The sequence below is a fragment of the Vulpes lagopus genome, chromosome 1 (genome assembly GCF_018345385.1).
Source record: "Vulpes lagopus strain Blue_001 chromosome 1, ASM1834538v1, whole genome shotgun sequence".
Classification (NCBI taxonomy): domain Eukaryota; kingdom Metazoa; phylum Chordata; class Mammalia; order Carnivora; family Canidae; genus Vulpes; species Vulpes lagopus.
Window position 1 is genome coordinate 179,807,946 of NC_054824.1, and position 72,089 is coordinate 179,880,034.

A 72,089-nucleotide genomic window follows, 5' to 3' on the forward strand; every position below is an offset into this window, starting at 1 on the left:
AAAAAAAAAGTTCTTTAAACCACAACATGGATGAATCTAGAAGACCTTATGCTGAGTGCAATAAGCCAGACACAAAAGGACAAATGCTGTGTGATCGTACCTATGCGAGGTCCCCACAGTAGGCAGCTTTATAGAGATGGAAAGTAGAAGAGAGGTTACCAAGGGCTGGAGGGAGGGGAGGATAGGGAGGTCTTGTTTAATGAGCATAGGGTTTCAGTTTGAGATGGTGAAAAAGTTCTGGAAATGGGTAGTGGTGTTGGTTGCACAATATGGTGCATGTATTTCATGCCGCTGGATGTATACTTCAGTGTGATTAAAATGGTAAATTTTATGTTACGGTTATTTTACCACAATAAAAAAAATCCTTTAAAAAACACTTAATTTGTGGTTTCGTATTCTTAAGTTTTATTAAGTGGCTTCAGAACAGTCTTTAGAGTTAAGTTAGCCTTCGTGATGAGGCAACAGCCTCTTGGGTTTCTGCTTGATGCCCTATGTGTTGAGGTCTTTCTACCCTTGCCAGTGAGAACCCAGACTGTTCCTAGTTTGCTGAGCCTCAGGAATTTTCTGCCTTTGTCCTGTTGGTGCCTGTTTCTCTGGCTTCGGGTGATTTCTCATAGGTGTGTAGCTGGTCCCCAGCCAACTCGAGAGCATCCCTCTGTTGATTTCTGCGCAGCTTGTCTTCTCCCTGATGCTCAGCCTGGCAATTCTGGCCACGTTGCACCTGCCACACTCCAATCTCTGCCTGTCAACTCGGCGAGGCTGCTGGCTCCCTGCACGGGAGCTTGGTGACCATGGCCACACAGCGAGCTGCTGCCGCGGGAAAGCTCACCCTGTCTTTTCCCTTCTCACAAAGATCATGGTCCAGGGCTGCTTCCTGGACAGGGTCTCAATCCCTTCGGGGATGCCTGGATTTCTTTCCGTGCGTAGCTCTCTCCACTCTGGTACTCTGCCTGAAACTCCCATGGCTTCAGACTCCCTGAGCACGGATCCCCAGCTCTTAAAGACTTCGACCCCACTGTGTTTTGCCTGGGTTTTCCCTCCTCCTGTCGTGACACAAAACATGTGTCCACATGGGAGCCAGAGCCCCTTTTCTCTCGGGTGTTATCTAATGTCCGAAAATTGCTGTCTATATTGGATCCAATTTACCTGTTTGTGGTATCAGGGCAGGTCTGGTACTAGTGGAGTTGCCTGGTCTGGCCAGATCTGGAAGTGTGAAATACTGTGCTTTTAATTTTTAGAATTTCTTTTAAAAAACAAAACAAAACAAAACAAAACAAAACATATCTGATCCTTTTCATTACGTCTTGTTCTTACATTATGGTTTCCACTCTTGATTCCCTTTGAACATGTAAACATCTTTAATTTAAGGCACGCTCATATTTTTCTATTATCTGCATTTCTTTGGATGTGATTTATCTAATTCCCTGCACTCTCCCTCTTTCCTACTTCCTTGTCTCCTCTTGTGGGATACACATTTTTACTAGGAATGCTTCTTCAGTGGGAGCTAGTTCCACAGGGATCAAGTGTGCTGATGTGTGGAGATTTTCTCTGTGGGGCAAGGTCACATTTGACTGTGTCTGCCAAGGCCCCAGAGGTTTCAGTTTTTATAAGAATTTATCGTTTGGGGTTTTCCACATAGACAGGATAATGCAAATTCATACAACACATCGATCAAAGTTCAGGGGCAGGCTTCCTATTTCTTTTTTCTCTACCCTCTTGCTCCTTTGCTGCCTCACTGGCTTAGTGAGCAGGGTAGTCTAGTTTCCATTTTAGGGACTGGCTCTCAGATTTACCAAAGGGCCCATTTCTTGGTGGCAATGTTTGTCTGAAACTTTGGACTCAAGTCTAGAGCTTTGTATGTGTTAAAACCATGGTCCCCATAGGGATTTACTTCATTCTGGCACCTCCATAGGTCATTGGGTTTAGCTCTTGCTCACTGCACTGGTTTTGAATATTCTATTTGTTCTTCTACCTGGGGATTTCCCATTCTCAATTTCAAGCTCAACTGTCTGTTTTAAAAATGTGACTTAGGTTTATTGGATCCAGTTTTTCTAAGCCTTTTGCATGGGATGAGAAGCTTCAAAAGTCAGTCCTGTCCACCATATTGGCTTGAAGGATGTGTGGTATTGAGGACTCCATCATACGGCCTCTCGAGTCATACAGTTTCTGGAATCACGCTCTTTCACTTGTAATGAATGTGTTGTTTATCTTCTGCTTGATTCCAAAGAGAATTTTAGATGCTAGTGGTGAATTTCTCATCTCCTAGTTTGACTATAAGGTGCTTTTGTGGCATGGAGCATGTTATTGTAGCTTCTATGCTCCAGGACTCCTGAAGCAACACCAGCCTAACACAGGGCTGAATAGGTATCTGTTGAAAAGAACAGAAAGAAAATTTCTTAAACTTTATTAAGAACTTGTATGGGGATCCCTGGGTGGCGCAGCGGTTTGGCGCCTGCCTTTGGCCCAGGGCTCGATCCTGGAGACCCGGGATCGAATCCCACATCAGGCTCCCAGTGCATGGAGCCTGCTTCTCCCTCTGCCTGTGTCTCTGCCCCTCTCTCTCTCTCTCTCTGTGACTATCATAAATAAATTTAAAAAAAAAAAAATTAAAAAAAAAAAAAAAAGAACTTGTATGTATGTATGTGTGTATGTATTTATTTATTTTTAAAGATTTTATTTATTTGTTCATGAGAGACACAGAGAAAGAGAGAGAGACAGAGACACAGGCAGAGGGAGAAGCAGGCTCCATGCAGGGAGCCCCATACGGGACTTGATCATAGGACTCCGGGATCATGACCTGAGCCAAAGGGAGATGTTCAACTGCTGAGCCACCCAAGCATCCCAAGAACTTGTATTTATCAAGTTCAATTTCTTTAAGATGAAACCCTTTTTATTGGACTGAAGATAACTGTTGGGTAGGCAGACGATCCCTCAACCAGTAGCTGTTTTTTATTTTCTCTATTAATCTGCTAAGAAAATACAGCATTGGGTAGCCCCGGTGGCCCAGCAGTTTGGCGCCACCTTCGGCTTGGGGTGTGATCCTGGAGACCTGGGATCAGGTCCCGTGTCGGGCTCCCTGCATGGAGCCTGCTTCTCTCCCTCTCCCTCTCCGTCTGCCCTTGTCTCTGCCTCTCTCTCTCTCTGTCATGAATAAATAAATAAAATCTTTAAAAAGAAAAGAAAATACAGCATTAGAAAAAAGCTCAATAAAAAGATAATACCTCCTCAGAGAGGTAATGCTTCAATTGGCTAAAACAGGAAGTGACAAAATGGAACCACTCCTTTTAAATCCTATTGGTTATCATGAAGTAATTTAGACACACGAAGATGCAGAGAAAACTTCATAAATGTCTAGCAAACAGCGTAAAGAAACAAAACCTTCCAATGAGGGTGGGGGCCAGGAAGGAGTGGGTGGTGGTGCTCTCTTGGAGTCTATTACTGGACCACTCAGGGACATCCTCTGGATCTGGAGCCAGAGCAGAGCGAGATGTGGAGGCAGGGGCCCCATCTGTAAGAAGGGAGCTCTGAAACCCCCTCATACTTGCTGCTTGGAGCTCCCCAAGAGGTGGTGCCTCCCAGAGAGCTGATTGTCTGGGGACTAGAGAGGCCTCTGGTTGACCCTCCAGCCAGAGACTCTGGGAATAGTTGGATGCACCCCATTTCTCCTCATTTTAAGAAAATCCCTAAGAGACCCTTAGTTGGAAATTTACGCAACTGGATTGCCCCAGACTTCCCGAAGAAGGAGGAATATCTTGTTGCTTCTGCAAAGAAATGAATCTTTTGGAAAACTTAGGACTCTGGATATTCTTTCAAAAGGCTTTTCCAAGGACGGGGGTGCAGAGAGATGGAGGGGCATGACACTAATGGGAAACACTTGAGGAGCACAGCTGGGAAATAATTTATTTGGGTGCCTGCTTCCTGCATCCCGATTTTGGGGGAAAACCTCTCTCTAGAAGGATCCAGGATCCCTGGAGGGGCAGAAGCGAGGTGTGAGGACAGGTTTAAGAGCAAAGTGGTCTCAGCACTGAGCAAAACAGGCTTCATGGGCCCTATTGCCAAACTGAGGACAGTGCTCCATCCTGTGGGCAACTCCTCCTTCAGAGAGGGCTTCTAGAAGAGCCCATAATGGAAAAAAAACCCTCAGGCTATATATTGGAAAAAGCTAAAAACACCCAAATATCTGTGACTTCCATGACATTTAAAAACTTAGATTAAAGTTTATTAAGAAAGAGGAAAGCCAGCAATGATAATAGGGATTCTCCAGAGGCAGATAAAGACATCCATCAAGTTGAGTTTATCCTTTTGGCGCTTGTAAGACAAAACATTAACTCTGCGGACAGAATGTTCAACCCATAGGGAAGGAGGGATCCCTTCTCAGAAGAACATATACCAACTTGGTCCACTTACTTTTACTCATCTGTAGGGATTGCCCAGAGAGCTGACTCATTCCAGTACCAGGGACTTTTGAAGCAAAGGCTAGGAATTAATTTCCAGCTCTTGACTAGACTGCAGAGTCCGCTCACCCATGCTAGGAGAAACCTTTGCTAGTCTTCAGTTTAACTCACTTAATTTGCAGGAAAGAGCCTTGAAGTCCTAAAGACATGCAATCATACCACTCAGTGACAGCTGGGACTGCAATCTGATGTCCTGACACTCAGCCTCATGCTTTTTTCTGATACAACTCAAAAGCTTTTCTGGGCTGGAGGGCACACTCAGAGCTGGCTTACCTGTGAAAGACAATTAAGGAAGTACTGACTTTAGGTGGGGAAGTGACTTGTTCAGCGGTAATGGAACCTTTCCACTGGCAGGAAAATAGATATGGGCTACTTATTATCTGTGATAGGAAGGAAGAACGTCGAAGTTTCCATACTCAATTTCAGACTTTATTTTTATTTTATTTTATTTTTTTTTTTTTTTTTATTTTTATTTTATTTTAATTTTTATTCTAAAGTAACAATCTCCAATTTTTTTTGAGTATATCTGTTTGGATTATTAGAACCACAAGTAATCCCAGTCCCCTTCTGTGTTCAATACTTCCTGAGAAGGAAGACAAAGTTTGAGACGAAATCTTTGGGTTATCTTTCTCGTTACTGTTGGGAGGAGTGCGTGAGGTGGGAGGGCAGGTGGTAAAAGTTAAGAGAAATCGAGGCTATGATTCAGTTGTTCTTCCACATAGCAGATGTTCAGCATGTTCTTTTCTACACATGGTATGTATGGTGGTTTCTAGGGTCCTACAAAGCACGGTGGGCCTCCAGGTGGGCTTGGAGCCCCTTGTTCCCCTTGTAGGGGAACCTTGGTGGGAACACAGAAGGATCTGACTCAGCTTGATCTTGCCTCCCTTCCTGTTGTCTCATTGTTTTATCCAGGTCACAGTTCCTTTGATGGGAATAAATTGACAGGGAAAAGGGAAGCATAGGAGCAGTAGAAATAAGAACTTTTTAGGGAAGAACCGGAATTGGTTGTCTTCAGAGTTAGCCTCCAGCCCCCATGTGCATACTCCGTTCACACGGTGCTTATAAAGACAGCCAACCAATACACATGCTTAGCCTGTTTCTTTCTTTTTGCTAAACAAATGTTCCTTGGACTAAGTAGCATCTTCTTCTTGTCATTCTTTGAATCTATGGCAGAAATCTTAACTTAGCAATAATTGACCCAGTGGTATTTTAAGAAGGTGCTGTAGAAAACGTGCAGGAAGATAGAAAATATATATATTTGTATATGTATTTTTGTAAAGCCTCTTAAATTTCTGGACATTTTTTGATGGTCAGCTCAATTCAACTTGATGTATAGACTTTTATGGAGTATTTTTCTATTTTATCTCCTCATAACCTTCTCATATTCAGAAACCTCGTTGTTCTCTTTATTATGTAATTTTACAGTGAATTCATCATATGGTTTCACTCATAGGTGGAATATAAGAAATAGTGAAAGGGATTATAAGGGGAAGGAGGGGAACTGAGTGGGAAAAATTAGAGAGGGAGACAAACCACGAGAGACTCCTAACTCTGGGAAATAAACAAAGAGTTGCAGAAGGGGAGGGGATGGAGTGACTGGGTGTTAGGTACTGAGGAGGGTACTTGATGGGATGAGCACTGGGTGTTGCACTGTATGTTGGAAAATTGAATTTAAATTTTAAAAATGCAAAAAAAATTACAGTGACTTATATTCCTACTGGATTTAAGCATTTGTACAAATATTAGCTGACTTCATTATCATAATTGCAAGTAATGGAAGGTCTTATAAAAGGCACTAAATTTGGAATCAGGAAATCTATGGCACATTTCCATCTCTGACATTTACTTGTTTATTGAGATTGGATTAATTAAGATATCTTTACACCACATTTCCTTCATCAGAAGACAGAGGCATAAATACCTTTTCTATCCTCCTGGCAAAGTTGTGGAAAGTGTTGAGTGAGACCATGTGTACAAATGTGGGAAGTACTGAAGGTTTTTCAAATGTTGGTACTGTTACAGATTTAAAAAAATGGAAGGCTCAAAAAGATTCACTTAGTAAATGATGGAGAATCATTACAAAGTTATCTACATTTCATACCTGAAACCATTTTATTTTTAAGAAAGTCTGAGGGCAGGGATGCCTGGGTGGTTCAGTCGGTTAGTTGTCCAACTCGATTTCAGCTCAGGTGATGATCTCAGGGTCATGAGATCTGGCCTCGAGTCAGGCTCTGCTCAGCGGAGAGTCTGCCAGAGATTCTCTCTCTCCCCTCCCCCTGCTTGTGTATGCTTTCACTCTCATCAGTAAATAAATCTTTGTAAAAAAAAGTTTGAGGGCCATATGTAAGTGTGAATAATATCGGCTCTTAAAATTTAGCCAGAGGCCAACCTGAGAAAATGACCAGATAGCTAGCTGACTCCATCACATAAATAAGAACCACTAGCATCTTTATTTTTTTCACATTCAAATAAGCAAAAATGTTTCAATTAATTAACAGAGTATATTACTGCTTTCAGAGGTAGAGGTCAATGATTCATTAGTCTTATATAACACCCAGCGCTCATGACATTATGTGGCCTCCTGAATGCCCATCATCCACTTACCCCATCCCTCCACACCCCCCCTCCCAGCAACACTCAGTTTGCTTCCTAAAGTTAAGAGTCTCTTATAGTTTGTATCCTTCTTTGGTTTCATCTTGTTTTATTTTTCCCTTCCTTCCTTTATGATCCCGTTTTATTTCTTAAATTCCACATGAGATCATGTGATAATTGTCTTTCTCTGATTGACTTATTTCACTTAAGCATAATACCCTGTGTTCCATCCATGTCATTGCAAATGACAAGATTTCATTTTTTGATGGCTGAGTAATATTCCATTGTATACATGTACCATATCTTCTTTATCCATTCATCTCTGGAAGGATATCTGGGTCACCACATTTGTATCTTTGGGGTAAATCCCTAAAGTGCAATTGCTGGGTCATAGGGTAGCTCTATATCCAACTTATTAAGGAACTTCCACTGTTTTCCAGTGTGGCTACACCACTAACATCTTTAATATATATTTTTATATGAGAATTTTAGACTTTATACAAAAGGATCTTGTTAATATTTTAAAGACTTGACACCACTAATTTGAATAAAGTAAAATTTAAATAAAATTTTTAGTCAGCAAAAAATATTTCCTCCCTACATAACAAGATAAACTGTGGGGACCCTGATGACATTTACCCAATAGCAGCCACAGTAATTCCTATTTATTCAACGCTTCAGAAGTTTCCCAGTGCGACCATGGCCTTATTTATTAAACAAGTACTTGAAATATTTTTCTACCACTAGGTGGAGACATAACTATAAGAGATCAAAGCTCACTTGCCTGTTTAAAAGAAGGGGGGAAAAAATCACCTCACCCTGCACTAATTGCATAGAGAAAGGGACATATAAGTAATACAATGTGATCATTTTTTGACAGTTTTATATACTTGTTTATATTTTTAGTATTTCATTAATATAAAAGCCTGACATGTAAATGTTCCAGGTAATTTTCAGATGCCGTATTAATACCTCAAATCTCTGGGACTGAACAACAGAAGATGGTCAGTTATGAAAACAGAATATAGTAAAACTGCATGTGTAAGGTTATTAGGACCATGTCTAGAATCTAGTTTTCTTTTTTTTTTTTTAGAATATAGTTTTTTATTTAATAATAGTAAAATATCTAATAAAAGCTATTATCTAGCAGTACTTTCTGTCATGGAATTTAAAGATTCTCTTTCAGAATAAGCCTTTGATGGATGCATTTGCTTCATCAGTTCTGCCTAAAATTCTGTAACTTTTTACTCTATAGATTCAAGACTATCTTCAAACTAGAAACATCTTCCTTTATTATTTCTCTAGTTATCATCTACAATGAAAATGTTTTTATGTACATTATTATGTGGTTATATGTGTATGTATAAATTTTAATAAATTAATATATATTCACCTATTTATAGGATATAGATAATAAAAATGAGATTCCCAGGTTAAACATTATATATATATTTAAATGTGATCATGTACGGTCAGATTACTGTCCAATTGTTGAAACAGCCACTTTAATCCCTGATGTGTAAGTTTGCTTTACTAAAATCTTATTAACACTGAATGCTTAGAATTTTGCCTACCTGATGACTGAAAATTTATAATTTTTACCTGCATATCTTTGAATACCTGTGATATTGAACTTTTTATATTTTTATTAGGTATATGCAATTTTCCCCCTATAATTGTGTTTTTGCTGCTTTATCCAATTTCTTATTTGAATGTTTATCTTTGTAATTATAGAATTCATTTTATATCAGATATTAGTTTGTTGTCTATTATACTGGCTGCAAATATATTCTGGCTTACATTTATAGTGATTTATGCCATATATAATTTTGAAGGTGATCAAGTATTTTTCTTTAGAATTTTTGGTTTTCTGGTATTGTTTAAGTTTATTCAATTGTTATTCTCAATTCTTATCACATATATATACTTTCACATAAAGATAATAAAATAATATATACATATTTAAATTCTAGATACTTAATCTATCTGGATTTTACTTATGTAAATAATGGGACGCAGCAATCTTTCTGTCTTCCAGGACAATATGCATTTATGCTGGCCTCATTTTTATAAAATAGTCTATTATTTTTCTAGTGAATTAAAGTATCAAGTTCATCCTAAATTAAGTTTCTGTATAATGTTAGATCTCTTTCTCTGCTCATACATTTCACTATCTTGGTTTATCTATTCTTAAATATGTATTAGTACCTTTCATGATTAATTTAATTTTAATTTGATAAGCCTTATTTCAAATAATTTAATATATAAAACAATGGCTATTATGGAATTACAATAAGCCTCAAAATCAGCTAAACTCCTGGACTCCTGACAGTGAGGATAAGCAATTTCACTTGTTCCTCTTTCTGAGGCCTCAGCAATGATAAATCTCGGTGATTCCTTGTTTTCCTGAAACCTAAACACAACACAGGGCTTTTTAAAAAAATACATTTTCCATGATGAATAGTTCCATTGTCTTGATTTTATTTTTTTTTTCTTACAGTAAATAACTGTTTTCTCCGAGCAGTGTGGCATACTGTTCTATTATAAATTACCTAAACTTAGAAAGATCTTTTTCTCTGAGTGGGACTTTCAGTAGGGGAAAGCCTGGGCTGGCTGCTTAACTGCATGCTTGCCTGTTTGGAATGTATTTCTCCCAATCTCTTTTGCAGTTTCAGAATGATGTTTTATAAAAGTCATCCTCTAGTTTGTAACAGTACATGAAAAGTATGGGCTTCTGATTGGCTGCCTTAATAATATTAGCCTTGGTTAAATTTATTTAAATTCATATATCTGTTTTGTCAAAGATACAAATACTTTTGAGTAGGGGGCCCTGGGTGGTTCAGTCAGTTAAGCATCCGACTCTTGATTTCAGCTCAGGTCACGATCTCAGGGTTGTGGGATCAAGCTTGTGGGATGAAGCTGGACATGGAATCTGCCTAAGATCCCTGCCCCCAAATAAATAAATACTTATGAGCCTTATTTTTAGGGAAGAGCTTTAAAATTTTCTTTTTTCCCCATTATTCAAAAGAAAAAGTAAAATCTGCAGTCTTGCTGGATTACTTATTCAAACAGAGAATCAAGAATCCTTGCCTCTTTTCAATTAACAACTCGCTGGGGACTAAATGATTAAAGTGAGGTGGAGTGCATGCTAACAGAGGTAAGAGTCACCACCATCTGGGGCTCAGAGGGAAGACCCATCTGTCTGCTGCCATCTGTCCCAGCAGTTGGTTGTCGCTGAGGTTGGATCCATTAGGATTCAGATATTTGTTTTGTTTTAATGACACGAGGACATCTGCAAGCCTTTGAACTTAAAGAAAAATGATTAAACTGCTTAATTCCCCATTTTGGTTTGATACTTCACCTATTAAACTGGTTAGAACCGTAGTCTGGCTAAAGGCAGGAAATAGATTTCTTTCTTTTGTAGGGAGAGCTTGGGGTCCAGCAGAAGGAGGTTCTGTTTCTGTAATGTGAGGGGCCCAGCAGGGAGTGCTGCTGCTCCCTGCACCCCGGGAGATAGATACACTGTGCGCCCGCCTGGTTCCCCAGCTTCACTCAGGGGGGTGATTGGCATCTTCAGTTGAACAGCCTCTCCCTGCCCTGGTTCATTCATAGTTTGCTATTTCTTTTCTTTTCTTTGAACAAAAAGGATGGTCAAAACCCCTATTTTGCTGCCCAAGCATTTGATGAAATTCCACTACTGATGATGATCTGGTTTTTTTTCTTCACTGAATGAAAGTCCATGACTTTTACAAAACAGGGACTGGGGAATCCAGGTGAAATTTGTGAGTCCAAAACGGGGTCTCCAGTCTTCTAGAAACACTTTGTTTTCAGGGTATGCGTATCTCCTAAGAAGTGAAATGGGCATATTGAAGACAATCCTGATATATTCTGAATATAACCCAGTTCCCAAGGAGGGAACGTTGTTGACCTGGAACAGTTTATGTGCCTTAGTAGAAAGAGAATAATGTTTTCCAGATGCGATGGTATATTAGTACAAAAAGACCACTAAATGCATATATAAATCAGAGGAGAGTCTCTAAGGCTTCAAAAAGCATAAGAAATCATGATAATATTCCTAATGTTTTAAATGTGCCTTTTCTGAAATTAAAGCAAAAAAAGAATAAAGCAAGAAAAACCTCTGTATTTTGAAGAAAACAGAAGCACCTATCTTGCAGTCACTGTGTTTGTAAAGACAACCATTATTTACATATGATAAAGAAATAAATATTCAGGGGACAAAGCCTTAACATGTTTTTTTTTTCTATTTGAAAATGTGGCCTTCCAGGGGTGCCTGGGTGGCTCAGTTGGTTAACCATCTGCCTTTAGCTCAGGTCATGATCGTGGGGTCCTGGGATCGAACCCTGCATTGGGTTCCCTGCTCAGTGGGGAGTCTGCTTCTCCCTCTGCCTATAGCTCTCCCTGCTTGTGCTCTCTCACTCTATATTTGTCAAATACATAAATAAAATCTTGAAAGAAAATGTTGCCTTCCAAATAAAAATACTGGTTTATTTAAATGTTCTAACATCATTGGCTAAAGATAATAGTACACTTTGATGAGAGGGGAAATAGAATGCATACACATTAGCTGTAGAAAAATCTAAATTAAAAATGAAAGTGTTTTTCCTGAGCTGGTATAAATACTTTCTATCCTTTTTGGGGTTTTGGGTGAAGAAAAGGAAAACTTACAGCTTAAAGGCCTCAGTGTTTCTATTGAAAACAATAAATTAATCAGCAACACTCCAATAATTAATAGTCATGAAAAGGCCAAAGAAGAAAAACAACCATGGAAGGCAGTAGGCCTAAATTAGTTTTTATAGTAGAAAGACAACATTTAAAGCTATAATATACATATAAATATGATTAGAAATGCATTTTATTTTTACTTATATGTAATGTAATAAATACACAGCATATTGTGCCAGGCACTACTCTAAGAACCCTACAAATATTGACAGATTTCATTCTTACAAAAATCCTACAGGGTTTTACTGTCAGATTTATAGATGAGGAAACAAAAAGGTTAAAAAAAATTGCACAAAATCACATTGCTAAAGATCTCAAATATACTTTTCAGTTTAAAAATTAATATATAAAATGTCCCTTTAAAATATAATGGGAGTAAAATTACCAAGTGTTCTGTAAACAGACACAAAATAAATAGTGAATGCTACATTTAGCTATTGTTATTACCTGGAGCCACCATAACAAAATACCATAGACTGGGTGGTTTTCACAACAGAAATTAATTTTCTCACCATTCTGGAAGCTGGAATCCTAAAATCAGAATGCCAGCATGGTTGGTTTTGGTGAGGGCTCTCTTCCTGGCTTGCACTTGGCCACCGTCTCACTACGTATTCATATGGTGGTGGTCGGTGGGGGAGACTAGAGAGGGGGCCGGCTTTCTGGTGTCTCTTCTTATAAGGGCACCAATCCCATCCTGAGGGCCCTCTCCTGTGACCTCTTAACCCTAATTGCCTCCCAAAGCCCAGTCTCTAAACACTCATCACAGTGGGGAGTTAGGGCTTCAACATATGAAATTTGGAGTGGACACAAGTCAGTCCCTAGCAGCCACCTTGCAAGTGATAACTCAACATTCCCACAATGAAATGACCATTGAGACTCCACTACATCTGCAGCTCCTCCTGAATCAGCAAAGACCCAATTGTTTTTAGTGTAGTTTGTAGGTAACTAATATATTTTATGTGTTTGTTTCTATAATACTGCATCGAAGAAACTGTGCTTGTGTGTTATTTTTGGATTAGATCTACTAGAGATTATTTATATCCTTCTAGTTTAGGGCTCTAGACTAGCAATTGACACCTGCCCTGGGACTGATAAATATGTGCATAGGCCCCTGTGACAGCTTTCATCTATTTGTTCCAATTGTGGTGCCACCTTTGGCACCTTCGGAATATGGCACCTGAGGATGGTGAGAGTGGTAGCTCTTATCGTCTGTGCCCCCTTGGGGGCACCCAGAACAGTCGCCCACTCCCTCTGCTGGCCCATGTGAAGGCAAATCTCCAGTGATGACATTTCTATCTCTCTCTAGAATTTTCCATATTGTTGCTCCACAAAGCCAATGACCCTTCCTTTCAATGCCTTCCCTTGTCTCCAACTCATGAGGAGATGCCATGCTGTCCTTGGTCAGTATTAGGCTATGCTGGGGAGAAATGAGTAATCTTTGTATTAATGGGCTGCTTTTTCACTCCATCTACAGGCCCCTTGCCTGTTCTCCCAGCTGATGGAGCTGATGGAAGGCGGAGGTGCAGTCCACATTGAAAGAGGTCCCATTCCAAGAATGCAATGATTATGACCTAAAGAGTCATATCATAGGTTAAGACACACTGCATACCATAAACTCCAAGGGGGTAAATACAACACATAGAGAAAATGAAGTATTATTTATGTTTTCACTGCCTGGAAAATGGATAACACTTGCATTTATGTTATCATCAATGAAGCACAGTAACAAACTTTGAATGTCATTGGAAGCTCCAGGGTTCACAGGTGGTGCAATGAATGATCAACATAATGAATAATGATGTGATTAAAAGGAGTAAATGGTATTAGGGAACCACAGGAATAAGAAGACCTAGACCAATATAAATAGGTTCTAAAAAAAAAAAAAAAAAAAAAAAAAAAAAAAATAGGTTCTAAAGAACTATAGCATTGTGCGTAGTCACAATGTTGCCATCTTTTCCTGCCACTAGAAGATATAAAACTACCCTGAGTAGCACATTGGGCATGTTTAGCACTAAGAAAATGTGGGGGATCTAAGATCCAAACCAAAAGAGATGGCACCTGGACACTATGAATTGATCAGACAATAAACAGATACATAAGCACCTTCCCTCTACTTATTATTCTAAATTTTCATCAATAAATGACTGTACTTCATATGGGACCATGAATTTAAAAAATCATTTTAAGCCACCTTGCATTTATAGACAGGGGATTCTCAAAAAACAAATTGCTTGCGGCCCTGTACACACTCAGTGCAGCCCTGCTTGTATAGGAAGGCAAATGCAGCATCTGCCCATGGCTCCGATACTTGGTGGGGCAGAGAAGGGGGATGACCAGCATCATGATCCATAGAGGCTCCTTTCATTGGTCAGCCTGATTTCTGCTTCCTTTCCCAATCCCTATCTTTGTGCCTGCCAGCTCCAGTGTGGGAATCTTTCTAGTTTTCTCCAGGAATAATGCTCCGTGCTTGATGCTGCTGCTGTGCACAGTTGAGGCTCCAGCTCCCCCTACACTGCATCATTCCTATTTGGGCTCCCATAGGCATTCTATCTTCCAAACAACCTAAAAGCAGAAGCAGACAGCTGCTGACACCTCCGTCAGCTTATACAGCAGACTATACAACAGACAGCGTTCACAGCAGTCACTAAACCGTGGATGGAAATAACAGCATGTTCTAGAGAAGTTTGTTCCTCAAAGTCAGAGTTAGGCCTGTTCTGCTATTCTCCTGTGCTGCTGGGCTCAGTGCGGCTACCTAGAACAGTGCTTCCGTACGGAAACTGAGCTTAACCTAAGCTCACTAAAGAATGCTGTAGGGTATGACTCATAAGAAGAACTGGTTAGACTGTCAGAGGCAGACATAGGAGATTTTGATAAAGAATTATGAAGATCACGGGCGCCTGGGTGGCTCAGTGGTTGAGCATCTGCCTTTGGCTCAGGTCATGATCCTGGGGTCCTGGGATCCAGTCCTGCATCGGGCTCCCTGCAGGGAGCCTGCTTCTCCCTCTGCCTCTCTCTCTGTGTCTCTCATGAATAAATAAATTTAAAAGCCTTTTTAAAAACTATTATGAAGATCAGAACATCAGAACAAGCTTGATAAAGAATTAGGAAAGACTGGAGTCTCAGAGTACACTCCATGTAATAACTGATGCAAAATAAATTCCTGCAGACAGCTAAAAACTAGGATGGTGTAGAGCAACAGTAGCTTTACTTTCACGTAAACAGAGCAGAAAGTCCTCTCCAGCTCTGTGGCCATTTGTTAGGCACCTGCATGTATTCTGGCCTGTATTATATTTGCTTTACTCAATAATAAAATCAGCTAATTCTGTATTTATTAATTAGCACGTTTCCTTTGGGTCTTGATTTCTCCCTTTCCCAATACTTCCAACTGTTTTCATATCTGGGCACAAAAAAGAAAACTGTGATAAAAAAATTCATTACATTAAAACTATCACATAGTTATGATAAGAATAAAATACAAGAATTAGGAAAGGCCTTGTATATTGAATGCATATGAAATTTCCAAATAAAATATTTTCAATTTTTTTTAAATAATAAATTTATTTTTTATTGGTGTTCAATTTGCCAACCTTCAGCTTTCTCATCCATGTAGCTTTTCTGCAACTTTTTATATGGAATTTTGTTCTTGAAATGCTCTACATAATTCCTGATTATGAGCCTTTAATGATCCTTTCAAAATCTTGATGGTAGCTGTCAACGGGAAATTTTTCTTGTACAGTTTGAAATGGTTTTAACTATTCACAGTTTATAACATTTGAAATTACAGTTGACTGTGAACAATGCAGGCTAAGGGGTTGACTTCCTACATAGTAGAAAATCCGCATATAACTTTTGACTCCCCCAAAACATGACTACTAATAGCCTAGTGGTGACCAGAAGCCCTACCAATAACATAGTCAATTCATACATATTTTGCATGTTATATGCATTATTTACTGTATTTTTATAATAAAATATGCTAAAGAAAAGAAAATGTTAAGAAAAGCATAAGGAAGAGATAATACATTTTTAGTACTGTATTGTAAAAAAATGTCACATGTGAGTGGGCTTATACACTTCAAACCCATGTTGTTCAAGGTCAACTGTATATATTTTTCTTTGACTTAATATTTTACATTTACATTTACACATATTACATGTATTGTATCATTGTATCTTTCTTTTCTTTCAACAATTTCATTTTTCATAGGTATGTGATGAGAGCCTACATTGTGCTTAGGAATTCTATACTTCAACAGTGGCAGCCTAAGATTTGGACTTATTACTGTTTTATTATTGTTTTAAGAAGCAACCAAGGTAACGGGATTTAAAACATTAGAAATTATCTTAAACCCATTGATAAGCCAACAAAATAGCATGGGGATTGTCAGAGATAACTGATTGCAAAACTGAACCTAGGAAAGAAAGGGAGAATATTAGCAAGAAAATGAAATCTGCCTGAGGGTTGATATCAGGAAGCTCACGTTTATCCTTTTAATTTCAAGGGGCAAGAGGACAGAAGTCATGGTCCAGCGCCCATCCAAGGTGGAGAGTTTTATCAGCTGTGGGGTCCCAGCATTGCACTGGACTTATAAAGGACTCTAGCCTCAGGCTCAGAGTGAACCAAAAGTAAGGCTCCCTTTTCTGAACCCAGCCCTGGAAGATTGCAGGAAAGGTTGCCATTCCGTTGAATGGAACAGAGGAAAATAAAAATGAATACAAAGATAAAAATGTAACCCTGAGAATTTGTGGTGATTGCCCAGTCATGGTGAGGGACTGTCAGTCCAGGTTCACAAGACCTGAATGGGTCAGGGAAGCCCACACTTTAAACATGGGTTAAGGTAGTGCCCAAATGATACTGCCAAATAAATATGGTGGATGGCAAACTAAAGTATCCCTGGAGAGAGTAGCTTCACCCTATGCTTTAGGTAATCCCAGCAAGCAAGTCTGCAAAGAGCAACAGGTAGCACAGTCAAAGGCAACCAGGCACACACAAGGAAGTAAGCCTCCATGAGTGAGAACCTGCAGAAGAAACGAGGCAAAGAATGAGATGGTGAGTAGGAGGCAAAGAAACAGATCAGGCTTGAGAATTTAATTTAGTAAATTATTTGGCAGTGGCAACTGTCCCATAGTATGTACTGGAAACAAAGAGATCAGGAGCCCACTAAGTTTTTGAGGGAATTGTATAGTCAAGGAACTTAAGATCCTGGACTTAGAAGACCTTGGGCTGTTCAAGCTTTTGGGTGCCCCAAATTTCATGGGCAGTACGTAGGCAGCAACAGATGTACACTCCAAGGGAACGGAGCCCCTGACCTCCACTCATGGTCATTCTGAAGTGAACAAAAAAAAGGAACCTCCCTGGGGTGGAACCACAATACTAGTGACAAAGTGTGTTGGCTGTAATGAGACTTACTGGGAATATAGGAATCAGACGGAAAGCAGAGCACACAGGATTCCTAAACCCCGATATTCCATACGTAGACAGGTTTGGGCCTGCAGAGTGGTGGGTGCTGTGAAAGGTAACTTCATACAACGAATCTCATTCCGGCACCGCTTTACATACTTCTAGATTCCTCTCCATTTGTGCCTTAGCAAGGGCTAAAATGTACTGAGCATTTCCTATGTGGTTTGCACTATTCTAAGAACTTTATGTTTTTTAACTTCTCATAGAAATTCTATATATTCCCACTTTGCAGATGGAGAGGCACTTTATAGATTGATAACTAAGGTACATAGACAAGGCGTTTTCCTAAAGTCACACAGTTGTATAAGGGCAGGAGTCCTATTCGAACTTAGGCAGTCTGTCTCCAAAATCCACGCTCTTACCACTTAGCTATACCTCTCACCTCATCCAGGGCTTTAGAAATTCTTTCTTCTTTCTCCTGCATCATATCCCATCAGCATAAAACCTGATACAGTTTCCCCCATATTTTAAAATACAATCTCTCTTGAGCAAACATGTCTCTGCCTGAACTTTTCTGTAAAACTTCTCAAAAGAGTTGTCCGCATTCATCTGTATTAGTTATCTTCAATCTCTCTCCTCCCAGTCTCTGTTTTAGCCCTCAGTCTAGGCTTTTCATTACAACCACTCTATTGAAAGAGCTTAGCTCAAGGTTACCAGTGACCTCCACATCGTAAACCCTAATGTTGAGTGTAAGTCTCCAGCTTGCTTTCTTCATTTGGGTTCATTGACATGTGTTCTCTTATTGAGGACTTCCAAATATGTATCTCTAGTCTAGACCCTCTTCAGAGCTCCAGATTTGTATTTTTAACTATTTATACAACACCCCCACTTTGATGTCTAAAGGGCATATCAAACTTACTGTGTAGAAAAACAAACTCCTGATCTTTCTGTTACAGAAGTCTTCCCCAAGGGAAATAAGGTTAGGAAAGAGGGACAATCTCCCTCTTCCTGTTGATCAGGCTAAACTGCCTGATGTTATCCTTAATTCCTCTTTCCTTTTTAACTGGACATCTAATCCTTTAACCAATCCTGCTAGTCTTAGCTGCAAAATATAACTATACCTCCCATCACTCACCTCTGAGTCCTTACCTCCTCACCCTAGAAACTATCAGGATACCTTGGATCAGAGGCTTTGAGCAACATCTGTCTTCTTTGTTGTTCACAGGAGTCTTCTCTCTTCCTGATTCTGCTTCTACCTCCCTCCCTATAGCTTAGTTGGTCCACGATGAGAGCAAAGGACATCAGAGAAGAATAGCAAGAAAGAAAGTTGACATTAAGTGGTTCTGCTTCCATAGGTCATCATGCTCCTTTGTATCAAGGAAGACCAAAATTTGGCTACCTGCTTGGCATTGAGACAGACAGAAAACTATAGGGAAAAAACATTTTAGTAAATTGCCCTACTAGAGTGAAAGAATAGTTACCCTTATGCGGTACCTGGGTGGCTCAGTGGTTGAGTATGCCTTTGGCTCAGGTTGTGATCCCGGGGTCCAGAGATTGAGTGCACATTAAGCTCCCTGCAGGGAGCCTGCTTCTCCCCCTGCCTATGTCTGTACCTCTCTCTCTGTGTCTCTCATGAATGAATAAATAAAATCTTTAAAAAATTAAAAAATAATAGTTACTCTTTTTAAGGAACATATGGGAAACTTAAGATGGATGGAAGTAGAAGCAATGGGTAGTAAGGAAAAGAATACTTCTCAACATTGAGGCACATGGAGTATGAAAGTGAACCAGCCCACCACTGGGGTAGTTTGCAAAGGAAGCACTGACTTTACAGAAGAGGCTATTTTTAATTTAGGGGGTGAAGGGAACATTCAAGTTGGTTTTTTTTTTTTAATTTTTTTTTTAAATTTATTTATGATAGTCACAGAGAGAGAGAGAGAGGCAGAGACACAGGCAGAGGGAGAAGCAGGCTCCATGCGCTGGGAGCCCGATGTGGGATTCGATCCCGGGTCTCCAGGATCGCGCCCTGGGCCAAAGGCAGGCGCCAAACCGCTGCGCCACCCAGGGATCCCCATTCAAGTTGTTTGAATAGAAAATAAGTCATTTCCACTTTGGCATTAGCCAACCTAAAAAGCTAGGGTGTGGTAAGACAAAAACTATTTATGCTTAGGTGTTCTAAGAAATTTGATGGTGATAGTAGGTTAAATATAATAAAATGCAAATTTCTGTGGTAAGCAAGAACAATATCCAGCAACAAACCAGCATCAGTCTCAAGAGCAACACAATCTTCACAAAGTATAATCTCAATGGAGGGCTTACCTTGGGGAAAAATAAAATTATTCAAGCTCAAGACAACAGGACACAAAACAATAAGAAATCCTATACGAAAATGCCATTACCCACAATTTGCCTACTGTTCATATTATTATCTTCAAGATAACTGTTAAATATTTTTTCAGCTTTGCCTTTATCTAAACCATAAGATGTAAAGGCTAACTCTGGATTGTGTTGCTAAAGTTCAATATTTCCCAATGGTTACAATTCTTGCTATTATCAACCTGTGCTCATTGACTCCAGCTTTAAATTTAATCAAGGCAGAATAAATATTTGGAACTTGTGGTATTTACTTCTACACTAAATACGAGTCGTCTCTCTGAGCCTTTCCTACTTTATCATGCTGCATTGTTTGCAGGTTCCATTTCCCCTCTATTTGTTCTTCCGCATTTCACATCCTGTCTGGAACACCTCCCTGCCCACCATTCACCCACATAGCAAAGATAGCTTAGGCACTCCCTGTATTCCGCACGGGCGATTACTAGAACACTTGTAATTCTATCCTCTTTGTCTCAGTAAGTGTTAATTTTGGTTTTCCTGTGATAGAATAAAAGCAAATTGAAGGCAGCCACTGTATCATAGTTATCCTGACAAGCTCACACCTGGCACACAGTAACCTGAACATTGTTGGCTCGCAGGTAGTATTCTGAATAACTGAATCGGTGTTATCCTTGCTACTCCCCGAGGAAGCACCAGACTGTCACAGGGTACGCAGAATAGGCCCTCCCATTTAACAAACAGATGAATTAGTAGTTGGCTATGTGTCTATCCATATCCAACACAAGAACTTTTAGGAGAGTTAAAAGAACTTCCTAATATTAGAAACTATTAGGAAATTATTGTTAATCTTGTTAGTTGGGACCATCATGGTTAGATAGAAAACATGTCCTTATTACTAGTCCTTATTACTAGAAATACATATTTTAGTATTTATAATGAAATATCATGATGTATATGGAATTTACTTTAAAATACTTCAACAACAAAATAGATGAAGCAGTATGACAAAATAACTATTGTTAAATTTAGTTATGTGTATATTCTAGTCTATTCCAACTCTTACATATAATTGGTAAGGTGGTAAGAATGAATAATAATCTAGAAACTAATGTGATTGCCCTTAGGGAAATCAGTAACAAGTGACACAACTCTAATGTGAGAATATGACATGCTTGAGAAAGTACAATAAGGTATAATTTAAAAGTAACTGAAAGTGATTCACACCAGGAGAAGCAGAGGACAGCATTCTAAACTACTTCCGGGAAGCAGGAGAAGGATTTCTTATTTAGAAATAAATTTTTTATATCTGAGAAAATAAGTTTCAAATACTACATGAGACCAAAAAATGTGATCAATTATTTATTTCTATTTAGGGAAAATAGATTTTTCTTTACATATATTCTTGAACTTTTCTTCCTATACATGTAAAACCAATTCATTCACCAACATAAATAAATATAAATAAATTAATCTCAATATTACAAAAGAAGATTTACAATTTGGCTATGAACATCTCACTTCAGAAAGATACACCTTTTTCTCATGTTAATATCATAACATCTCTGGATATTTTTAAAGACATTAAGTCAATAAAGACACCTTTCATGCTTTCATAGGGGTCTTTCTCCAAGTGAAAAAAAAAATTGTCCTAAAACAAAATTATAGCCAATCCATCTTACTTACAAGTGAGAGGCTAAGTCTTGTTGTGGTACCTGTACTTGTGTGACAAAGAAGGAATTATTTCTTCATTCTATGTTCTTCCTTTGTCCCCAACTAACCCAAGAAAATCAACTCTTGGGTCATAAGCATGTTTTTCCTTTAGGATATTTTGCCACCCCATTCAGACTCATTTTAATGGAATAAGAAAAGATAAAAATGCCCTCCAGTCAAGGGTTATTTTATAATAGGATTCATCTCTTTTTGGCAAGTTTGCTCAGAAGAGACTGATTTTAGATTTTTTGTTTGTTTGTTTCTTTCTTTCCAATATCCAGTTACTGTTTTTAATTTTCTTTGTGAACAAAATAATGTACATATCTAGTGAGGAAAAATGATATTTTCTTTTCTTCATGCTCACATTCTAAGTATGAACAAACCTCTACACTTTCCTACACTTTTAGGAAAGTAATCACTCTAAATCTTGCAAGTTGTTCTATTGGTTTGGGAGTGTCCAAGGACAGATTCACTTCTCCTTGCTTTGTTGATTTTCCTATGCCCCTTAAAGACAAGGATAGTATGCAGAATGAAGAGCACTATTCCATTTATTTCGTCCACTCCTTCAGAAAGGTCTAAGAAACTAGAAATATTCTGCATACTTGTGTGCACTTTCTTCTTAACTCTTCTTCGGATAAATCAGCTAGCCCATGGTAACTAGCGTCACAAACAAGACTGTCAATGTTACACATGCATGTCCTGAAAGTTAAAAAAGAAAAGTAAAATCAAAATAAATTTATTGACTGATGATACACATTAATCTTTTGGTTACCACGTATGATAAACAGTGAAAATTAATCGGTTAACATGGCGTGCAAAACAAATGCAAAATTAGTAAGTTATCCAATCTCGGCCAGTGTACACTCTAGGGTTTAGTAGCTAGAGTAACAGCGATTAAAACAGGACACTTGAGTTTTTCAGTTTCTTGAAATTAAGTGGCCAAGTTAGAATCAATTCGGATACTTCCAGATTAAAAGTCAATGAAGACCCCCGACATGGGCAATAGAGAAAAGTGTCATCAAAAGACACCTTGAGGAAGATACCTAGAATGTTTCCTAGATATGTTTCTATTAAGTTATTTTTGTGTCATAATTTTGTGTAACATGAAAGGGATGTAAAATCTATAAACATGACTTATAAAAGACACCATAAAACAAATCTCAATATTTCCTATATACTGGAAACTCTCAAAGCCACCAAGCAAAAAGGAGAAACAAATACAACAAAAGCAAATCATCTCATGATGCAAAGTCATAATGAAGGCATTCCTATTTGCAAGCCCTAATTTCTTCCCCAAATATTTGTGGCATTACTAACATCCAATCATTTCAATAAACTGAGTGCAAAATGCAAGATGAGATGATGAATGAAGAATGGATGACATGTCATGCTAATGAATGATCCAATCTGTTAGTCATTCACTCAACAAAGAAAAACCAGTATGACAAGATAACAGAGGTCTGGGCCCCTATTATTTTTGAACAGTCGTGGATAAATCCTGTACCAGCTGTAGTGATGGACATTTTGCAAGACACAGAAGTGTGACTTTATAAAACTACATACTTTTTATAATTTAGCAGAAGGTCTTATTTCTGAGGCATCACCAGTCACAGTTAAATTTTGAAACACAGCACTGAATGCTTTGCTGTTTTCATGAGGGTAATAAGAGCTGAATAGTAGAGAAGGAAAACACTGATTGAATTACATAATTTTAACTTCAATCAAAAAGCAGTATCAGCATTTCCTTACAATCACATCCCTTTCATGAACTAAAACATATGCAAACCCAACATTTCTAAAAAAAAGTAAATCCTTTGATAGGCAAACAAAGGATCACCCGATGAAGGTACAAGATCACCTTTACATCAACTCTCTTCCCTGTCCCTATTCAGATCCAACTTTTAGTTATATTGGTATGAAATCAGGAGCATAACCAGGAATGTACAAAGTTAGCTCTTAACTTCAACAGCTTTTATTTCCAAAACAAGGCAAGTGGAGTGTTTTTTAAGTGCACACGAAAAAGGCAAATACTTTCTTAGGGGTTAGCATGAATTTCCTCTGACTCAGAAATAGAGGAATTCAGTTTACTGCGAAACCCCAATAAAATTCAAAACAAATATTCCATTCTTCTACATTTCAACATTTTCCATCCCAATGGAACCATCATGGCCAATTATTTTACTGAAAAGTGTGTAAAGAAACTGAAACCACCTGGAGAGGGCCCCATGAGCTCCACATTCCAACCAACCCGCCTCACCTACCAAGCCACAAAGCACTAGCTCGGGAAGGTAAACCCATAAAGCTCTAATTCAAAAGGAGAGCCAGAACAAGGGCAAGGAAGTACATAAGATGAGTGCTTTATTTTTTTTTCTAACGGTAGCTTTGCTCAAGCGTCTGTGCCAACTTAACTCACTTTATAGGACTCTGAATTCTGTTCGTTTTTGGTGGACTCTAAGCCACATTCTTAAAGTGTTTCTGAAAAATCCGAAATTAACATATTAACTTAGATAAGTTAATACTGTATAAATTAATGTACTTTACTATATATAGCATCTAAAACATTTTATTGACAGTAAACACGTATCTATTTAAAAGCCCACAAAGCCTAGGACACAATGGCCAGATAGTTTTACTGTAAGCCCGAACCATTTAGTGACTTAAAGAATATTTACATACTTTAGCTTACAACAGGCTTAAATAATATTGTTAAGAAGAAAGGTAAGAGTACAGAGGGTAAAAAGTAGATAGCTCACATCACTTCCTAAATTAAAACAGGCCATTTAGTAACAGCATTAGAGTCATTTTTAATTAATGAGAAAAAATAGACAGGCATTAGGGCAGTTCAGAAATAATTCAAGTTTCTATGAACTCTACACTAAGTTTTCTGAATAGTAAAATACACGAAACAGAGGAGGATCCATTTAAATAAATCATCTGTCTACAGGATATGTCAGAGCCAATTATGACATTATTCTTAACACACGCACATTGAATGCAGGTCAGATATTTCAAATAATACTGATTTTTTTTCTAGGTGTTGCTGTTTTACCATCTGATGGCTTTCCAGGTACCAAGCAACAGTCTACCTTCTTCACAGGTGGCAGCTCATTTGATCCTTACTACAATCCCCTGAGGTAGGTGTTCTATTTGCCCCACTTTACAAATAAGGAAGGAGGCATCAGAGAAGTGACATTGCCCGTTTTCACCCGGCACAGGTGATTCCTGTGAATCCCAGGAGGATTCAACGCAAATGGTCAAGCTCCTGGGCCTGCCCTCTTAACCACTGTTTAGCTGTTCTGGCGTGTTTTAATGAATACAACCAGAAAAAGGCCGAATCACAGGCAATCTGACAAGTCTGTTAGAAGCTGATTTTTTCCCCAGGTTTTTGGCTTCTGTGTAACACACAGATACTACCAGAAATTGTACTGAGTGGGGGAAACAAGGTGAGTTGATTAATTGATGGCTTTCAAATTGTTTTCCTTTGAAACGTTAAAGTCCTTGATTCTACTGAAGAAGTAAAAAAAGAAAAAAAAAAAAGACAAAGTCTGTTCACCTAGGGAATTACAGAGAAAAGGAATCAAGAGATAGGATGTCAAAAAATACAATTAAGCTAAGAAAATTATGGTCGGATACAGTGTTAAGTTTTACTGGAAAGAAGCTGAGAATACATTTTTTTTTAATTATCAGAATTTCTGCTCACCCTGATTTTCCATAGTGCCAGAAAATTTTGATTATAATTAGGATAACAATTACAGTACCAGCAACAAGTCCTTGAGGGGGGAAAAGATTTGGCAACACAGTTAATAGAAACATGAGCAAATAAATATACAATGCAGTTTCACAATGACAAACACACCAGTAACAAGCCAAGTTAAAGAAAAACAGGAGACAGGAATTATATTCTGTGTGTGGCTTTCTCAGGTCACAAGTTTGACAGTAAAACATCATCATGCTCAAATAAAATGTGTCTAACTGGTTGGGGAGAGGCTTCTGAAGTATTTCAGCCCCACCATGCTCAATTTTAAATGCTTTTTGATCATTGATCATTCCAATATGATGACTGCATTATGTAATTTTAGGACTAGAAGGTTTCTTGGAGTTCACTGTCATTGTGTAGATGAGTAAACTGAGTCTCAGAGAGGCGAGGGCTACATATGTGGTTAATGGGGAAGCCATTTACTCTGTTCCTAGGAAAGATAAGAGCTGTAGGCATTTCGCCGTCACAGGAAAGGTAGTATCACCTGTGCACGGAAGCTAGCCCATGTTTTGCTTACAGAATATGCTGTTCAGTGTTTAGTCTGTTGTAGATAAAATTTCATTTAGGAAAGCTAACATTTCCTTTTAAGATCAAATGCACTATTTTGAGTTGAATGACAGAAAAATAATTGGTCAAATAAGTTGGTCAACAATAATTTTTATAGCTTGATTTTTGACACACGATCTTTCTTCTCCAAACACACCCTTTCCCCATACCATTCTTTGTCTCCCTTTTCCTCCCTACTCCACCCCACAAAGTCCTTGAGCTCTATTCTTTTGATCTGTATTGCAAAGGAAATTACACATGACACCAGGAAAACAACGGAAGCTGATGTGACCAAATCCCAAATTGGTTCCAAAATCAGCAAAAACACACATGCCACACAATTGCATTGTCATAGGGATACATGATGGAAGAAAACAGCTATTTCTACAGCAGGTTAAGTTTTTACAATATTTTACCCAATCAATTTCTTTCACTGATCCCCTAGCTCCAGATTGTTAGCTCGGAAAGACTGAATTCATAAAATAAATCATGGCTCCTCAAAAATTTGGGTTTTTTTTTTTTTCCCTTCACCACTCCCATGAATGCCATCATTTTCAGTGATTGTAAGACCATCCCATTTTCAATTTGAATGATAAATGAAGATCGAAAAGTTTAAAGTGACCCAAAGTATCTGGATGACAGAACTAAAATCTTATTCTTAGGACACTGACCAGCAGATATATGTAATTCTAGAAGAATATGTGCAGAGACTGATGTTTTCACCGGAAACTAGATCAAATACAGAAATATGAGAAACAAGATTCTACATAAATGATTCCTCAGTAAATTAATAAGAATATTACTTCCCAAATTGTAAACAAAGATATCTTTGAGTATAAAGGCAATAGCTATGATCTCAAAATTTACTTGGTATCTATGGAAAACCAACCCAAGCGATTCAGTCTCATTTTAAGACTTATGGCTTAGAATACGTGAGGCAATGGAATTATGATTATGATACCAACATTCTGAATCATTAATTGAAGAACTTTTAGGTAGGAAAATTATATAATTTTAGAAAACAGTTTTCTCCAAGTAAAAGGAGTATTCTAACAATGTTCCTCAATAGGATGATATTTACAGTGTTTAAAACACTATAAAGCCGTTTGTCACCTCGTATCTCATTACTCCAGTAACTAGCACAGTACTTGGCAAACAGTAGGAAGTGTTTAGAAAATATTTATTATTAAATAGCATTGAATAATCTTTTTGCAGATGAGAAAACTGAGATCAAAAAAGGCTATGTTGAATAGTTTGTCACCAAAGAAAAAGTGATTTCTAATCCCAGATTCTGGTCACAATTTTAATTGTTCATAGTATGCTCAATAAAAACACCTGAAGGTTATTTGAATACCATTTATATTAAATGGGTACTAAATTAACATGTACAGTATCCATCCCCATTCCTGAAGAAACCAAGTCAGAATTCCACTAAAAGATCTGATATTAATTTAAGGATTCTATTTCTGAAGAAATGTGGGTTTGTCCAGTCACTTCAAAAGGTCTCACTTATATATAATAAAGTGGAAATGCAGTTCATATGCAAAACTAAAGAAGTTGTTAATAGGTTTTTCTTCCTTATAATCCTATTTAACCTAATAGAATAAAGGAACTGAGGTCTGTAGACAGTGGAAGTCACACCAGAAAGAGTCTTTTATAGAAGGGAAAAAAATGTGCTGGAGTAAACCTTAAGTTTTCAGATTTATAAATGACAATTCAAGACTACTTCCTTAGCAACACCCATAGGACCCTTAAAGGGTTTTGTTTTTATCAGTGGATTTTCTGTGCCTCTATATTTTTTAAGTGAGGGAAATTCAAATGCCTCTCTGGCCAGCCTAAGCAGATCAATGAAAAATTATATGATTATGTTATCTTATTTCTTAACTTTGAATTAAGCTTCAATGACTTTAAAGAGGGATCATAAATGAGAACATGGAGACTCAGAAAGATTAAGTTCAATCATCTGGGTTGAATAATTACTAAATTAAAAAAAAAAAACCAACAACCAACAGGATTCAAGGCCAGACTCCAAAACATAAGCCTGTCTTCTATACAATGTCAGCATAAAACAAACAAACAAACAAACAAACAGAAATAAAAGCAAAAACAAAATACAACTATGTGGAGCATGTATTCTCAATGGGGGTAGGAGTATCCCAAAGGGGTGAAAAAAAAATCCTACTTTTTTAGGGTAAAGTATAGATATACATACAGAATATAAATAGATTTACAGTATATCAATGGTAGTAAAATTTCATGGTGGGGGTTATTAGGGAAAAAAATGTCTAAGAAGTTCTGTGAGGGGGAGAAGGCAATAAAGAAAAAACTATTTTTGAGAAACACTGGTACAGAGTCAGCTGAATGGATAGCTTTAAACCTCACAATAAAGTCTTCACTTACGTGGCAAACAAGGAAGTTCTGAGATTAGTCAGTCTCTTTCTTAGCAGAATTAAATAGGAAAAATTCAAATACTTCCAAAGTTCTAGTGTCATCCACATTAGTCACTAACATTGCAAGGTAATCAAGAAAAGCAATTTCCTTGCAAGTTGAGTTTGCTTATCTTCCAAATGAAAAAAAAAAAAAAGTGGCAGGAATAAAAGGCGCAGCATAAGGAATTTTGTTAACGACATTGTAATAGCAGACGGCAGCTACAAGGGTAGTGAGCACAGCATAGTGTATATACACTTGTTGAACACTATGTTGTACACCCGAAACTAATGTAACACTGTGTGGGTGGCAACTACACTCAAATTTATAAAAAAAAAAAAATTGATAAAAATAAATAAAAATAAAATGAGAAAAGTTACCCAATTCACAGAGTAAATTGAAGAAATAAAGATAATTTTTAGGTTCATATTTTACAAGTATGGGATCCCAAAGAAAAATATTGCCACATGTCTGATGTAAGAAAAGGGAGAGAGCTCCTCTTTATTTTTGAGCACAAACTGGAATTACAACTAACTCTAAGGGAAAGTTTCTGGGAAATCACATAATACACACTTCAAGAATTTCAGAGAAAATAAACACCTGAAACCTTCCTTGGATGCCACTGCGCAGGCGAGAAAAAGCCCATCCACTAAACTTATCATTGTTAATATTAAATGATGAAATCATGAAGTTTTAATTTAGAATACATTTATTTCTATTTAAAATATCAAACAAACAAAGTGAATTCCAACTGTTCAAACCTTCCAAGATAAATATTTTAGCTAAGGAAAAGTTCATTCAAAATATAAAAGAACTATAAATAATAATACTAAAATACTACTCTCAGCTTGGGCCCCTTGTGTCATTCATGCATACATCAATAGGCAACTTCAGCTTATAAGAACATAATTTAAAATATTCACTTTTTTATGAGTATATTTTCTATTGGACATTATTTATTAACATGCCAACTTAGCTGTATTGCTTCTTAACAAACGCTTCTTTCACCATCTTCTTCGGGGGTTATTCATCTTCTTGTTAAAATTTGTACCATCAAATAATATATTTATGAACACTCAAAAAAGGACTGGAATAAGGGCTAGAAGAAATCGCAACACAAATATGTCCTCCTATCTATAACAACAGAATAATTTTAAAGCTATCTTTGCTTTAAATCACAGACAGGGAAAGGAAGAAGAAGAGGATGCAATTAAAGGTAGCATTCCGGTTTATTTGGAAGAGAAGTGAAGGAGTAGTTTGCGATTACTTATAAAATATTTGAGGCTTAAAAACTGTATTGATAACTGCCTCCTTCTCCTTGTGCTTTGGCCCCTAGAATGATTATGCATTGACACCACAGGCATTCAATAATACTTGACTGGCTGGCTAAATGACTTTAAGTCACCCTAAAATTACCTTGGAACAAGAACATGGTTGGAAATACTTAGGAATATACCGAGTACCTAATGGTGTCCAGCAAACATGTCGATAAAATGCATTTACCTTTCTTCTCTTTGACACCTTTAAACATCGCATTTTAATAGTATTCTTAAGACACTTAAAAGACAACATTCTCTCCCAGGGATATGGACTGTACAGCCCACAGTAACGACAATTCCTTTTAACTGCCGAAGAACCAAACTTACCAGTTGTAATGGTGCTAGCACCTGAAGAAGAAAATAAAAGAAAAAAAAGAATTAAAAAAAAAAACCCAATAAATTTAAAGTCAACGATTTGCTAGCAATTTAACATATATATCCACAGAATGTACTTGTTCAAAAGTAACTCAGATTTTCATAGCTGAAAGAAATAATTGTAAATAAATTTATGAAAAATTATATGTTAACTTAATCCAACAACATATATACCAGTATCTACATCTATTCAACAGAATCAACACTATAAATATGAAGCATGATAGAAAGTTAGTGAATACTGAAACAAACACCATATAATTCAGTTATATGACTTGATGGCAAGAAACAAGTTAGAAAGCTTAACAGAGTAAATAACTACAATCCAATCCCATGACTAAGAAGCTATCAGAAACTGAGGTCTCTCTCAGCAGACTCTATCAAAAGCTCAAATTACCATAGCATGTTAATTTTTACACCTTTTGAGGACTATGGAGGCGCCACTGCAAAATAACTTTCAAATAAATATATTGGTAATAATACGCTGCTCTCTTAAGTAGTGAACAGATTTACTCAAAGTACCACTGAGAACAAGGAGATATTATGCAGCAGAAAAACCAAAGGATTTGGAGCCAGCAAATAGATGTTTAACTCCTAACTTTGTCCCTATAAGCTGAGCACTATATGAATCACACAAATTAATCTCTGAGCCTGTAATTCATCATCTATAAAATGAAGCCAGAAAGGCTTATTTTGCAAAGTTGGCACAAGGACTCATGTCTAGAAATGGGAAATGCATGGTACACACCACTATGGCACATACCCAGCAAGTAGCAGCGACTTTCTTCTTCAATTTGAGCATAAAATAGTATATGATTTTTAAAGAATAAGCTAACTGCACAAAAGAGAGAAATCTGACTCCAAATATTGGTTGTATTTTCATCATAGTTATTGACTCAGGTTTCATTCATTTTTTTTTCAGGTTTCATTTAAATTTGTTTCATTGTCATATATATATATATATATTTTTTTTTTTTTTTTGCAAAAAGAAATAGTTCAACAAAGTACTGTAACAAATTTATATAAAGTAGAACTTATTTCTCTTTGCCTTGCTCCATGAAAAATCAGGTGTACTCATCGTAAAACCTTTAGGCCCAGGGAGGTCATAAAAATTGGAGAAGTTGGTAACCTCCTACAAGTGTTAAAAGTAATGTACTAGATCTAAAAGCGTCAACACAAGCTATAAAACCGATGTTGAGGGCCAAAAGTTAAGTCAGATAATGAAACATACAACATGCTGCTCATGTAAATCATAAAAAAATACAAAACAATATCATGTACTACTAATGGATACACGCATACAGCATAAGAATTAAAACATAGCTAGGATGCTTACGCACCAAGCTCAGGAGAGTCAGTGCCTTAGAGGGAGAGAAACGGAAGTGGCACAAGACATAGTATCTGTAATGTTCGAATTCTTAAAAAAAGAATGGCAAAAAAGGCTTCAAGAGAACAACTGTGAAATGAATGAAATCCCTATGAAGATATGGTCATAATGTGTAAAACTATTTTTAAAAACTTTCAAAAGAGGGCAACCTGGGTGGCTCAGCGGTTTAGCACCACCTTCAGCCCAGGGTGTGATCCTGGAGACCAGGGATCAAGTCCCACGTCGGGCTCCCTGCATGGAGCCTGCTTCTCCCTCTGCCTATGTCTCTGCCTCTCTCTGTCTCTGTGTCTCTCATGAATAAATAACTAAAATCTTAAAAAAAGAAAAAAACTTTAAAAAGAGCTATAAAAAACCCACAGTGATTTGATGCCATCGAAGAATGAGCAAAAGCAGGCAGGAATGGCTTAAAATTTCATGTACATGCCTGTACTTGGCTTTTTTACCTAAGGGATCAAGAAATAAAGGAAAGTTCAACAAGGATACGGGTGATGTTTCAAGCTCTTAAAAATTATCTGGGTGATGATGGTAAAACAGGCTTCATCATAGCAGTTCTGAAATTTGGACAAAAAATGGAAAAGCAATAATCACAATGATTTGAAGGCACTGGTGGGGAAACTAAGAAGACAAGCAGAAGCCGGCCGAAGCCAAAAGAGGGAGAACCATATGCCATGAGGGAAGGTCCTCGGGCCATGTGGTGTAGGGGGCAGAAGCCAGGGTCCTACTGGTTAGGGAAGTCAGAGGATGGAGTTCAGGATCATCGACAGAGCACCTGTAAAGTAAGGGGGCAAGTCTGAAGGGCTGCCAACGTCTTATTTCTTGATGTTTGTAGTGGTTACACAAATATTTGCTTGAGAAAAGTTACTGAGCCATACATGGGTGCTTTATGCAGATTTTGTGGGTATGTGTGTGTTGACTTCAACTAAAAAGTAAAAACAATTTTAAAGAAGTCTCTTCTGGCTCAAAGTCCTATGGAGATTTCCCAAAGAATTGAAAAAAAAAACAACAACAACAAGGTGGGGGGGGTCTCTCTAACAGGGAATAAGAAAGTCTATAAAAATTTTGGCTCTACATTAGGCAAGTTAATAGACAAGGCAAGAACATCCCGGTAGCCCGAAGCAGCAGTCATCAGTAAGAAGGGTTTCATTCGTTCACTCAAAGCGTATTTCTGAAGTCTACAGCGTCTTTTACTCCACTTTTCTAAAAATTGTCATTTAAAGACCCTGTGTAAATATAGACTATTTCAAAGAATTCTGCATTTTCTGTTATTTAGAAGACACAGTTGACATGCTCTACCAAATTAGCGACTCTACGGAACCTAGAGAGATCCTGGAGCGTGCTGAAGCAATGGGTCTCTATCAATAAACTGGACCCCGAAAATGACCATAAGGATGGTACATATTTGGTTCTCTGAAGGATCTTGAGGAACTCAAGGACCCCCTAAAGCTCAGATAAAGAACAGAGTTTCTTTGCCAAACTTAATGTAGCATTGTTTTCATGGAGCCCCACTCTTTTTATATATTATTACAGAATGTTTCACCCTCACATACTCCCAATCTGCCTCTGAAGAAAGTCAAGAGTGTTCATAGGAAAAACTCGTTCCACCATAGCACATTAGATCCCCACTCAGGAAAACCTGAGTAGTGTCAACTAACCTGAACCGGGGGTCCCTCTTCCTTTAGGTGTGCTGGTTGCTCTGGGAACAGCTGAACTCTGTTTTGCTGTAATATGAGCAAAGGTCAATCTTTTTGTTGTGTGGAGACCCTTAGTCGTTGGGGCATGTACAGCAGTGGACTTTTGTGTTGCTGGAAGGAGCTGTGTAAATGAAGCTTTCGTTGTGGTGGATTTATGGGTTGCTGGGATGGCCTGTGTAGCAGATGCATTTGCCATGATGGGATTCTGGGCTGCTGATGGGGTCTTTGTAAATAGAGCATTTGATGTGGGGGATTTTTTGGCAGTGGCTGAATCATTTCCTGTGGTGCGTTTCTGAGGAGGTGATGGGACTTTTGTAGATGAAACATTTACTGTGTTGGGTTTCTGAGGAGTTGGTAGGACTTCTGTAGCTGAAGAACTTATTGTGTTGGGTTTCTGAGTTGATGGGACCTTTGTAGATGAAACATTTACTGTGTTGGGTTTCTGAGGAGTTGATAGGACTTCTGTAGCTGAAGAACTTACTGTGTTGGGTTTCTGAGTTGATGGGGCCTTTGTAGCTGAAATATTTACTGTATTGGGTTTCTGAGGAGTTGGTAGGGCTTCTGTAGCTGAAGAACTTACTGTGTTGGGTTTCTGAGTTGATGGGGCCTTTGTAGCTGAAATATTTACTGTGTTGGGTTTCTGAGGAGTTGGTAGGACTTCTGTAGCTGAAGAACTTACTGTGTTGGGTTTCTGAGTTGATGGGGCCTTTGTAGCTGAAATATTTACTGTGTTGGGTTTCTGAGGAGTTGGTAGGGCTTCTGTAGCTGAAGAACTTATTGTGTTGGGTTTCTGAGTTGATGGGGCCTTTGTAGCTGAAACATTTACTGTGTTGGGTTTCTGAGGAGTTGACAGGACTTCTGTAGCTGAAGAACTTATTGTGTTGGGTTTCTGAGGAGCTGATGGGACTTCTGTAGCTGGAACGTGTGCTGTAGTGGTTTTCTGAGGAGTTGATGGGGACTTTGTAGCTGGAGCATTTATGGTGGTGGGTTTCTGAGGAGCTGATGGGACTCTGGTACCTGGAACATGTGCTGTAGTGGTTTTCTGAGGAGTTGATGTAGCTTCAACACCTGGAACATTCGCTGTAGTGGATTTCTGAGGAGCTGATGTAGTTTTGGTACCTGGAACATTCGCCGTGGTGGGTTTCTGAAATCCTGGTGTGACTGTAGAAGTCTGAGAACCTTATGTGGAAGAAAAATGTTTAAAAAAATTTAGCTAAATAATGCTGTCAAGTTAAGACTTAGGAACTATTTGCTTACTCTAGGACTTCTCTCTTTCTCTCCCACAAACACCCAAATACAAATATGACATTTAGGAAACCAAGTCTAATTGTGATTTTCTCAGGGAACTGAAACGATGCATTGTTTTTACTTTAATATAAATTATACTTGTGGCCAACTAAAGTAGGTTTACACCAAAGTAGTAGTACTGAGGTTCTTAAGCTGTTTTCCGTGTTAAAGAAAAGAAGCCAAAGTCAGAGTTGGTGGTGATCTCATTCTGCGACACACCCCAAATTAAGATATTTTCTCTCACTAAATGTTTTCCTTTGCTTATGCCAGGACCAAAGAACCAGATATAACCACTGGACAGGCAGAGATAATCACAGCATGGTTCCTTTTTCTAATGTTTTCAGGACATGTAAGTGACCTTGGGAACTTGTTCTGTTTTGCTTCTTTTTTTTTAAAGTAATACAGTTGACCTGAATAAAATTACTCTTTTTCCCCTTGTGCCGGATGCCAACTTTACACATTTGAGTTTAGTCCCTCAAGGGACCATAAGACTACAGATCAGTGAACAAACCTCTGAAGTGAACTCGGATTAGGATCCTATTCTGAAAATCACAAATCTAACCATTTAGTACAATGTTAGGTCTTCAGTGCCTGTTGGTTATTGGGGTTGCTTACAAACTCCCTTCTAGGGCAGCTAGTAGGGCTGCGTTTCACCACACACTAGAGACGGTTGAGAATTTCTCTAATCCCTCTGAGCTTTATCATTCCTCATGGGTGCAATGAGGACAAAAACAAAGCAAATTTGAGAGCATTATGGTAAGGACTGAGAGAAATAACGGAGGTAAGTCATCTCACACAATGCCTGCCCCTGGAGCAACCCATTTTACCATTCAGGTGTGCCACCACCAGCACTGCGGGCACACATTCTGCTCCACGTACCCAGGTGCTGTGTCACTTACTTCTGCTTCCCGAATCTACCTCTGAGGACAGTGGAGAAGTGATAACTCAGGTAAAACACCTGGCCAGAAGCACAGCCCTTAGCACGCAGACAGTGATGGATGGTAATGCTAGGGTAGGATTTTATATGGACTCTTCCTCTAAGATGCTCATATATAACGTTGATTTTGTGTTGCACTAGGCTGGTTCTCATTTTTGGTCCAGCAGACTTACATGCTACCATAGTTTGTTTCCTGGAAATGGCTCTTCCAGTTGCCTTTTTTGGTTTTTGGTGTCTAGTTTAATTCCATCACCATCGGCGCACTCCAAACTATTTCAATCTTCCAAACCACATCATGATTTAGAGCCCAGCATATGGTCAGTGGTCCATGTACACTTGAAAAATTTTTTTCCATCTGTCCTTGTGGGGCTTCCTTATGTCCTTATGACTCTTAGCATGTCAATTTTTTAAAAGTTTGACTGTTGCTTCTATAGTCTTATTGATTTTTGGTTGCTTATTCTAACAGCTATTGAAAGAGGTATGTAGAATTCTCAAACTATAATCATGGAATTTGTCTATTTTTCTTTCTGTCCGTTTTTTTTTTTTTTGCTTTTGTTTTTGTTTTACATGTGGATGGAAGCTTTTTCTCGAGTGTTCATAGATCGCAGATCGTGATAGATTCCTGTTGGATGGACCCCCTTTATCACTATGAACTGTCATATCTAAAGTATTCTTTGATATTAATAGAACTGGCACCAGCTTCTTTCTTCTTTTTGGTAACTGTTTGCAAAGTATATTTTTCCATCCTTTACTTTTGACCATTCAGTGTTTTAATCATTAAATTGTGTCTCTTGTAAACAACTAATAGGTCTAATTTTTGTAATCCAGTCTGACTCAAATTACACTTGGTGTAATTACTGATGTAGTTGGGTTTATATTAAACACCTTACTATTGGCTTCCTCTCCCACTCATCTATTTTATGTTTCTCTTCCTCTCTTGTTTCCTTTTGGATGAAGTGTTTATTATCATTCCTTTGTTAGCTTATGATTTATACTTTCTGTCACTATTATTTTCCTGGCAGCCCTAGTGATTACAGTAGGTATTAGAGGATAAGTCAATTATGCAAAGTAACAATTTTACAACCTTTTAGTATTGCCAGAGCCTTTTAACTTTTAAATTCAATTGACCTCTTTCTGCCTTTTGCTCTGTTGCTATTATATACTCGTACTCGACATAAAAGTCAAACCCCAGAAGACACTGCATTTATCATTTTGTACAGTCCATATTCGTGTACTTTGCTAGTGTGCTTCATTTCCTCTTGCATTTTCATGTTTTTCTTGGGATTATTTTAATTCTACTTGAAGGAATGCCTTTACTTTGTCATTCTGTGCAGGTCTGATCTGCTGGTGACAAGTGCCCTTAGTTTTCGTATGAGAATATCTTCATTTTGCATTCAGTTTTAAAGGACATATTCATTGGGTAAAGGATCCTAGGTGAGCAGTCATTTTCTTTTCTTTAACTTGAAGGATTTCTTCTTACTGTCTTTGGCTTCCATAATTTTTGCTGAGAAGTCTATGATCAGCTTTAGCGTTGCTCCTTTGAAGATAATGTGTCTTTTTGTTGCCTGCTGCTTTTATCACTATTTTGAGTTTCCAAAATTTTTGCCATGAGATATGCCAGAAAGTGTTTTATTTTTATCCCTGAGAACCTCTGGAATGGGTTCATGTATTTGGAGCATTCTATTATCTCTTGGAATACTTCTATTTTTTTTCATTCTGTTTATCTCTCCTCTTAGCTAACCTATGTTAGAACAGTTTCACATGTCTCAAATAGCTCCTGATATGTTATCTATACTTTACATTTTTCTTCCCTCTTTGTGCTTCTGGGCATTATTCACGAACCTTCCTTTCAGTTCCTAATGCTGTGCCCTAATCACTGTTAAACCTATGGTGCTCTTCGTTTCAGATTTTAGATTTTTCAGTTGTAGCATATCTACTCCATTTTCATAGATTCCAGTTCTTTGTTGAAATTCTCTATTTCTTTTTTTCCTTTAATACCTTAACCATATTAATCACTTATCTTTTTTTTTTTGCTTATTCTTTTATTGGGAGACAGATGCAGGGCATATCACAGGGTGGGAAGCAGTGCGATGCCTCTTGGCAAGGACCAGGACAATGGTAGCTAGAGTCAGGGATACCACCGTGGCCAGGCCTAAGCCCAACATCACAGAGGTGTGAGGAGAGGTTGACCCCTCTATACCATGATCACTAGCCTTTCCCAGGAAGATCAGAGGCCCCACGGTGATCTCTGCTTCTTCAGTCACGTGACCATACATACAAACCATACATACAAAATAAAAATAAACCATACATACAAAAAGCTTCCCTCACAACTATTAATAAAATAAACCATTCATACAAAACACCTTTTGTATGAATATTAATTTACTGAATGTGATCTGGTAAGAAATGGCAAATTTAAGTGAACTTACTAAAAATGTGAGACATATTATGTGTGTGTGTATCATATGCTATATGTGTGTATTTATATATTCATACATTTTACATTACCCCATGTTTTACATATCAGTGGTTCCTCCTTCCTTGGAAATCACAGACCCCTCTGAGAATCTGATGAAAAATTGTACCCCCCCCAGAAAAATGCAAATATGCATATGTACCACATTTTCCATTCATTTCTCAAGGAGTTCATAGAATCTGTGTAGTCTAAGTATAGACCAAAAGGTAAAAATAAAACAAAAATACAACTATGCAAACTCATTACCTCTGCATTCAGGTGGCGGGCCGCTCCATTCTCCTTGATCATCTTTAACAGTACAATAAATAGAGTTCTCTCCAATCAGGGTGAAGCCGATCTTACACTTATATTTTACAGACTGTTGATACACGTAAGTCCTCTGTGGATCATAAATGAATCCATTGCTAATTTCTGGTGGATCTGGACAAAAAATCTCTTTAAAAAAATCCAACATAGTTTACATTAATAAAACTGCCAATTACTTTAATAAGTTAGGACTACAATATGTTAGATAATTTGTTTAAAAAATTAAAAAATCTACCATTTCTAAATTCAGCATTATCAACCAGAGAGCTTAGAAATACCTATTAAGTAATGAGTAGTGTGTTTGGAGTTTTGGATACAAATGGTATAAAACATGAATGCTAATTTTGAGATCAAAGTATAGAAATGAGATTTAGGAGGAGCCTAGTGGCTCAATTGGTTAAAAGTCTGCCTTTGGTTCATAATCCTGGGGTCCTGGAATTGAGCCCCTTATTGGGCTTCCTGTTCAGCAGGGAGCCTGCTTCTTCCTCTCCCTCTGCCTGCCACTCTCCCTGCTTGTGCTCCCTCAATCTCTCTCTCTCAGTCAAATAAATAAATAAAATCCTTTTTAAAAAAAAAAAAGATTTGGAACATACATGTAAAGCAAAAATTATAATAAAGTCCTCACACATTACATACCAAACTGTGCAAGAAAAAGCAAATACTGCCGGAGTTCAGACAGAGGTTAAAGCAGGGCAGAGATTTTTAAGGAGGAAATGGAACTTGAGTTTAATACTGAGCTAGCTATACCCGGGACGCCTGGGTGACTCAATGGTTGAATGTGTCCGCCTTTGGCTCAGGACATGATCCCAGTCCTGGGATCGAGTCCCGCATCAGGCTCCCTGCAAGGAGCTTGCTTCTCCCTCTGCCTATGTCTCTGCCTCTAAATAAATAAATTAAAAATCTTTAAAAAAACAACAACTGAGCTATACCCTTCTGCTAAGAGGGCAGAGAAAAGGGCATTGCTCTGCATTCCGGAGGGAAATGATGCCAAAATGAAAGGAGCCTAGAAGTCACATGGCATACTTAGGAAACAGGAATAGATCATTTGAACAGAGCAAAATATCTAAAGTATCAGGATTACATTTTGACTTTTATGATAAAATTTTTTAAAGCAAATATTGACTCACAGTCTTTTACTTAAAGTAAACTTATTGAGCAAGAGGTATAAGTAGAGTGGCTCTAGGCATACCTGGCAATAGCCCTGATAAAAAATGCAATGGCTCACACTGTCTAGAGGCAGGAAAGCAGTGTGATCACTTGTGGACATCAAATTTTGTTACATCGAGTGGCCTTAAGTATCCAGAGAATACCAATTAACGTTTAAGTTACTTTTAGGCCACTGATCAAAGCAAGGAGCAAGAGCAAATTAATCTGATTTACACTGGGCTAGGGTGCCTGATGACTACACATCACCATCAGTACAGTTCAGAGATTTCCTGAGTACCTAACACCTACCAGGCATTGTTCTGTAAACAGAATTGCAAAACTAAATAAGATATTAAGTCCTAGGTCTTAAAGTGACAAAAAGATTCAAAGATTTTCATTTTAATACAAAATAGTGAGGCTTATCATAGAAGTGTGCACCATGGCGTAGAAAGAGATAAGAACAGTTAACTAGAGGGGAGGTCAAGGAAAGCTTCTAGAAGGAGTACCAGAGCAAACCCTTAATGAGGGTGGGAAAAAAAAAAGGAGAAACAAGGAAGAAAAGAAAAGCTAAGCAAAGAAGGGGCTGAAGGACATTCCAGGCAGAGGTAGTAGCAGGAGGAAAGATGTAGGGCAGTCTGCGTGGGTAGAGCATAAAGTGTGAGGGCAAGACATAAGCGTGAAGTGGGTAGACCATGGCTACCCTTGTATGCTTTACTAAGGAGTTTAGGCATTGTAAGTGACGAGGAGAAGCTTGAAGAAGGAAGAGAAAAGTCACATCTGTGTTTCAGATGGATCCCTTTGGGTAGAGTGTGGATGAAAAATTAATGGAGCCCAAGAACGGAGGATGGGAGCCATTGCAATCAGTGTCACCCTTGAACTCAGGCAAGTGAGACTCCTGCCCCAGCTCCCACACTTTAGAGGTCATGCTGTGCCCCTCCTCTCACTGTGCTTCTCCCTACCAGGTAGGGTATCTGCAGGGCTGAAGGTATGCTCACTGAGAGCTCCTCCTCCACCTCATTGTAAACCATGCTCTAGGAACTGATCCTCGGAACTCCCCGTGCAGAGCCTGAAAGGGTCCTTTCTTCTGATCCATATATATTTTTTAGTATTTCATAGATTTGAGCAAGGGCCATGCTAATCTTCTCTGCATCGTTCCAATTTTAGTACATGTACCACATGGTCCAGATTGTTGAGAATGGCCTATGCCGCTAATGTGTACACCCGTAGCCCAAAATTCAGTGTCGTGGGGGAAAAGGTCTCAGGGTCCATGACTTGGGCGTGGAGGGCAAATTGTCCATTTACACGCATCAAGACCTCACAGAGCCAAAAGGGGGTACCTATCTGAGTAAGTTTGCTGTCCAAACTTAACTTTAGTATCACTTACAACATCCCCTTACTAAATGGTGGAAGTGAGAAAGGTGTGTAGTGAGGGGTAACAGTGAAAATTTCAAAGTAATAATGATAAGAAAACAGAGAAGTAGCAGACATAAGAGGGTAGAGCACAAGGTGGTGGGCCATGTGGGGGTGTACTTGGGTGTGACCAGCTTACTCTAGCTCTTTGTTGGCAAGACTTCATTTTATTTGTCTTCATATCAACTGACCCCATACATACATTCCCTACCACAGTGTATCAATCAAGACGTGCTTAACAAATTACACTAAGTCTATCCCACTTTTCTGCTCCTCAAAACACCAAAAACTTGACTGGAGCAGTAATTTTAGCAAAGATGGGAGACATAATGCCTACATTTTTAAGTTGTTGCATTTTTTTTTCTATTATAAAAGAAAAAAGAAGTATGTTACACATATTTTACTCCTCTCTATTTTCAGGAGACATATAGAAATTTGACTGGGTACATGCATTTATGATACTATTTCTATGCCCTATCTCCCTCTGAGAAGATTCTCAAGTCCAGAAATAATATTTCTTCTTTATTGTGTAACCTTATTTCTCTAATGATGAAAAATAAATCACACCTCAAAACATGTATAATTAGCTCAGTTCATAATCCTAAAAGAGGCAACTCTGGGTCCTGGAAAAATGATGGGTTTGAAGTCCAGAGATCTGGGTTAAATGCCTTCTCTTGCCACTTATCTTGGGATGTAGGGTCAGATGATACAGACTCTCTGATCAATAGTAATTTAATTCATAAAATTAGGAATTATGAAGAAAGAAAACCCCTGCATCTATTTTGCTTGACTGTTAGAAGGAAAGGTAGGATAATAAATGACCAACCACAATACATACCTGTTTGCTGTGTATTTTTTGTTTTGTTTGTTTTGGAGTTTGTTGGGTTTTTAAAATCCTGTATCTTCACAGCTAATAAATTAAGAAACACTACTGATAAAGATCTTGAAATTAGCTAAGACGCTTTCACATTGGAAGGTGAGGGTACTCCAAATACACAATGTGGATAATTTTTAATGAGAGAAAGTAATTTACCATTGATTATTCAGCCTTATAACCAGAGTGCTTAGGGGTTTTTTTCAGTCTTACCTTGGCATTCCGGAAACGGATCACTCCACTCAACACTGTTGTCTGCGAGGACACAGTAACTAGAAGCTGCACCAACTAACCTGTATCTAAAGCAATGAAGGGAGAAAAAAAGTTAGGTCCCATCCACATGTTTGGCTTCCCTGAAGTTCTCCAAAATATCATCCTAGAATATTTACTCCACCAGTAGATGGAGACAAAACAATGGTTGATCAAAGTTCACGCAGGAGTTAATAGGAAAAGAAAAAATTAAATTTAAAAAAGGTGATATCCAAAGGATTAAAAAATGCAAGATATGCAACACATTTTTTATTTGGGTGGGCCCACATGAGAAAATGTGAAAGCGTTTTTGAAACATTTTAAAGTGCCATAGATGCTTGAATATTTTATATTTCCGAGTTCTAAAAGATCAACACAGGCTTCATAGAATAGTAGAATATATTTGTATTTTAAGGCTCAAAGTACTCCCCAAATTTAATATTAATCATATGAACCATGCAAACATCTCTGTTTCGTACAGGAGATGCATGACACTGATATTTTTAGTTAATAAAGAGCAGGGACACAGACACACAGAGTAAAATATCATAATTCAATATGCAGATATTTAATAAGAAAATGAACATAAAGTTTCCAGCAGTCTCTGAGACAGATACTGATGATACCCAGAGTGAGTTCCTTTTCCCTACATAGAGAACTGAGAAAAGACCTCAGGTCAGAAGGACATTTTCATACTAGGAATAAGTGTTTTTAACACATAATATCATATAACAAGCAGTTTGTATACAGAAAAAAAACATACGCAAATTCACTGTTAGGTAAAGTAAGGATTGGTTTCATTTGAACACTTGAAGGATTTAATTTCCACAAGTGCCAACATATTATAAGGTTTTTCCTTTACTAATCAAATTTAAAATTTTTTAGTGAATCATATATGTACCGAAATCTAACAATTGAGAGAATTTGGTGATATAAGAAATTGTCCTTTCTTGTTCCATTTTATTAAATTTAACCACGATGAGCTCATGATGAAAGATCTTTGAGCAGAGGAGTTGTTTTATTGAGACTAGCTTGTAAACACCGATCACAAACCTAAAAACTTCAGTCTTAAATCCTAATTTATTTTTAAATTTGTTAAATATAGAGTATAAGTGTGTAGTGTGCCAAAACTTACCCCACATTACACGAGAAGGAGATAGATGAACCAAATAATATGTCATTTGGTATAGTGACATGACCATGTCTTAAATCTCCAGGATTAGGACATGATTTTTCTAGAAGAGAGCACAACTTGATTTTGTTTTTCATTAAATTATCAGGCCCTTCTGTGCAAATTCATCATCTGAACTACTGACATTTCATATCCCTGGACTTTTAAAATCTTGCCTTTGTTTTGTAGGTTTCAAACGAGGCACCATATTTAGAACATATGCTTATTATATTCTAGGTACCCTTAAACTAATTAAATGTGATATCTGTGAGTGAATTAATACTCCTATATCACAAGAAATTAGTTTGCCTAATTTAAAACAAAATTATAGAATTACTCTGATGGCTCTTTTCAGAATAATTCTAGGGAATCCCTGGGTGGCTCAGTGGTTTAGCACCTGCCTTTGGCCCAGGGCATGATCCTGGAGTTTCAGGATCGAGTCCCACATCAGGCTCCCTGCATGGAACCTGCTTCTCCCTCTGCCTGTGTCTCTGCCTCTCTCTCTCTTCTGTGTCTTTCCTGAATAAATAAATAAAATCTTAAAAAAAAAAGACCCATTCTAAATAATAATATGCACACAAAGATTTCCAGCATGAATGAAAGAAGAAATACTGTTTCCCCAAATACCATATGATTAAGAATACTCTAAAATTATACTCACTTTTACAAAATTCATCTGGCTTGGACCACTTAAAATTCTTAAGGCAAGTTAGTTTTTCTGAGAGAGAATAGTCTCTTCTGTAGCCTGGACGACATTCATATTCCACAACAGAACCCTCTGGGAAATAATTCTGTTGGCTGAAAGACTTTTTGAGAGTTGCAAAAAGTAGCCTGGTTGGAACATCACAGCTACCTAAAGGCATTAACAAAAGCAACAGCATAATGAATATTACCTTATTTTAGAATCTAGGTTTAATTATCCAGAATTATTTGGTCCTTACATCACCTTTTTCTGTACTTCTTTGTACATATTTGGTATTTAACTATATTCATATCACTAGGACATTTAGAGTGCATCAAGCATATTCACATATATACTTCTACTTTCTACTTAGTAAATTTGCTACCCAGATATCACTATGCCAACAATTCAGGAAATATATATAACCCATTTTAATTGCCAGGTACAGTCCTGGCACTAACCTTTGCCTGCCCTATGGAGGGAGAGGTGAGACAAGAACTAGTATTTCCAGACCCTGGGCTAACGTACTGAATAACAACAATAACAGTAATAGTAATAGCTAATATTTATCAAATACTTCTAAATGTTTTCTACATATCAACTCATTGAATCCTCACAACAACCCAGAAGGCCATGGATCTCATGAGCTAGTGGTGTACATACAAGTATTTACAAATGGTAAATATCTGGGCAAATGTGACTTCGTAGAGGCGTGCTATAGTGGATGGGACGTTGGATTTATAGTCCAAAGGCTCAAGTTTGGACGCTGGCTCTCCTGTGTAAGACCTCTGATCTCAAGAAGTTACTGATCTCTGGAGGACGATTTCCCCAGACTATTTCCATACTGAAAAATGGGGGTTAGAGTCCTTATTCCACTCATGGGGTTGTCTGGAGGAGTCAATGGAGTAATATATGTAGAAGAGTTATAAACTCTACAACATGATACATGTGCAAAGGCTTAAGTACTTCAACCCACTGCCTTCTCTCTAACCAAAAAGTTAAAGCTGATTTCACACCTGGTTTCAAAAAATACTTGTGGCAGTTTCAATATTTACTCTACTTTCTATTCCCCAGGGTGTCCAAAGCTGGGAACCAAGTCTTGTCTTTATCTTTACTCATATATGTCAAAGTTAACACAAGACTATGCATCTAATGATAGATTTCTGAGGAAAACACAGAGAACTTTTTAAAATGCCACCATGGAGTTGTATTTGGTAAGTGAAATGAAAATGAAATTTAAGAACACAGAAGACCTTTGTTGATGTGTCGCAAGGTGACTGCCAAACATATTCATAGATAATTTACTCCCTAAGTCGTACTTTTTGTTTATTTTCTCTATTAGTTCAGGATGTACAGCATCGGGGGATAAAAAAACAACAGAAAAAAAAAAAAATCCAAGCCTGTTAATGAAGCAGCAGGACCTATTCTGGGAAGTAATGTAGTCAATTAGCCGTGGTGTGAAGTGCCAGGTATACCCTGGGGTTTCATAATGCTTGAAAACTATCAATTACCAGTCACTCTTCTACATACAAAATTAAGAACTTACGGTTGCAAAATTCGGCCACCTTTGACCATTTGCTGTCGAGGCAGATCACGGAGTCTGATTTGCCAGGAACTTTTACAAAGCCTTCGTTACATTTGTATGTTACTGTGACGTTTTCAGGAAAACTGTCGCGATCTCCCAAAATTGGTTGGGCATTAGGTACCACTGGGGGAAAGGTGCAATTACCTAGGGAGGAAAAAAAAATCACCAAAAAACAGAACTGAAGGAAATAATACTTGTCAGTCCACAGCAACATTTTCTTTTCCAAGAGGAGTTAGGGAAGCAGCCAGGGCTTCTGATGAACGTGTTACATCCCCTCCCAGTGCAGGAGGGACACACCAGAAACTTGCCGGGCTGCCTGTCTTGTCATCAATTCAGCACTAAAATAAAGACAGAATCAAGCCCTCCTTCTCATCATTATTATTTTTTGAGTGGTTTCGAGTTGATCTCCACATTGGTGCTGTTGCTGAGCCCACAGGAAAGACAGATGCCCCCACGGACGTTACACCTGGAAGGTGAGGCCTGCGCACTTGCAGCCGCCCGTGCAGCACACAACCCGACTCCTGTTTAAAAGGTGAGGGTGGGAGTCCCCAAAGATACAGATGCAGTGAAATGCCGGGACAGCTGCACCCCGATGTTCATAGCAGCAGTGTCCACAAAAGCCAAACTGTGGAAGGAGCCTCAGTGTCCATTGAAAGGTGACTGGATACAGAAGCTGTGGTCTATGTATACAGCGGAATATCACTCGGTCATTAGAAACGACAAATACCCACTATTTGCTTTGACATGGATGGACCATTTCATCCATGGACCATTCCAATACCATGGAGGGTATTCTGCTGAGTGAAATAATTGGAGAAGGACAAACAGTATATGGTCTCATTCATTTGCGGAATATAAAAATTAGTGAAAGGGAATAAAGGGGAAAGGAGAGAAAATGAGTGAAAATATCAGTGAGGGAGACAGAACATGAGAGACCCCTAACTCTGGGAAAGGAACAAGGGGTAATGGAAGGGGAGGTGGGCAGGGGGTGGGGGTGACTGGGTGACAGGCACTGAGGATGAGCACTGGGTGTTATATGTTGGCAAATTGAATTCCAATAAATAAATATATATATATTCCAATAAATATATATATATATATATATATATTTTTTTTTTTTTAAAGTAAGGGTGGGGGCGCCTGGGTGGCTGAGCCGTTGAGCATCTGCCTTCTGCCCAGGGCATGACCCTGGGGTCCTGGGATCGAGTCCCACATCAGGCTTCCCACAGGGAGCCTGCTTCTCCCTCTGCCTGTGTCTCTGCCTCTCTCTGTGGGTCTCTCATGAGTAAATAAATAAAATCTTAAAAAAAAACAATAAAAAATAAAAGGTGAGGGCGGTCAGCCTCTTGGCCTCCAGCCCGTAAAGGTGTGTTGGGGGACCCAGGATCCCCTTCTGAGCCCTGCGGTTGGGCTTGCAGGTATTTGGCCCTCGGGCTCCTGAAGCCCTGCAGGTGGGGATCCCACCCGGCAAGCCCCCCCCTGCACCCCCAAACTGCAGGTAGCCCCGGGGGACCCCGCTGGCAGCGCCCCAGCCCGAGGGGGCGGAGGACAGGAACAATCCACCTGCCCACATTCCTCACCCCCCACCCCGGTCCCCAGACGCGCCCTGCACCCAGCACCCAGCACCCAGCACCCAGCACCCAGCCCCGGGCTCCCCCGCGGGGCGCCCCGCCCCCGCCCCCGCCCCCGCTCACCCCGCGCGGCAGGTGGACGCAGCAGCAGCAGCAGCAGCAGCGGCAGCAGCGGGGGCGGCGGGGTCAGCGCGCGCGGGAGGCCCATGGCAGCGGGGACCCGCACCCGAGCGACGCGGAGCCGCCGCCGGAGCTGGAAGGAGCAGCCGCGTCTAGGCGGCCGCGAGCCAGTTAAATGAGCGCCGGGGCGGGGCTGGGGCTCTGAATCACGGAGGGTGGGGCGAAGAGCCGGGAGCAGTTTGGCTCAGGCAGGTGCAGGGCAGGGCCAGGGCGGGGGGCAGCGGCCCGGGAGAGGGGCTCCCTGGCCAGACGCCTGGACCCGCCTTTGCTCTTTGCTAGAGTGGGGCCTGCGATGAGCCCCCATCTCAGAAATGTGAATATATCTGCTTTCCAAGTGAACAAAACACTGGGGGGCCCCCAGAGGAGGGGGGGGTGGCTCCAAGTGGCCAGGGCTTTGCTTCCCCGGGGGATCTGAATTAGGCGAAGAGGAAATTCGGGGCTCTTGAGAGCTGCCAGGCTGAGCAGAAGGTGCGGGGGACCTGGGAGCCTGAGAAACAGTGTCCACCTGGGGCCCCGGGGCCTGCAACTAGGGCTCAGATGCCATCGAGCAACGAGCAATCAGGAAACCCTAAGTGCCTGGCCTCTAAGCACAGGGCGCCCTCTGAAACCCCAAATGGAAAGGGGGCGAAGAATGCAGGGCCAAGCAACACAGCAAGGGGTGACCGTGGTTCTACTATGTTGGGGTGCCACTTTCCTCACCAGGGTTCTCCTGGTTGACCAGGGACAGCTCATGAATGCCACTTTGGGATTATTCAAGTCTGACTGCTGGAGAAATGCACCCAAACTTGTGCAGTGTGTGTGTGTGTGTGTGTGTGTGTGTGTGTGTGTGTTGGGAGGGAAGAAAAGTGCCCAAGCACCAGAAAACGAAGTGATAGGGCGGTGGTTTTAAGAGGAAAGTTTGTTGGAAGACCTTAAGTATATGCCAGTGGTTTGCAAGACTAGCCACACATTAGAATCACATGGGGAGCTCAAAAAAATCCGGTTCCTCAAGCCACCCTCAGACTACTTCGATTAGAATCTCTGAGGATGGGAAAAGGAGTGGCAGGATGATTTAAGGCATTCCAGGAGATTGCACTGGGCAGCACAAATCTGTATTGGGCTGGTCAGCATAAAGGTCCCCCCCCTCCCCCCGACACACACACACACAAACTAGCACTGTCCTTGTCAAAAACACAAAGGACATTGATGGAAAGGCCAGTTACTGGGCTTCATGGAGAGTAACCTCAAGAAGATTTCCCTTTAGCAATTCTCCTGGGTCTGATTAGCAGAGTCCATCCTAGGTTTCCTATCCCCTCAAGTACCTTCGCTGGTTAAATGAAATCCTTTACTTGGAAATATAATAATAATGTTTCTCTGGCTCATGCTTACTGTAGGGAACTGAATGAACCTGTGTCACCCAATGATGGAGCCAGTTTGTATGGGGATTCCAGGAAAGGAACTCCTATGGGCTTTCATGGAAACCTATCTGTACTAAAACATTCTAGAGTTTAGAGGTTGGGTAGAGGGACTTTTAAAATTATCTAGCATGACCCTCATATTTGATATTAAAGCACTTTGCTTTTACTTCTGTATGTGATATAAGAACACAAAGCGTATCAGGCCCAGCCGTGTTCTAGAATTGATATCTGATCTTTGTTTATTCTCCTTAAGAGTCTATGACCTCCACCACTATTCTTTCCTGCCCAACCATTATAGGTAGGCAGTCTTCATTCCCGCTTGAGCTCACAGAATTGGTGTGAAAGGCAGGGTGGCATCATGGGAAAGAGCTGAAGGTCAAGGCTAGTTATGGAGCTGTGGAAGACTTAACTTCAAAGCTCAGTAGAGCTCTCTACGTGTTTATTAGGTGAATATAATACCTTTTTATCCAGGAAAACAAGCAGCTCTGGAAAGTGCATTTTGACAAAAAATCTCTAGCCCTCAGTTTAGCTATGCTAAGTTCTCTCTACACATTCACCTTCCAAAATATTCTGTTCTTGATAATAGTCATTTTCCAAAATCCACACAGCTAATAAGTGACCAGGCCCAAGTCAACACCGAGTTTGTCTGATTTTAAAATCTATACGTCTCCAATTGTACCCTACTACATTCTTTTTATTGGACCCAGTTGGCAAAGGTTTCTTGTGTGTTAGAGGATGCTGAGTTAGGTGCTTTGGGAACCCATCTGCTTCCGGTGTCCGCAGTTGACCTGGGTCTTCAAACTTGATCCTCCAAAATCTAGCTGTGTGTTCTCGGTGAGCCACTCTACCCATTAAAGCCTCATTCCTACAGTGACAAAAAAAAAAAAAAAAAAAAAAAAGAGTATGGGGCTGAGATGGTCTCTATAGAGCTTTCCAATTCCAAAACAATAAGTGTATGTAACTGGGTCAAAAACTGTTTTTAAAAAATAGCAAATAGGTCTATGACTTCGGCAGAGGTTAGGGAACACGGCTCTCCCCCCTGTCCCAGGAACCACACAATGACTAAATCAAAGACTTTTAGTAATTGGAGAGCACACAGTATTCAGAGGCACATGAAGGATGTGCCAATGCTTGTGCTCAAGAATCTATAATCTACTAGGGAGCTCTTGTGTGATAAACGGTACAAGAATGCCACAACCCATGCGGTGTGGGGGATTAAAAAGAGAAAAGACCATGGCATTTGGGGTGGAGGAGGCCAAGGCCTAGTGATTCAGCTAAATGTCATAAATGAACATCAGTGCAATAGGGAAAAAATATGAAAGGTGATAAGAATGGTATGAGCATATATTTGCAGTCAGGAGAAGGTCAGTTGATTCCAAGAATAGTAAGAGGGTTAAGGGAGAACGTGGAGGAGTGAACTAGAGCAATGGAAGAAGGGGTTGCGGAGGCTGAGAAATAGGCTGGCGAGAGACGTGAGAGCTTTAAACACAAGGTTTCTTCCTTTTCTGTTACTCAGAAGCACCGAAGGACTGTTGGAGATCTTAAGCAGGGAAGTTCAAGGTTAGCGTGAAGGTCGTGTGCAGGATGCTGCAGTGGGAGTGACGCTTTCAGGAAAAACCAATTTTACCAACTGTGCAGTAGTCCAGGCTGTGAAGTTTAGAGAATAGAAATGTCTTTAATTTTGGTTTTCAAATTAATAAATCTATAATAAAGACACAGTCTTGGGACACCTGGGTGGCTCAGTGGTTGAGCATCTATGCCTTTGGCTTAGGTCATGTCCTGGGACCTGGGTTCGAGTCCCACATCAGGCTCCCCATAGGGAGCCTACTTCTCCCTCTGCCTATGTTAGCGCCTCTCTCTCTGTGTCTTTCATGAATAAATGACAAAATCTTAAAAAAAAAAAAAAAAGAAAAGACACAGTCTTGTTGCTGTACAAAACCCCTAACACAATTACTACAACCACATAAGTGTCCCTGCCTGTTCTGACCCAAGATGTTTTGAAGAACCCACAGAATTTAGTGAGTGATTAGATAAGGAACAAGGAAGAAAAAAAGGAGGGTTAAGGATGACTCAGAGGTTTAGTGTCTGTGAGACCCAGGGCCCTACGCAGAAGAACTATCCATTCCAAAGTCAGGAGCTAATTTAGGGAAGAAATAACAAATTTGGCTGCACACTGGCTGAATGTGAAATGCCTTGGCAGGTGTCTGTGTGCGGATAAACAGCGTGAGATGGGCCCGCAGGGGCACTGAGCTAGCGCCTGGGTGAGACATGGCTGTGGGCAGGGTGGCCAAGGGAAAGAGTGTAAATCGAAACTCCAAGAGGCAACCCCCCACATCTGAGTATAGACAATAAAGGGGAAGGACAGAGGAGTGGAAAAAGAAAAGGAGATCATGCAATTTCCTGAAAACCCGGGATACCAAACTTCGAACCAAATATTATCACTCTAGTTATAGGTGAAGCAACTGGTGTTTAGGGAAGTTAAGTAACTAGGTCCAAACCACGAGGCTTGGTCGGGTGGAGCTGCGCTTAGAGATTTAGCTCCTGTTACACTGCTCGGGCATCGCCTCCTCCGGGAAGGCTCCCTTGCTTACAACATCAGACCCAGGCCCTTCCTCTACATTACCAAAGTGTGCCTGTCAGTCCTCCAGTCTAAGGGATCACTCTACTTCATATTTGCATTCAGAACTCAGCCTAGAATGATTCCCAAGTGATCTTAACGCGGCCGAGGGAAAAAAAAAAAAAAAAACAACAACAACAACAAAAAAACCCAAAACTTTTTATTGAGGTATTTTTGCCATGCAGCTGCAAATGAGGGCAGTTGTACTCAACTGTGCAGAATAAGTGGTGTATTTTTTAAAAGATTTTATTTATTTATTCATGAGGGATACATACAGAGAGTCAGAGACACAGGCAGAGGGAGAAGCAGGCTCCCTGCCGTGTGACATTTCCTCCTGATGCGATGGCATCGAGGAAAGGCTCAGTGACCAACCCAAGTGTAATGCCTGACTCACATAGGCATATGTTTCTTTGCCAAGCCCTAATTTTCTGAGATTGGAGCGGATGTTTGCCAAAGTGGAGAAAGTGGTGGCAGGAGCCAGAAAACTTGTGTGGGAGTTGTGTGTGTGTGTGTGTGTGTGTGTGTGTATTCATGCATGTGTGTGTATACTGTATGTATATATGCCTGTGTGTGCGGCATATGTGTGTGTGTGTAAATGTGAGTGCATGGAGTGTGTGTGTGTGACATGAGTGACAATACAGCACGGGCACAGAGTGGGAGAGTTTGGGAGTCAAACTGACTTAGTGTCAAATACTGACTCCAGGGGTGCCTGGGTGGCCCAGTGGTTGAATGTCTCCCTTGGGCTTGGATCCTGATCCCAGGGTCCCGGGATCCGATCCCACATGGGGCTCCCTGCATGCAGCCTGCTTCTCCCTCTGCCTGTGTCTCTGCCTCTCTCTCTGTGTGTGTCTCTCGTGAATAAATAAATAAAATCTTCAAAAAAAATACTGACTCCATTGCTCCCTTACTTTCTGTGTGGCCTGGTTTTCAAAGCGCTCTGTACCACACATTCCTCCTTCGTAAAACTGATATGATAGTATTACCCACCTCCTAGAGTTTCTGTGAAGGATAAATTGGACATAATGTATGTAAAGTATTTGGTATGTGGCTTGGCCCACAGTGAATGCTCAATAAATATTAGCAATAATTGATGGCAATGCCTGACATGGATGAACACTTTCTCACGCAACCTATAAAAAGGGACATGTCATGACGCAGAATCTGAAAAATCTATAAAAGAAGTAGAGAGTCTCTGGAGGAGCTGCTAATAGTGTTGAGATCATTCACTTACTCGTCTAGTCTTTCCCCACCCAGCGGAATATGTTCTTTGGCAAAGATTAGATCATTTGCAAAGTTCCAGATTTGTTTACACGTTGTCCTCTTTCCCTCCCTCCACTGTCGTCCATCTGCATTTGTTGGCTTTGATTTATGATCTTTCAAATTAAGAAGCCAAATTACACTCGTGAGAATCACACAAGGATGAGGAGAGAGGAAAGAAATTTGCGTTTAAGGATCACGTACCATTGTGCTCTTACTCTGGGCCCTAGCTTCCTGCTCACCCGTTACATCGATGCCATGAGTAGCCCCGTACAACGTCCACTTTTGCTTAACGAAACAGACATTCGAAGAGGAAGTGATGAGTTCGAAGATGTAGCTATAGCAAAGCCCAGATTTGAACCCAGGTCTAAGTAGCTCTGAAATTATGCTCCTTCCACGACATGTGTCCTGTAATAGTTGTTGGTGCATAATTAAGGCTAAATGTTTCCGTGGTATGTCTCGAGAGTATTCATTAGTGGGTAAATATTTTCCTACCACTTTTCTTTCAGCTGTCAAATAGAAGTCATTTACCCAAATGACGAGCACTTCCACGGGATAAATTGCCCTTTCTTGTACAAAGTCAAACAAGCTGCTATGAAGAAGACACTTTGCCTCAAACAAACAACGATTTGAATTAGCCTTGATAATGCTCCTCTTTTCCTCAAGAGGAGGAAAAGACCACCTCCACCTCTAGATTTCTGGGATACCCTTTCTTTCTCCCTCCTATCCTTGGGTCTCAGGGCACTTGCACTCTCCTTGATGGTGCTTTTTTTGTTTATGCTGCCACATATAGGCTAACTGAGGCACAAGTGTACATCCCAGGGAGATCTGAACTTATTGAGGCAAGTATATTGTCTCATTTATCTTGGTGTCTTTTACTCTCTAGCATGCAGCCATAAAAAAAGGCCGAGACTGTGCCATTTGTGACAACATGGCTGGATCCAGAGGGTATTATGCTTAGTGAAATGAGTCAGACTGAGAAATACACTTACCATATGATTTCACTTAAATGTGGAATCTGAAAAAAAAAAAAGAATATACAAAAAGCAGAATTAGAACTATAAATACAGAGAACAAACTGATGGTTGCCAGGGGGGTCAGGGTGGGAGGATGAGCAAAATGGGTGAAGGGGAGTGAAAGGTACAGACTTCCAGTTACGAAATGAGAGAGTCACGGCAGTGAAACCCATAAGGGATACAGTCAGTGATATTGTAATGGCATTACATGGTGACAGCAGCTACGCCTGTGATAAGCACAGCATAATGTATAAACTTGTTGAATCACTAGTCACACCCCTAAAACTCATGTAACATTGTGGGTCAACCATCCTGAAAAAAAAAATTAATGTTTCCGTTTGTTTTATGTAAATTACACCTCCATCAAGTGGATTAAAGACCAGAAAATGAAATCGAAGACTTCAGTTCTGGAGCTTGTGGGCTGTAGCTACAACAGAACCAAGTTAAGTCATTACACCAAGCACAGCACAGTCCAACGTCCTTTCCCCCGTAGGCTCCTCTAATTTAGTAGGTCGGTTGTAAATAGTGTTGACGTTGCTTGTGAAATAGTCTTAGCCTGTATGGAACAAGATTAGCGGGTGTTGCTGACTTCCCCAAAACTGAATTGTAGCATAGATACAAGGAAATTAATAGGACAAAAACAATTATAAGCATGTTAGATCAACCTTTTGCTTTGGATGGTATGACCCTGGTCGTTTACTATATTCTGAGAGGCACAGGGTCGAACCGGAGCACTCACCATTACCAGGACAACCGTGGGAACTTCCAGGGTGACTTTCCACCAAATAGGAACCAAGGAGATTCCACGACCCATATGGTGTTGACCCCAGTCTGCTCTTGCCACTCCATCTGAGTTGCTGGTGCTGTTTTCAGAGCTAGGGAGGAGAGCTGTTGACTCTTTTCCTAATGACCCCTCCCTTGCTCAGTGAATCCCTGCTAAGTCTCGTGCCAGGATAATACGGAGGATGGAAAGGCTGACAGCGAAGGTCAGAATTGTGTTGCTTCTGGGGCGTTTTCCACTGAAGTCCCAGCTAATCTCAGGTCCAGTCTGTGAGGAAGATATTAGGACCATCTCCCAACCGAATTTCCAGCATTACCTAACTAGCCCAAAGTCATACATCTGGTAATGATCATCACAAAACTTGAACCCAAATCATCTGACCGTGGATTTGTGCTTTGCGCACCATGCCACTCACACTCCACAAGGCCCTGCAGAATGAAAAGCTGATCCCTGCAGGCGCCAGTGCTCACTTGGCGAAATTTTCACTACTAGTGCCAGGAGCTACTAACTGGCGCAGATATCAGGGGCTACTAACTGGCTCAGATATCTCTTCTTAATAATGTCTGCTGTCCCTATGAATTCAGAATTTTAAGACAACAATGTGATGAACTAAGAAAAATTGCACCTGTATTTCAGAATGTACTATAACTCTTAGCTTAAATGCAGATACGATATACATAAATTTAAATGCAACCCCCAACCGCACAAATATAGATATAAATATAGTGTGCTTTTGGTGCTAATTATCAACCTTAGTTTGCTTCCTTGGATGGTTTCTATGCTCTGGTTAATTTCCCGAGAGTCATTATCGTTTGTCCTCAGGGGCAGCAGTGTGGTTAAGAAACGGTCATTTTGTCACCTTGCTAAGGTTTTTCTGTTTAACTGTTTGATCCCCATGTAAATAGAAGTTATGTTTAAATGGTCATTTATTTCACTGCCCATTGTTTTGCTTAAAGATTTTTATCTAGGAAACTAGACTAAGAAAATAATTTGCAATATAGAAAAAAGATTTCAAGCAAAAAGATTATACTATGAAACAAGAAAATTTAGCAGGTGCTTAAAGACCGTTCTATTTGGGGGGTGGGAAGTGTCTGGGTGGCTCAGTCCATTAAGCCTCTGACTCTTGATTTTGGCTCAGGTCGGAATCTCAAGGTCCTGGGATTGAGCCCCAAATCAGGTCAGTGCTCAGCATGGGGTCTGCTTGACTTTCTCGCCCTCGGCCACCCCACCCCCCGACCACAATAAATAAATTAATCTTTTTAAAGAATGTGGTGGTATTTGGTTAAATACCTATGCTCGCATTACTGAATGTTATGTAATTATTTAGTTATGTATACAAGTAAATTTCTAACGGATTATGAAATGTTTTCTTTTTCTTCTATTTCCTGTATTGAGCATATATTACTATCATTCTAGAAATCTTCATTTTCATTTTACAAGAAATCCTACCAGCTGATTCAAGATCATTATTGTGAAGTATTTGATTATTCTGGGGTGTAAGCTGATTGACTCTAGTAATGCGAACTTATTTTTTAAAAAGCAGATACTCTACTTGAACTTCTTACAATTTAACTGCATTTTAATAATACCTGTTCCATACTTTCTGGTTTGAAAATCTTTCCCCTTGGTATCCTAGAGATGAGAATTACTCTGATTTGATTTTTCCTTTAACACCCCCTGCCTCCTACAGGGTACACACCTGGATGCTCTGAGTATGTGAAGAGTCCTTGGGATCCAGCTACTTTGCATAGTCTTTCAACATGTTCTCCCATTTTCAGTCCAACTCTCATCCCATCAACATCTCATTTTCAGAGGTTCTTGGAGCCCCCAATTCTCAGCCTGTATGAGGTTCTTCAGCATAAAAGACGGGCTCCTCCCTAAGCAGGCAATTAAGTTTCTCCTCTCTGCTAAATCAATAACCATTCAAACACCTTCCTGCATCTCCTTACCCATCGTCTTGTGTTCCTATGCCTTTGGAAAAATTACTGTCATTTTAGTGGAATTTGGGGAGAGTAGAAATAAATATGAATATTCATTTTTCATCATTTTAAGCCAGAAGTCCCTGTCAATATATGTATTTATGGCTTCACTGTCTCATGGGATGCTATTATTACCTAAGGAACAGAGACCAATTTATCAGCCAATATTTATTCAGCATCTGGCTAGTAACCTTGGAAAAAACACTGGATGTCAATTTAAAACGTGGAACAGAAGTATAAGTTGAAAAATCTTTGTTCCTAAGGGAGGAAAAAAAACACACCCAGCAAGTAAGGCAAACTGTAAATCAGCTCTTTCCTTTTACATGGCTTGGAGAGTGGGCTGTTCTTATCCCAAATGTGACCTAAAATGCAAATCAGACAGGGAGACAAACCATGAGAGACTCTTAACTCTAGAAAACAAACTGAGGGTCGCTGAGGGGGGGGGGGGACTGTGTGTGGGGGGTGAGGCAACAGGGTGATGAACAGTAAGGAGAGCCTGTGATGTAATGAGCACTGGGTGTTACATGCAGCTGATGAATCACTAAACTGTACCTCTGAAACTAATAATACACTATATGTGAATTAATTGATTTTAAATAAAATAAAATAACCAAAATGCATCAATATTTGTCGTCCAAAAAGCCCATTAACCTGTGACTTATAAAAGAAAATCATGATGGCCACAGGGTGATGTATGGAAGTGTCAAATCACTATATTGTACACCTGAAACTAATATAATTCTGTATGTTAATTAACTGAAATTAAAATAAAAACTATTTTAAGAAAGAAAGAAAGAAAGAAAGAAAGAAAGAAAGAAAGAAAGAAAGACATTCTTCGAGGTCTAGTCATGTTTTTCAATAAAATCACACACACACATAAAAATGCTAATTCACATTCTAGGATCTAATGGACGTAGCAGTGCTTCAGGAGAAGACAGTTAATTCTTATGTATTGATTTAGCAACTATTTATCATGCCTCCAGTCTGTGCCAGGAACGGGGGTGGCTGGCCTTTTGAGGTGAGCAGTCCCTGTGGATGAAGTGATAGGCCTCCACGGGGAGCCTTCCTTCTCTAAGCCAGCCAATCCAGGAGGGTTGCCAGCGATCATGGGTGCTCCATCTGTGCACAGAGCACTAAAGTTTGTACTTCCAGTTGAAGTTTACACCATCTCAAACATGTGATGAGTCTACGCTTCCAAAAGGGGCTCCAAATTAAGAACTTTTCTGAGACGGTAACAGCATGTATTTAACGAATCAAGTTGAGAAGCATCGGTTGTTTTAATCTGGTAGCTGAAATGATGTCGCTACCTATTCCTCATGGGCTGAGACCAAAATGTGTAAAAGAAATGCAAGCTCTAGTGTGGATGAGGCAATGCAAAGTCAATTTGGTTTTTCTTTCTTGGAGCCAAAATCCCACTCATTTTCTTTCTTGGAGGCAAATCCCGCGAAATCCCGCTCATTTCCAGAGCATGAGTCCCTCAAGGTCCCACCTTGAGGTGGCAGCTTTAGTTTGGCAATGTTTATTTACATAGACAAAAATCTGAATATTGATCGTATTTCCAAAGGATGTCTTTTTCTGCTGTGGAGGATACAGGGTGCCCCGTGGGTTTTCGGGATGAGCAGGTAATGGACGCGGCCTGCGGCCTGCTCCCAATGCTCACACTCTGGCCTCTGTGCACTATGGCCTCTGGGCGCTGTGGCCTCCGCTCAGGCCCCAGGTCCCATCCTATGGCTCCTGCTCTAGAGCATTCTTCCAGCAATTGTTTCCCCTCTCACCAAATCCGGGGAGTCTTACTGGATGCCTCACTTTCTTTCACACCCTGCAGAGGATCTAGCGGCAGATTCTGTTGTCTTGACCTCCAAATACGTCCCAAATCTGCCTCTGGGTTCCCTTACCAGTCTTGCCACTTGCAGCCTGAGTTTCTGCAGTAGGGTGGTCTCAGGTCTCCTTTCCCTGCCCCGACTCTGTGGAAGTTCACCTTCACCATAGCAAGCACAGAGTCTCTCCTCAGCTCAGAAGGACCACTGGCTCCCCATCTCACCCACGACAACGGCCCAGACCTTCACCGTGGCCGACAAAGACCCAGTAGCACCTAGGTGGCTCCATGCTTGAGCATCTGCCTCCAGCTCAGGTTGGGGTCCTGGGGTCCTGGGATCGAGTCCTACGTTGGGCTCCCCACAGGGAGCCTGCTTCTCCCTCTGCCTGTGTCTCTGCCCCTCTCTCTGTGTCTTTCATGAATAAATAGATTAAATCTTAAAGAAAAAAAAAAAAAAACAGTAGCAGCCTCTCCTCCTTACTTCTCCCCTTATCTTTCCAGACTCTTCCTCGAAGTGTCACTGTGTCTGCTGCACCGGCCTCTTTGAACTCACTGGGCAAAGTCCTACTTTGGAGATTTATTGTTCTCTTTCATGTAAATATGGAAGTGGTTATCGGGAGTGGCTGGCTCCTTTGCTTCCTTAAAGCCTTTACTCAGACCTTTTCTCAGAAAGGCCCGTCTCTGCTACCCTACTTGACACTGCAGCCCACTCCAACATTATCCATCCCACACTCCCGCTTTCTGTGTCTTCTACGCTTGCCTCTCCAACGAACATACTATGTATTTTCCTCATTTCCTTTGTTTACTTTATGTGTCCCTGTGCTTAAATATAAACTTCACCCAGGAAAGGGATTGTTGCCTCCTCTAACTCACAGCAAAGTCTGCAGGCCCCACAATGGCACCGGCACACAGTCGATGCTCAACACCTATTGATACATATAGGAATTCACGCACAGGGTTTTTTTTTTTTTTTTAATCTGAAAATTTCCTACAAAACACCATGTTTTGAATGATGGAGACAACGAGTGAGGGTCTGAATATGTCCCTATAGTGTAGACTGTATGCTAATACAATATGGCCTGATGTGAGCCACACTACTGCCCATCTGTGAACACACTGTGCTTCTCGGATTTGTCACTGGTACAACAAATACGTTGGTACAAAACGAACAAGGGGTAGTGAAAGTGGAGGTGGGCGGGAGGATGGGGTGATTGGGTGACGGGCAATGAGGGGGGCACTTGACGGATGAGCACTGGGTGTCATACTATATGTTGGCAAATCGAACTCCAATAAAAAATACAAAAAATAAACAAAAACAGGAGATTAAAAAAAACAAAAAACAAAAACACCATGTTTACACTTCTTCTTGACCTATTAGAAGATTAGGCAACACAGAGACTGCCTGGAGTGGCATGGGGCTGTTTCCTGGGTGATAACATGCTCTCCATCACTCCCATTGTCTCTCATCTTGGTGATGAGTGTGTCTTATCTGAGTCTGCAGCAGCACCCACTCCCGTCCTACTCGTGTTGATAAGGAAACAATTCTTTCTCTTTTCTTTTTTTTTTTTTTCCAACAAAGACAATCTTCAAAGTAGCAAGAAGGAAATTAAAGGGAAAAAGTAGTTTCATTTGTGTCTGATTCATGGATGCTGGAAAGTTCATCTCTGGTCCCTCAGGCTGGGCATCTATGTGCTCTGTGCATTCTGTTGAGGATCTTCTTTCATGGCCTCAGTGAGAACCCAGACACTGACCTCTATCTCGTGCTTTCAGCCTGAACTCTCTCCTGAGGTCCAGACTCGCAGAACCACTACTTAATGGAGGCCACTGCTGGGAATTCTTAGAATCCTCTCAAATCAGTCCTGTGAAAGTGTTGTTTGCATCTCCCTCCCTAATCCCTCCCAACTCTCACCTCTTCTTCTTTATTCTGCAACCAAAGTTTCATCTCCTCCAGTGTTTCTAATCATAACTGATGGACCCCACAGAACACCAAGTAAACCTGGACCAGATTCTTGAAGTCATCCTGGAAATCCTATGCTTTCCTCTTGTTCTCAATGTACATTTCCGTCACCAAGTCCTAGGAGTTCTACCTTCTAAACATCTTCTAGTCTCCTCTCTCTTTTCCTTTACCACACAACTGTACTTTTTTCTTTTGTAGTAATCTGTTGACTGATCTTCTGGCCTTGAATTCTCCCAACCCTCATCCCTACTCTTCTCAATCCATGTTGCCAGCATTCCCATCTAAGAAAAGAAAAACAAAACAAAAACGTAAAATCCTACGTGGCCTTGACTTTCTATAGATTAGAATCCAAACTCCTTAGCATGGCATTCAAGGCCCTTCAGGACTGGCTTTCTCCATACCCTCCCATTGATACAACCTACTATTCCCCTCCACATACCTATACCACATACCTAAAGCCCAGCTGAACTTCCGGTTCTTTTTATCGGCTGTGTGCTCTTTTCCACCTCAACTACTAGGCCTTTAGCTAAGATGCAGACTAACTGTTGTCAGCTTCAGGAAATTCTCCACAGTCTTCCCATGGAGACATTCATAACACTTTGTACAATGTTCTATTACAGCCTTGAACAAAGATCTGTTATTATTTCTGCCACTAGACCATGGCCTCTCAAGGAGAAAGATCAAGAGTTAATCACCTCTATGCCCCTAGCAACTAAGTTTATCTAGGAGTGCATCATGTGTAAGAGATAATAAACGTATAAATGACTGAATCTGTCAAGGACAGAAATTTGCTTCAAGTCTCTCCTTTCATTAGTACTTTCTGTTTCAGGGCTTATGTACATAGTAACCCAACTCACATAGTAACTCAACTCAATTATTATAATCATAATATATTAGATTATTTAGCCATAAATGAATGATTTAATTTCTCTCCATCTTTCCCAAGAATTGTGAGTCACAAGGACCTGGGTGTAGTACATTATAGGTTTCATCATAGTATATTACAGGGCTGTACAAACAAGTAAACCGGTCCACCAGGCACAGAGAAGAACAACGGACAGCCTCAAACTAGGGTGAACTCAACAGTCAGCAAACATGACTTAAGAAAATACATAAGCAAGAGAACAAATTGTATACTATTTACAAGATGCCAATTCATTTTGCATTTAAATTATTCTTTTTAAAGAAAAAGTTAAAAAAATACCCAACTTCACCAATTCTGTGGTTTCTATTAGTAAACAACATGCTTGTTCCGCACTATAGTTTCAGATAATTTCTTTTCCACCCACGGATGGAAACATTTCCCTCCCTGGTGGAGATAGTTCCATTTAGCAACACTGCTCCATGCCTTCTGCTCATCATCAGCTGCAAACCTCTCTTTGCCACAGATCTTGATTTGTTGAAGACTTTGGCATCCTCACAGTCTTCTCCATCCAATATCCCACCCGTTTTTCTGTGTGACATCATATCCATGTTTGACATTCGGGGCATTAATTTCCTTGACATAGTCATTTCCAATGACTTCTTCTGTTGCAGCCAACCCTTTCCACAGATGCATTCTGGAACTTGTCATCACCTGAAATTACTCCAGCTCTAAAAACATTTTTTCAGATGTCAGACTTTGAACATGACCTTGAATCAGTCACTCCCAATCTGCTGTTGTTTGTCCTCTCTGAGACCTCCAAATCACTGATCCCTCGACTTTCTACTCCCTCTCAGCTTCTGTCTTTATTCTTTCCTTTCCTGATGGATAGTCTCTTGCCCATTACTTCCCCATTTTTCTTTGTGATACCCTTAATTTTCATACACTGAACTTTCTAAAAAAGTTCTCCATCCACTTATTACCTGCAACATTACCATCATGTAAAGTTATCCCAATACAGGGAGGCCTGGCTGGCTCAGTTGGTAGAACATGCAACTCTTGCTCTCAGAGTTTTGAGTTCAAGCCCCACATTGGGCATGGAACCTACTTTAAAAAAAATAAAATAAAGTATAAAACTGCAGACAAAGCTATTTGGACACATCAAATGTTTCTGAAGAGTTGAGGGTACACACAGAAATCCTATTATGTAAGAGGAAATTAAAAAGACATGCAAAGGGAGATTCCTGGGTGGCTCAGTGGTTGAGCGCCTGCCTTTGGCTCAGGGTGTGATCCTGGATTCCCAGAATCGAGTCCCACATCAGGCTCCCAGCATGGAGCCTGCTTCTCCCTCTGCCTGTGTGTCTCTGCCTCTCTCTCTGTCTCTCAAGAATAAATAAATTAAATCTTTAAAAAAAATAAAAAAATAAAAAGACAAAAAACAAAATTGATATCAACAATAAAAACTCTTGGCTAAATGTAATTGGAACCATAGTTCGAGAGAAAAAAACAGAAAAGTCAAATTATTCAAAAGAAGTGCCCTCAGGGATCGATCCCATTGAATAGCATTGGCTCCTTGTTCTCTAGAGCTGCAGTTCCGTCTTACCTGCTAGACGTCCTGCTTCTTTAAACCTCTGCAGTGTGAATATCCACCCCCCCCACCCCCCCACCCCCCCCCACCCACCCCCACCCCCCGCCGCCAATTTAGGAAACTCCATGCTCTCCCTTTGGGGTTTGATCAGGCCATGGGATCCAGCCCTCCAACCTCCAGACAATGCATCGGAGGGAATGACTAGAGAGAGCAATTGTCAGGTCCAGGAGAGAAGAGCCGTGTCTGCCTTGCTCTTGAAATACAAGACCTGCCACAGAGTTTGAGCAAGAGTTAAGATTTCAGTAAGTATTGCATAACAACAGGGGATAGAGCAGAAGTGGAAGGCATAAACAGAGACTACCTTGATGCTGACTTTGCCTAAGTTGTGCATTGGTATCCTTGTATTTTCTTTTGACAAACACAGGTAATCTTTGACTTCATCTCTTTTTCCTTAGCCTCTCATCTACGTACGTCTTTGGAATTCAGGTCAGCCTCCTATAATGTCCATTTATTCTTGGGCCTGGAGTTCTTGGTCCACCTAAGACTAACAGAAAAAGTGTGGATTACATCATGTGTCCATCATGCCTGCAGCGTGATAGCACTCCCGACACTTACCCATGAGCACTCCCAACACTTACCCATGAGCATATGGGTTAAAAACCCATATTTAACGACAAGTTAATACCTCTTGTATAGCAACAGAAACCAACTTAGTGTTAAAATCCCTCAAAACTTAAGTGGGCTACTCCCTCCTTATGATCATATAGCACATCTTCATTAAAGAAGTTCAAGATTTTGAGAGGCAGACATTTACCCATTTCTTACCATCAGCTAAGCTGGCAGGAAAGGGAGAGAAGGAGTTGGTCAGAAGTGAAAACAGAACCCGGAGCTCTTGACTCCTGACCACCTGCTCTAACTGTAAGCCCAGAACCCCTCTGCTGTGGTCTGCCAGGACCTGTGCAAAAAGAAGCAAACAACTTTTTAGCTTGAAGCTAAGTCCAGCTCCGTAGGCACGGAGATTCTCTGAGACACAGCAAAACATTCCTTTTGAAGAGAAACTTCCCTTCAGGACTTTGAGCTTTCCAATATCTCTATTTCCTGGTGATTTTACTCTCTCAACCTCTTTGTCTGCAGTTTCAAGACACTTCTCCAATTTGAAGACCATTTTGGCTTCAGTTCCATATAGGGCCCTGTGTGATTGGTATAATGTGTAATAATTGATTTGACACCATTTTTACATCATCAACAGGGTGCAGTTTTAATATGTCATGTATAAATATGTAAAGCTGACACGTAACTTGTGCTACTGTGAAAGTGTGCTGTTAGATCTGTTGGAGGACACACACGATGGCCTTGCTTGAATCAAGGAGTTTCTTGGGCTTGGCCTGTCAGGCCTTATACAAGTCACTATCAGCAACCTCAGTTACTATCAGTCTGAACAAATGGTTTCCAACCCAGTACATAACTTTTTGAATGTCAAAATCTAGATCCTTATATAATAGTAGTTGTATTTTTTAGAATTTCTTGATTAAAAATATAGTCATTTAAAAAGCTACCATGAAAAAAAAAGCTACCACGAATTTAGAGATGCTTTAAAATTCATTTTATTTTCTTTCTTTTTTTAAAAAAAGGTTTTATTGGGATCCCTGGGTGGCGCAGAGGTTTGGCGCCTGCCTTTGGCCCAGGGCGCGATCTTGGAGACCCGGGATCGAATCCCACATCAGGCTCCTGGTGCATGGAGCCTGCTTCTCCCTCTGCCTGTGCCTCTGCCTCTCTCTCTCTCTGTGACTATCATAAATAAATAAAAATTTTAAAAAAAGAGGTTTTATTTATTTATTTATGACAGACAGAGAGAGAGAGAGAGAGAGAGAGAGAGGCAGAGACACAGGCAGAGAGAGAAGCAGGCTCCCTGTGGGGAGCCTGATGTGGGACTGGATCCCAGGACTCCGGGATCATGACCTGAGCCAAAGGCAGATGCTTAACCCCTGAGCCATCCAGGTGCCCCTAAAATTCATTTTAGTTTATTAATTAACAGTGTCTATATACTTTTATAAATATCATTTTATTAATTTGTCAGAAAATGGCTTCACCAAGCACAATGATCCAGAAACATCCTTAGCATATCCGCAGCTATCATCTGGACCCACTTTCCCTTCCTGCGGTGCTGGACCTTTTCTTTTCTTCTTTCTGGCCTGGCTTATCTCAGAGATCCATCCTCCACTCCAATTATTAAACTACATTCTCTCTCATATCTTTTCACTGTGCCCATCCTTCAGGATGTTCTTTGAAATACAATTAGTTCAGATTTAACAAACCTTACTGGGCATTGAATATGTGCCAGGTACTATGCAAGGCACATCCATGCCTTAATTACATGCAATATTCACATAAGTCTTCTCAATAACACCTATTATTGCTATTATTACCACCACTTTACGTAGAAGCATATTGATGACGTGGTCAGGTTGCCAATTAGAAGACCCTAGATCCCAAATACGTCCTCAGTGCCTCTAGTTTTTCCACTGGATAGTATCTGGCATGATACATACCTCCTGTTGCTTTTAGTATTTATGTGGACATACATTGTGTAACATTTGTTCTGCACCAATTTCTATTTTAGGGACTGGATGGGGACAGTGAGAACAAGTTCCACACATCGAGGTGCTTCTCATAGAATAAGTGTAATGAAGTAATGGATTTTTTACAACATGACTTAGCATACCCACGAGTAATGTTTTGCCTTTCATGCAAATGTCATTTCTCCATTTAGAAAAGCTAGTCAAGTATATTTCCCCTTATCCACATGATAGGGATTTCCTACATACATCCCTATTAACAGATTCAATGAAAAAAAAGGACTCAGAACCAAATTACAGAGATGTGATAGTTATTTCAAATTCAGTGCCTGTGAAATCTTGCCAGAAATACGCTGGCCTCTGTGGAAGTCTTTGTAACCAGGCAAACATGACATTGCTATGGCATTGTCTCTTGGAACAAAATAAGGCCCTAAGGTCTTTGGGGACCTGAGGCCACTTTGGACCTCAGATCAAATTGGAGTCTAAAGAAGTCAACCATAAAATACACCACAGGTGTAGTGTACCTTCATATATGCACTTACTCACGCACGAGTGTAAACGCTTGGTCTCCTCTCTGTCTGTTCTAGGCATGTGACAGGCTCTTCTGCTAGGGTGTCCATTTTGTCCTTTGACAGAAGAGTAGAACTTCAATTTTAAATATTTATTTTAGAAAGCAAGATTGACTTATATTAGTAGAATAAACAAAAAGAAAGGAAATAAGACCAAGAGGTAAAAAGATTTGCCTCTTTGGACATGGACGGAAGCTCAAGTGTGGAGAAGTCTGACAGACAACCGAGCAGACGTCATCGTCGGTGTAGGAATTAGGAGTAATTACGACACAGTGAAAGTACTTTGACGTCTGAGGTTAGGAAATCATTATTCGGGCATGAGTACATTTGAAGACACGTTGGTAGGGCCGTTGTACTATGATTTTTAAGCCCATGTGAAGATGGTGCCAGGAGAACAGAAAGGAGGATATTTCTGCACAACTGAAATTTTCATTTTCCCCCGAAGGAGGTTCTCCCAGTTTCCAAGCACTTCTGGCCTAGGCGCAAAGTCTCGGGCTGAGACTCAAGAAATGTGAGTTCTCGTATCAAATCTCATAGTAATGAGGAGGCTTACATTAGGAAAATCAAAGAATAATGGAATTCCAGGCTTGAGAGAAACTTCAGAATTTTATTCATATATTGCCTTATTTTACAGCAGTGGAAATGGAGCTGGGACCTTTCTATGCTTTGGTTTTTCTACCCTGTCAAATGCACTCATCATCCTCCTACCTCCATCACCAAATGGTGGCGAGGGTCTGATGAAATAGGTTTGAGAGTGGCTTATCCTTGTGATCTCTTTTTTTCCCTGGATTCCTGTATTATTTACTGTTATTCTCATCCTCCCATTCTTCCTCCCTCCTTCCTTTTCTTAATGGCCTAGTCATATTCCTTACACTGCATTTTTCTACCTTTGATCTTACCTTGATTCTGAAGGCAAGGAGTAATATATTAAATAGCAGACAGCCTGAAACAGATTTGTGAGGATATATTAACAACTGAAATCCACTGTGTGATTACTATGCACAGGCACTGGGCTACCAGACACAACAAATCCTTAGAAGTGGGTTGTATGATCTTCCTTTTCCATCTCAGGAGACTGAGCTACCCAAGAACACACAGGAAGTAGTGAAGGAGGGACCAGATACAAATTTCTCTGGCTCCCAAACCTTTATTCTGTCCATGCAAACAGGCTTGATTAAGTTAAATATGATTTTGAAATGTTGGGCATAATTTTGACCACCCTTGAATTTCCATCAGGGACCAAGGAGATAAAGTGCAGGAAAAGTCAGGAGGAAGCAAAGGGAAAAAAGATTCTTCTGATGTTATTGAAACCCACAAGAGAACCGGGAAGCCATTCATACACCTCATACCCCCAAGATTACTGAACAGGAAGTTTCCTTCTACCTTATTTCTACTCTTCTCTACCTGCCTATGATACATTCTCTGGCTCTTCATCCGCAAATGAGGGATGAATTAAACATTTTTAGATCCCTTAAATTTAATCACTGTCCAAGGGTCTTCCATTTTATATTCTTCAGATCCTCTTATGTCTTCTCTGTGCCTGGTGGGGCAGTGCAATGGACTCAGTCAGGGCACCGGTTCTCAAGGTTTGATTCCATAATGAGTGGAAAGCTACAAGCTGTGCCCCCAGGGAACACTTGAACCCTGTTCTCTGCACCTTCTGTGCTTTCATGAGGCACTGGCCGCCAAGGATACCCGGCGTTAAAAACAGCTGCAGTTTTAAATGGCAAGTCCTCCAGGAAAAGATTGTGTTTATACCTTTCTCAGAGTTGTCTACAATTTTTAACTCTTTTTTAGCCCCAATGCTTTAAATTACACCTTAGCAAAGGACAAATTTCACCAGAAGAAAACTCTTAAGAACAGAACAAATGGTCCAAATGGGTGAAACATGAACCCCCTCTGTTTTTAATTCATGTAATATGTATTGACTGTCCACTCTCTGCAAAGCTTTGTGCAGCAAACTTTGAATTGATGGGCATTTGGGGTCCCAAAGACACTGCAAGAGCTATAACATCACCTGTACAATTACGTCTGGACTTCCCCAGACTTTCCTGTCTCCCACTTGCTGTTTTTTTTCCTTCTCTATGTCCTACACAAATACTGATTATTTTATTTATTTATTCATGAGAGACAGAGAGAGGCAGAGACACAGGCAGAGGGGGAGAAACAGGCTTTCTGCAGGAAGCCCGATGTGGGACTCCATCCCAGGACCCTAGGACCACACCCTGAGCTGAAGGCAAGTGCTCAAACACTGAGCTCATCCAGGTGTCCCAAATACTGACCATTTTTTAAAAATCCACTGGACAGAAATAGCCCAAGTTTCATCACTGGGAGGTATGAAGATGCAAGACTTATGCTGGAAGATGAGGCTTTACATTATGATAAAAATATACCTATCATTGAATCCCATTGTTTATACTGGCTTTAGTTTTCCTAAGAGGGATATTCTTTTATTTAGTATTTTACAAAATCCATTTTTTAAGAGAGAGAGGTGTGAGAAGGAGGGGATGGACAGAGGGAGATAGAGAGGATCTTAAGCAGGCTCCATGCCCAATGCAGAGCTTGATGGGGACTCAATCCCACAACCCTGAGATCATGACCTGAGCAAAAACCAAGTCAGATGCTCAACCGACTGAGCCACCCAGGCACCTTTACAAAACCCATTTAAAAAAAAAATCAATATGTATTGTAATTGAGATGTATTTTTGTGTTGATGCTTTTATCACTCTTCAGTTTGAAACTCACTACTGACCATTTATCTTGCCATTTATCTTGCCATAAAAATATTAGGCATTTAAGTCTTGCTCAAAATCAAGATGCTGGATTAAAAACTGGCAAGCAAAAAAATAAAAAATAAAAAATAAAAACTGGCAAGCAAGCCACCTACCTTTCTCTTCTCCACAAGAAAGAAACAAATAAAACATATAATCTTCAAGTACTCGGCTTTCTAGAAGTTTGACTATTGTCCTGAGTCTCTGTTAGTTATAATTATCTCTAAAAAAGAGAAAATACTTAATATCAACTCATGTATTATTACATATTCATAAATATTTAATATCATTGACATTAAGTAAGATATATAGGATTGGGGGGAACACTTTCTGAGTGAACCCATCAGAAGTGATTATTCAGTATCTTGATGAATTCCCTGTCAACTTTTTTGCTTATATAATTTTTACTTAATATTATATTGTGAACATTTTTATATCAACGAAAACTTCTAAAATAGTTTCACAATAGTACATTTCTAACTGGTCAGTAATTTATTGATCATTTTCCTATTGTTGAATGCTTGGTGGTGTCTAGTTTTCACATTACAAATAAGGCAGAAATGGGCATCCTCCATATACATTTTCCTAGTATTTAAATTATTTCATTGGTGGACTCTTATACCATACAGAAAAGTAAATTTAAAATGGATTAAAGGCTTAAATATAAGACCTAAAGACCTAAAATCATAAAACTACTGGAAGAAAACACAGGGAAAAGCTTCCTGACATTGGCCTTAGCAAGGATTTTTCTGGATACGATACCAAAGGAAAGGCAATACAAGCAAAAGTAGACAAGTGGGACTCGATCAAACCAAAAACCTTCTGCATAGGAAACCATCAACAGAATGAAAAAGCAACTTATGAAATGGGAGGAAATGTTTATAAGCCATATACCTGATAAAGGATTCATATCCAAAATATATGAAGAACTCCTACAACTCGATAGCAAAACACCAAATAAGTCAGTTTAAAAACGAGCAAAGGGCCTGAATGGAAACTTCCCTAAGAAGACATACAAATGCCAACATGTATATGAAAAGGTGCTCAGCATTACTAACGATCAGAGAAATGTGAATCAAAACAATGCGATATCACCCTGTCCCTGTTAGCATGACTATTCTTAACAAATCAGCTGTGTTCATTGCATACCATGTATCCATGAAAGTGGTGAGAAAGGGAGCCTTGTGCACTGCAGGGAATGTAAATTTGTATGGCCGCCATGGAAAACAGCATAGAAGTTCCTCAAATATTAAAAATATAGTTGCCATAGGGTATAACAATTCTGCTTCTGGGTTTATATACAAAGGAAATGAAATCATAATCCTGAAGAAATATCTCATCTCCATGTTCACTGCAGCATTATTCACAATAGCCAAGACATGGAAGCAACCTAAAGGTCCATTGACAGATGATGAATGGATAAAGAAGAAGGATATTCATACAATAGACTATTATTCAATCTTAAAAAAAAGAAGGAAATCTTGCCACTTGCAACAACAAGGATGCCTTGAGGACATTATGCTGAATGAAATAAGTCAACACAGGGGTACAAATAATATACTTTTTTTGAGGAGTTTAAAAATTGTCAGATTCAGAGAAACAGAGAGTAAAATGATGATTGCCAAGGTCTGGAGGGAAATGAAAGTAGGGAGGTAGTAATCAAAGGAAGCAAAGTTTTAGTTCTGCAAGATGAATAAGTCTTAGAAATCTAGGGTACAGCATAGTGTGTATAGGAAATAATACCGTATTGTATGCTTGAACATTTGGTGGCTGTCGTAAGAGGGGTGGCTCTTAAGACAGGTGATATGATTACATACACACAATCGAATAAGTAAAAAGGATGGGAGGAAACGTTTGGACATGGTGGAGGCATTTATGGCATAGATTGGGGTGATGACTTCATGGGTATCTACTTATCTCCAAATTGATCAAGTTGCATACATTAGATATGCACAGTTTTGGTATGCCAGTCATACCTCAATAAAGTATTTAAAAGTTATTTCTTTGAGAATGAGTCTAAGAAACAAAATAAATAAACAAATAAAAAAAGATACAAACAAAAACCAGACTGTTAAATACAGAGAACAGACCAGCGATTGCCAGAGGGGAAGAGAGGGATGGGTGAAAGACAAAGGAAATGAAGAAAACACTTATCAACACCTTCATTGCATAATAAATAGAACTGTTGAATCATTATACTCACTGTACATCTGAAACTAATATAACGCTGTAGGCTAATTATACTTCAATTTTTAAAGAGATACAAACTTCCTGTTGTCAGATAAAAAAAAAAGACAAAAAGAGAATGAGTCTCAGATACAAAATTATTATATCAAAGGGTTTTGATAGAAATTTCCATATTGCTTTTTAAAAGACTTGTACCAGCTTACTATTTTAAGAGAAAAATATCAGTCCTGGGATGCCTGGGTGGCTCAGTTGGTTAAGTGACTGACTCTTGATTTTAGCTCAGGTCATGATCTTAGGGTCATGAGATCAAGGCCTGCATTGGGCTCCATGCTAAGCATGGAGTCTGCTTGGAATTCTCTCTCCCTCTCCCTCTGCCCTTCCCCATCCCACCCCCTGGCTCATGTTCTCTCTCTCTCTCTCTCTCTTTCTCTTGGAAAAGAAAAAAAAAAAAGAAAAACATTAGTCTACCACACTCTCAAATTTATATTCAATTATGATATCTACATTACTGATCTATGAGGCACTACAATTGGAAGGGACTCCTTAATTTCTGTAACTCTCTGACAGTAGGCCTGCTGTCGAAGTTAAGGATTTACCTTATCCCATTTCATGTTCTGAAAACTTAATTTTTATAAAATGTGAGTTATCTACAAAGAAAAAAAATTCTGAATGAACTAACAAATATTTCCTAACAAACTTACTGTGAATGAGGAACCCTACCTAATGCTAGGGAACATAGTCCTGGCACTCAACGCACTTATTCTCCACTAGGAGAGGTAATATGATTAATCTGCCTTCCATGGCACCCGCTTGCTGTTTTGTATTAGTTACAGAGCCAACACAAAACAAAAAGTAAGAGCCACAGAAGAAATACAAAGAGCTTCAAGAGAGGACAGAAGAGAGGGATACATTTGAGGAGATTGGGATATCTACTACCAATTGTTTTGAGACTTGTCCTCTTTTATTAAAAATAATAAAATGCTGGAGCAAGGGTTTTGGGGCCTTAAGATGCTGTTATAGAAGGCTCTGGCAGAAATAGGACTTTCTTGAGAAATTTGCGTTTCTTTAAATCATTATATACGATGGAAGGAAGGACTTCTTACTCATGCTCACCATCTTTTTCACTAGTATAAATTCTTTCCATAGTGTTTCAAGTAAAATGGATACACAAATAAGTGCTCTGTTTTAAAATATATGCAAATACTCTTGATATGCATATATTTTAAGGTCTTTCCTTTTCTTGTATTTAATAGAGATGAAATTGATTTTTTTTTTAATTTTTATTTATTTATGATAGAGAGAGAGAGAGAGAGAGAGGCAGAGATACAGGCAGAGGGATAAGCAGGCTCCATGCACCGGGAGCCTGACGTGGGATTCGATCCTGGGGTCTCCAGGATCGCGCCCTGGGCCAAAGGCAGGCGCCAAACCGCTGCGCCACCCAGGGATCCCGATGAAATTGATTTTTGCAGCAGAGCCAAACAAAAGGAAAGGCCAAGTCTTTGGCCTCCTAGGGTCCTGGTGGTATGTGTGCACACTGGACAAGAAAATGAAAGGTGTTGTTCTGTTTTTATCTTAGTACCATTCAGTTGTCATTCTTTTTGCTCTCAGCAGTCTAGAGCTGCGTTATGTAACACAGTAGCTGCTAGCCACATTAGCTGTTTACATTTACTTTTAAATCAACGGTAATTAAAATTTTAAGTGTAGTTCCTCCATCATACTAGCTGTATTTCTGACACCAGAGGTGTGTGTTTTCCACACCAAGCCGTTTTAACACTCACTGCGTGGAGTTAATACAGTCTCCACAGGTGAAGGGCTCATCATACAAGACTGCCCCCCAGTTTAGACACCCAATGCAAGTAGTGGTTCCCCTGGTTACTCACACCTTCTGTCTGACTTGGCTACAAATCTGAAGTTCCTTCTCCTTGAGTTTGGTAATTTGCTAGGTAATGTCTTGTAAACAAGAAATTTTGTTAGGTAATTTCTTACCTAACAAAAAAATTTTGGTAATTTGTTAGGTAATTTCTTGTAAACAAGAAAACAGTTTACTTACTACTGCTGATTTATTACAAAAGATATTTTAAAGGATACAAATGAACAGCCAGA

General features: G+C 39.7%; 1 protein-coding gene and 1 pseudogene across 4 annotated transcripts; both read right to left on the minus strand.

Moving 5' to 3' along the window:
• Positions 1 to 406: 406 nt before the first annotated feature.
• Positions 407 to 46,703, minus strand: CD55 (CD55 molecule (Cromer blood group)). 4 transcript variants are annotated; one of them, XR_005990200.1, is made up of 11 exons: positions 46,557 to 46,703; positions 44,824 to 45,006; positions 43,257 to 43,448; positions 42,560 to 42,659; positions 41,389 to 41,474; positions 37,686 to 37,874; positions 33,754 to 33,915; positions 32,698 to 32,763; positions 29,611 to 29,631; positions 22,798 to 22,903; positions 20,877 to 21,933 (listed from the first exon to the last, which is right to left on the minus strand). XR_005990200.1 is itself a non-coding variant. In XM_041770552.1 (10 exons), exons 1-10 carry the CDS (start codon positions 46,639 to 46,641, stop codon positions 2,346 to 2,348), a joined length of 1,107 nt encoding a protein of 368 aa, XP_041626486.1. In that variant the 5' UTR covers positions 46,642 to 46,703; the 3' UTR covers positions 407 to 2,345. The 4 variants fall into 4 exon arrangements, 3 of the variants coding, with proteins under 3 accessions (XP_041626486.1, XP_041626472.1, XP_041626463.1); XM_041770552.1 differs by lacking the exons at positions 20,877 to 21,933; positions 22,798 to 22,903 and adding an exon at positions 407 to 2,368; XM_041770538.1 differs by lacking the exon at positions 22,798 to 22,903.
• On the minus strand, positions 39,986 to 40,074 carry LOC121475133 (annotated as a pseudogene).
• Positions 46,704 to 72,089: the final 25,386 nt, after the last annotated feature.

What these genes read in the sequence shown, in the direction of transcription:
- CD55 (XM_041770529.1), bottom strand. Translation starts at nt 46,641, where the DNA reads ATGGGCCTCCCGCGCGCGCTGACCCCGCCGCCCCCGCTGCTGCCGCTG. An exon ending in CCCGCCACCTGAATGCAGAG is followed by an intron (nt 33,916 to 37,685) that starts GTAATGAGTTTG and finishes CTTCCACATAAG; the next exon opens with GTTCTCAGACTTCTACAGTC. An exon ending in AAGAGGGACCCCCGGTTCAG is followed by an intron (nt 29,632 to 32,697) that starts GTTAGTTGACAC and finishes TTTCTTCTTCAG; the next exon opens with GTGCTAGCACCATTACAACT.